Genomic DNA, 72,089 nt, shown 5'->3' with positions numbered 1-72,089 from the left:
TCGGCCCTGGCAGAGCATTCCTCTAAAACTAAGCACCATCTATGTGTGGAAAACGCCTCAATTGTGGCAAGAGAAGAACATCATCATAGGCGAAAAATTAGAGAGGCTCTTGAGATTATGAAACATCCACATAATCTCAACAGGGACAATGGCATTGAGATCAGTAGTAGCTGGTTTCCATCAGAGAAATTAAGACCTCCAATGCTTCCTAGGTTTAGCTCTTAATAGGTAACTTTCTCCCCCTCCCTTTCCTCTTAGGCTTATTTAGCAAGTCCTAGTTTCTTTTATTTCTACTGTTACCCCTAATAATCAACCTCAAAATATTAATAATTAATATTTGAATATATAATAATTAATATTCTATTAAAATTATTAATAACTAAATAATCGAAAATTTATATTGTGTACTATTATTATTAATTATGACTAGTAAATATTGGAATTATTATTAATTCATACCAAAAAAATTATTAACTTTTATTATTATTTATAACTAACTAAAAATAAATAAATAAATTATATTATTTATAATAATTTTATATTATTTATAGTATTTATTTATTACTTATTACTAATGATTAATTATTATCACTACGACTTATTATTATTATAAAAAATACTATAAACTATCACTAATTATTTTTTATTTAAATTATTATAAAACTATTAGCACTATTATTAATTCATAAAAATAAATCTAATTAATCCCTAAAATAATCCCATTAATATTCAATTTAATAAAAACTGTTTACTATTATTATAATAACAATACGTATTATAACATTAATTATTACTAATACTTTTATTATTTATAACTATAAATGTTGATAATATAGTAGTGAATATTTATTATAATACTTATTAGTTATTACTATTATTTTTATATTTATATTTTTATAAACTATCATAAATTATTATTAGTATAAATTATTTTAAAATTATTAATTACTTTGATTATAAATTATTATAAATTATTTATTTTATAAAATTATTAATTATTATAAATAAAATTTCACCTTTACTATTAATATTAATTTACCAAAAAATGAAAATGATAAAAACCTAAATATTTGGATAAAATTAATTATTAATTATTAAGAAGCCGACCTTCATTTTTTCCTTAAAAAAAAACAAGCTCACCTCATAACTATTTAAATCTCGCACTGAGCTCTTCTACTATCAACATTTAGAATAGTCCTGATGATGGATCCCTGTTGGGATTTGAAACGTTGACGAAAAATGGTTTTTACTGTGGGTTCTCCAATTTCTAAGTTAGAAGATATTAACCACAGAGGTCTTAAATCCATAATCATAGTTCTTTTCATTCAATGGTAATTTATAGTAGATTAGTTTTTTTGCTGTGAGACACATTTTGAAGAGCAATAGAAGATTTACTTTGTAGTTTTCATCAGGTTCTATCTTGCAAGATTAAGTACTTCATAGAGATTTTCTTTTCTGAAGCATAATAATTACTTTATAATGATTCATAAAAATTAGTGATTCATCTATTCTTTGATTTAAGTTTCCATTTACATAAAGTTTCTAAAAAGACATAAAAATATCAAAGTTGTTTCTTTTCTAGAATTCTAGTTTTCTCAAATCAATTTTTAGCTACTAACAAATAAATTAGTTAGGACTTAAAAAAAGAGATTTGTTGTAGTTTTTGGAACTTAGTCAAATTCAAATTTAATTAAATTCCTCACAATATTTAGTTTAGTTCATCAAATTCATTAAGGACAAAACATAAAATGACAATCATCATAATAAATTGAGAGTAAGAATGGCTTCTAGCATATATTGTGCACTTGCACTTCGCAAGTTTACCAACTTCAGTCGGTAATTTATGTTTGCAATTTAAGAACATTAAATTGACTAAACAGGGTGCCATAGCCGAAGTATTTGATCAAGACCTAATAGAGTCCAGGGCAGGGATGTAGGAAGCATCGACAGACCTTTTGTACAGGGAATGTGTATGGAGTGCAAAGGTGGCTTTGAACTCCATACTACGAAATCCACCTCTGCTACAATGATCTCCTCCATCAATAGATGATGATGGAAAATGCTTTAGTATATCCGAAAGCTTTTCCCAACAAGTGGTATTTATTTAGTCTAACGATATGCAACCTACGAATTTTTCTTTGGTTTAATTTTATGTAAGATAAGGTAGGGTAATGCACTTTCACAACCAGTCTGGGTACACATTCATGCCTAATGCAACAAATGGCGGATTCTCGAACAATTGGAACAAATCTAATCCAATCGATTCCCAAAAAAGTGTACTCATGAATAATTTTGTACAACAAAGATCCTATAATAATTTCTAACTATTTGTAATTGGCATGGAAGATAGGAGAAAAACTTCTTGTAAGCTTATAAATTTCAATGATCTATAAATTTAGGTAAAACATAGCCTTTATCCGCTCATACATTTTAATCAAGGGAAGCTGAACTGAAATTCAAAAGGATGAGATATGGCCCATGGGTTAAGCAATCAATAGAGATTGATTTCTATAGCCAATAAATATCCCCGTAGGGAAGGGAGGCGCATTAACCATAGGTATGACAAACCATGATTTTATAGGATATATGTCTGTTTAACGATTTTGTGATAAATGACAATAAAATTTCTCGAATCTCAGTGGATACTAATAAATTCCATGCCAATGAATACAAGTGCTTTAACATGTGGCGACATGGAAAATGCGCACATCTTAAAACTCGTTTCATTGTGATTAAGTATAAATTGTTGAAGTTGCAAATTTCTTGTGACTTGCTTCCTCTGCACAACCCACCCCCACCTCTTAAAGGACTTGCTTCCTCCGCACAAGAAACTTTTCCCAATTGCTTAGCCCTTGGCCTACATAAAGGACCTGCAACTATGTCAAATTTGGCATTAGTGGGCAAAGCAATAGCATAACATTGACAATGTTAATGTTAGTGTCAGAGCACTCATTGAGGAAATGACCACTCAAAAAATTAATAATTTTTATTTTAAAATTATTTGTTAGGCACTGACAACGACAAAAAATAAAACTCCCTCCACCAGGGGAATTATAGCCCATCATAGCTTGCTCATCTAATCAAAAATCATAAATAAGATTTGCATAAAATTAGGAAAACATTTTTGAATTTACGAGAAAATAGAAATATTAAGCATGTTCTCCCATCTTTAGTTAAAATTGCAATAAACTTGAGAAAATATTGAAAGTCAACGTGAGGCAAATGTTATAGTCCCTTGCGAGATAGAGACTAATAACAATCTTACCAAAAAAATTATATTACCAAATTTCATTCAATGTATATATATATATATATATATATATATATATATATATATATATATATATATATATATATATATATATATATATATATATATATATATATATATATATATATATATATACAATATTTAGAAATAACTTAATCTATACCATATTTATGATCTTATAATTATATTTATCTAACAATTAAAATAGATATAAATTATTTTATATCTATTTTAATAGTGTATTTGTTTTGAGATAAAAAAATTTAGAAAGATGGTGAACAACAACCTTGACCTTCATATAGTATAGGAACATATCGTTGGTAGATGTTGTCGTAGTTATCATGTTGGATGATTGATGGATGAATTGCATTATTGAATGTTCTCCCATATTCACAAACAAATCCCATTATTTTGTAGTTCAATGCAATATAACACCACAAACAGAGCATTATTCATCCTCTTTCGTTAGATATGGCATTTTCATGGGCTTATATTATAGCCTGAAATATGAAGTAGTCAAGAAAGTGTTCAACATGTAGCAATGGTGATGCTACAACTTCTAGATGGAAATATTACTTCATACTGATTGAAATGGACTCTACATCAATTCATTCCAAACATTCAAGTTGAATGAAATAATTATGTTGATCTCCTTATGGATGTATGATTCACCATACTATATAAAAGAAAAATATTTATTAGTTTGTGTTGTTCCTTTATTTACTTCATTCCAACTAAAATCCCCATTTTCTTGCGATGCATTGACTGTAGTCTTGTATTTATAAATATAGAGAAAGTTGACTGAAATTTATATAATTGAAATAATAGTCATGCTCCAAAGACTCTTCTAGTTCCAATCCAAACTGAGACATTTTAAAAATATATGTTCTATAAGATGATTTTCAGTATCTGCAATAGTAGTTGCATTGGAATAATTTCCAATGATGACTTGATAAATGCATTAATTGCACCATTTTGTTCTTTCTCAAATCCTAAACCTATAATTTCCATCAATGGTTTAACGGATTTCCTTCAAGCATTACTTCTTGAAACGACATCCATAGTAATCTCTTCCATGTTGGGAAAGCCTTTTCAAAATGGGATCAAAACTATCCACAACACTAATATTCCACAAGCAATCTCTACATGCTAGACTTATAGCCACCAATTTCTTAAGGATATAATTGACAGTGCAAGGTATATATAATTTTGTACACTAGCTCATGATGTAGTTGGAGAAAATAATGGTGCATTGCACCACCAGAAATGAGAGAGCTAAAGAAACAAGAACAGAGTTGAAAATTTCATGCCCCTTTACGGAACTTGAATGCCAAGAACATTTGACATCTAATTCTAAAGAGTTGCACTGGCAAGATGGCCTTCACCTTCTAGATTTAGGAAATACCAATGCTAAAGGAAACCACTCTTTCATCAGGATGATGTAAAAATTGAGCAAACTCAGAAACAAGAATGTAATGCAGAGGACCCTATAGAGACTCCAAGTATTTTAGAAGTACTAATGGAAATTGGAAATACCGATAATCAAACTTTACCAATCCTGAAATCCTGAAAACTGTTAAGTTTGCTGAATTCTGAATGCGATATGAAATTATACTTTCTCCATATAAGGTCTGAAGAGATTGGAACCACTCGAATATCCTTAAACAATTAATGGTATTGTTAAAAATTTAAGTCAAATTGACATTCTCTTGATCTTAAAGGGAAATCTACTTTCACTTTATGAATTTAATATAACCACTAATTTGTTTAAGGGTCAAGAAATACCTAATAGCATGGTGTTGGTTAATAAGAAGGAAGAATCCATTGGCTTATTCTTTAGAGACCTTGAACTACATAGTACAAGTATCCGTACTTTGTGTATGCACCATATATATAGAATGGGGGGATGAGAAGTGGATAAAGAATGCCATTTTATCCCTATTCCTAGTAAATATATGCGTTGTGGATCCTGCCTAAGGAAAGGTAGGAAGGTAGGAAGGCAGGGGCATGTATGCTTTATGAACAATAGGGATTCAATAATCCATCTATGTGCCATATAATTAACACCAAAGCCACCCTTACTCGAGTGAGTATACAGAATTACATCATCATGCCCTAAGATGATTTATAAAAAGACCAAAATCCCACCTTGGTCGTAAGCCCCTTGGATAAGTTTCGGTTATTATCCCTAGCCCAGGACCTACTTGCTCAAGAAACAACTCTAACTGCTCAAGTCAAATCAGGACCAAAATAGCCTCTTCCTTCTGAATCAACAGGCATTGGGTAAACTAAAATTGCTATGTATGCAGGAAGATATGGTGCTTTCTTTGCTAGATGTATCATCACGTGGAGAAACATGAGTGGCATATAAAGAAAAGGAGATAGCGGAGCTAGCACCATCGTGTAATATCCCACTGCTTGGGGAAAGCAGTGAGATCCCCAGAGGTGGATGTAGATGCAGATGCATATAAAGATTCAGAGTGAACAATTCCAAATCCAGGGGTAGACTAGAAGGTAGAGCCATTTTGAGAATAGATAAAGGCCTGTCAATTTAGTTGGGCTCTCACTTAGGTGTTGGGTGATGGTCAAGATGTTGGTAAGAAAATCATCAGATCAAATGTAACTATAGGTGAAAGACCATTGATAACCTCCTGTATGGAAATTTCAATGCACGTTGACAACGTGTCGCGCATATATGACATTTGTTGAGGACATGTAGCACACATAAACACATGAATACATTAAAATAGATTATATTGTATACATTAATATTTAATAATATATATTGTCTGCTTGGGATAGCTCAATTGGAAATTGCCGTGGAAATGAAGTCTCACCGAACCAGAAGTTTTGGGTTCAAATCTTGTGCTATCCCCCCGATCAGGGTGAGAAGTTGGGCATGGTGAAGATGTAGTCCTATCAAGCTTACAAAAAAATATATATCTAATAATATATATTAAATATGTGGCACTTCATAACATAGTTGTCAATATGTTTAAATTACTGAATGTGATACATGTAATTTGTTTCTATATTATAATACAATGCTTCGCTCTTGGTCCTCAGTTCGTGGACGCTCATTTTACTGCTATGCCTTTGTTCTCAAGGTGCTTTGATTGTAGAAGTGGTTCATGGAAAAATCTCCCTCTGTTAATTTTTAGTTAACATGTTCTTTGCTTAGGACAGTTACTTCAAATTCCATATTAGCCCATTTGTTAGTCCACTTCATTTCCATTAGAAACCACATGAATCATTATCACATTGATATTAACTTAAGAAAAAACATAAATGATCGAAGTAGAAGACAAACCAAGACAAGAGAACACAAAGATATGGCTCAAGCCAGGGAAAAACCCCAAGATGGGGAAAACCCTTGATCACATCTTCTTCTTATTAATATCAAATATTCAACAGAGAGGGAGAATACAATAACTGAAATTCAAAATGACTTTCCAATTTTGTAGATCTAATATCGCTGCCTTAAACAAGAGATGGCCCAGTCAAATACTGTAATTCTGGTCTTTGGTTTGGGTTTGCTATTAGCCCGCTACAAACCTATTTTAGACCTCCTTAATCACTGTGGTTATTCCTTCAATCATCTCTATTCCTCTTTTATCCCAACATAGGCTAGTAGATAGCACTCCAGCATGTCATCTGCCTATCTGAGCCACACCCGAGGAGGAGAATCAGACCTGTGGCCTATATAGTAACCTAGAATTACCTCTCAACCCTCTTATTCCAAATCAAGAAAACCTGCGGCCCACCTGTGAATTCACACAAGGAATGTGACCAGCTGAAGGAGATTTTCTTGCCCACAGATCAAGCCAAACCACCACCCAGAATAGACCTTAGGCCTGCATCTAGTAGCCTGTTTATAGCTTAGCCTTGAGGAAGATAAATTCACCAAAGAATAGACACAAACAATTCATCCTGCAAGCTTCTTCAATCTGCGGCTGCCTCAGAAGTATTACCCAAGAGAAGAGAAATACTTTTAGGATGAGTGAAATAAGGGTGGAGGACTCTTCCTTTTATAGAAGATGGAGAGGGGTTCCACTAGATTATACTACCCCAAGCAAACCTTGTCAATTTACATATGTGAGGGCTTTATTTGAAAACATATTTCTCCTTGACCAAATTTGATGATATTTAGGTTGATTTTGGTCCTCTTGGAAAGAGGAATTTAATGAAGTAATTATCTCCATCAAATGAGCTGCCCAAAGTGGAATTTGGCACTAGTTGCCAATTTTAACACTCCCTCTGAACTAGGGAGAATTCCACCTGTCAACCATCAATCATTGTCACATATCATCATGCCATCCTGTCGGCATGAACCATCTCTATATCTCGTCTCAACTATGTTGAACACTAATATAGGTAATGAAGAAGAATCAATCGAGAGTGAGTCACAAGACCTTACCACTCTCCACTGACAAAAGTCAGTCCACATAACCATGTGAAGAACTGAAATAAGACTTGATCTAAAGTGATCAAGTTTGTTGAACATCAACATCCTAGATGTAGGGAGTATGACAGTACGCGATGCGTCCATCGATAGTGCTATGGTCCCTATCCACTTTTCCCAACTCATTGGCCATATAAGAGGTACTTCCCATGTGTCCCCAACTACATGGTAGGATGATGCAGGAACACTAGCAAGGAAAGAATATATCACATTATGCTCACAACCACACGTAGGGAAAGGAGAAACCACATCCTACAAACACATGTCACGACCACATGTAGGGAAAGGATAAACCACATCCTACACGCATGCAAACCATCAAGAGTAGGGAAAGGAAGAACCATGTCCTACATGCATGCTAACCATCAAACATAGGAAGGATCCTACACGTGGGGAAAGGATGAACCACGTCATACCAACATGTAAACCATCAATCGTATGGAATGAGCATCCTACATGTGGGGAAAGGATGAACCATGTCCCACTGACATGTCGACATGAGACAATCAACTGATGCCTATATGCATCTCACACTAGGGTAGCTGTAGGAGAAGGTGAACCACTCATCATGTTCATATGCCATAGGAGAAGGTGAACCACTCATCCTATGCATAGTTCATCAATAGTAAGGGAAGGTGAACCTTTCACCCTACACACGTGTTATCAATCATAGGGGAAGGGGAACCACTCACCCTACACACATGTCATCCATCACAGGGGAAGGTGAACCACTCACCCTATACACTGCGCACCTATAGAGGAAAGTGAACTACTCACCCTATGGTCACTCATAGCTCAAGAAGTTCCCCAAGTCCCTAGGAGCTCCCAAAGTTCAATGTTCCATCGGGACCCTCTTAATAGAGCCAATCCATGACCTCTAGCATCTTTCCAAGAGGTTATGTAACGATGTCAGTAATTTTCTTATCTAATTAAAGAAGCTTGGTAGCTATCCAATGTATTAGATCCAAATGGCTCATGGATGTACTTTATGTCTTCATAATCCATACTTGATGCTATCTCTTCTGCAGATACAACATCTTCGTTTAAGTATCCCCAGAGATCAATTGCATCTGGTCGATTTCTGGGATCATATTCAAAGAATTTACAAAGAAGACGCTTGAAATGCTCATATTGACTTTCCAAAGAAACTTCCACTGTAGAAAGCACTGTTTCAGGCAGAAGCTTCTCTTCAAACCAGACAAAATTTTTAATCCTTTCTATAGGAATTCTATCCAAAAAAAACCAGAGAATGAAAGATTGCTTAAAGGAGATTCTCCAATTAAAAACGTAAGTAGGCGGCATCCAAGGGACCACATATGTGATTTGAAACTAATGGGTGTGGTGGTTTATAGGATAGAATCTAAAGTACATTATTTTTTTTGTTTTTCTTACTATCTGCTGAAATAAATCCTATCCCATTCTTGTATAAGAGGGAGAGCAATTCAGGACTCAAGAACTACCAAAGCATCATCACAGAATCCTGAATATTTTCTGTCTTACTGCCTTCAGACCCTGTAAGAATATTCCTAAAGAAATGTTTCATCTTCTTTGTAGTCAGTAGAGCCCTGTTCAAGCCAATGAGTGGATGCCCAAACTCATCAAAATCAAAGTATTCTGGCCCTAGATTCTCGCAGACCAAGCCCTGGGAATGAATCCTGGCAATAACTTCGCATATTTCCACGACTGTCTTAAAAAAAGATTTCATCACTTCACTGAATTGTCACTGTCTTGACTTTGGCCCTAATTCACAAATACTAGAGTTTCGAATTTTAATTGATAATTTTCTTATGGTAATTTGAGCTCTTGATGTATTCCATAACTTGAAAACATTATTTTCAGATTTCTTGTAAACCTAATGCAAACACCCTACAAAACTCTGATTCAACATAGAAACTTTCATCAACAATTGTAGTTCTTCTTTTTTCTTTAGACTCAAATTCTGAACAACTTTTAAAATGCTTTTAGCATATGGATATGATCTTGATAAGGCCTTGGGCTACTAATATTTGATTCCTTGAACCCTTGCGGTCTTTATTCCAGAATTTTATACCCTTCCTGCTTTTCAAATGAAATGTTAGATCACCATTACTACTCTCTCCTTTTAGGCCGAGGAGCACAGACGACCTTCTGAAATGGATGCCTTAATGACGGCCAAATTAGTAGCCAAAAATTCGGTCTTCTCTTGTAATTCAATTTTGTAAACAGGCTTACTATGCTGGATCCCACAGAGGTGCCAAGGAGATTGACCTGTAAGAAAATAGTCCCAACGAAAACAACCAAAATCCAGACTTAAATGAATCTCTTAAATGAATCTTGCTTGGGCTTATACTAACGTGAGCTCGATACCATGTTAATTTTTAGTTAACATATTCTTGGATTAAGACAGTTACTTCAAAATCTATATTAGCCAATTTGTTAGTCAATTCCATATTAGCCAATTTGTTAGTTCATTTCATTTCCATTAGAAATCACATGAATTCATTATCACATGGATAGTAACTTAAGAAAGAACACAAAAGATCGAAGCAGATTACAAGCCAAGATAAGAGAACACAAATATATAATTCAAGCTAGGGAAAAACCCCAAGATGGAGAAAACCCTTGATCAAATCTTCTTATTATTAATATCAAATATTCAGTAGAGAGGGAGAGTACACTAACTTAAAGTCAAAATGACTTGCCAATTTTGTAGATCCAATATCGCTGCCTTAAATAAGAGATGGCCCAATCAAACACTGTAATTTTGGTCACTGGTTAGGGTTTGCTATCAGCCTACTTCAACCCTCTTTCAGATCTCCTTAATCATTGTGGTTATTCCTTCAATTATTTTTGTTCCTCTTTGCGCCCAACATAGGCTAATAGATAGCCCTCCATCATGTCATCCACCTATCTGAGCTAGAGAATGCCTATATAGTTGCCTAGAATCACCTCTCGGCCCTCCTATTCGAAGTCAATCAGACCTGTGGCCCACCTGTGGCTTCACACAAGGAATGTGACCAGCTGAAGGAGAGTTCCTTGCCCACAGATCAAGCCAAACCACCACCATAATAGACCTTAGGCCTGCAGCTAGTAGCCTGCTTCTAGCTCGGACCCGAGGATGATAAATTCACCAAAGAATAGACCCAAACAATTCGTCCCCCAAGATTCTTCAATCTGCGGTTGCCTCAGAAGTATTACCCAAGAGGAGAAATATTTTTTGGATGAGTGAAATAAGGGTCGGGTTCCACTAGATTATATTACCCCAAGCAGACCTTGTTAATTTTCATATGTGAGGGCTAATTCGAAAACATATTTTTCCTTGACCAAATTTGATGATCTTTAGATTGATTTTGGTCCCTTTGAAAAGAGGAATTTAATATAATAATTATCTCCATTAAATGAGCTGCCCAAAGTGAAATTTGGCACTAGTTGACAATTTTAACATCCTCTCCTTTTGAGTTCTCCTTCAAGTTCATTAAGATTCACAATAGTTAGTAAAAGAGACAATATAATGTACCTTTGAAATTTTGTTTGCTAGTGAATAACCATATGTAGCCTACAAGACAAACAATAATGTGGTTTATATTTGGCATAATATTGCTCAGAATTTTAGAAAATGACCATTCCACTCCAATCAGTTTGTCAGTGGTGTGCTGGCATTCCCCCATTAATTTTCAACTCTTATTTAGTTTCTAAAGAAAATAGGCTCAACTATGATTTTATAAATTATATCTACAATTCAACTCTCCTTATACTCACTTTTTTGGTATTTAAGAGTAGTGACCTACCAAACTAGTGAAAAACTCAAACTCGAGTGAAGGACATCTTAGATTTTGCAAGGAGGGGACATTAGAGCATTGTGGGATCGACAAGCTAAATATGATATCTAACTATCTAGACCCTAAATTTTATATTTGGTTTTCGTATGATAATGGTTGATGTCCCTTATGCCATCCCATGTACTCTCTGGAGTCCCATTGAGTCCCTGAGTTTTAGGGTGCTACAGTTAGGGACAAGGAGGGAGTTGGTAGTATATATGTCTAAACATGAAGAACTTAAATGCCCTGCTTATTCAATGTAGCATTCTTTATGTAGTTATGTCTGCACCCTCGTTTTAATGTAATGTAAATTAAGAAATTAAAAATAAAAACATACTTATAAAAGAGACATGTCCTATAAAATAGGGGAAAGAATGAAAGCCCTAAAACCAATATCCCTATTGAAACGAATACCCAGGGGTTTGGGGATGGTGGAGAAAACTCTGCTTGCAGAATTATGGATAATTTATCAATACTTTCCCTCTAGAAAATATTCGTCAAATGACCTGCAAATTGGCTTGTTGTTCAACAACTCAAAATAACGAGGGAAAACCGCATTTCTAGCTTGAAAACTAGCAAAAAGCATTTTGGATTTGATAGAATTGCAAAAAATGTAAGTTAACATTGTACAATCCAAATTAAGATGTCTACAATTGTGAAGCAATAGTGAATCTGCTTAGCTCACCAACAACCATATAATTTCTTGACACCTTTCAAAGGTTTGCATATAATAATCTATTGATTTTGAGGAGTGTTACAAATATCTTGGATTTCTCTCAATAATTTCAATTTTTTCCAAGCTTTTTAGGTTGCCAATGTTTCTGATATTTTTTGAGGTTTTCAGGGCAAGTTTATGTTGGCCAATCATTTTCAATAAATTCCAATATTTTCCCCAACATTTCTGATTAGATTATTTTTGGATCCTTAGATATAGATTCCCTAAAACAACATTTGCAACATTGGCTTTGCGATCACAATGATATATTGCTTTAACTCAGGCAGTAGCATAGAAAAATCTCATAAAAGGAATGATTTTACTACTATCCAAGGTCAATGCTTATGCTCTGGTAGTTAAGAAATTAGCAATGAGATGTCAAATTATACTTCTTGGCATGCTCCATAAAGGTGCCTACTAGGAGTTTGGATCCATTGCCTCATAGTCTTAGTAGATGATTTATATCGCTGTGTAAATCTTTGAATGTCAGCATAGTGTAGAGCTTAATCATTCCAATTAGGGGTGAAAGTGACTGGAAGTAGGTAGAAAAATAGTAAAGTACATCATCCATAAGGGTATCTTCTCTCTCTACCTATGGAAGATAATATTTGCATCGAATAGGGAAGTATTCTTCTGGTCCTATAATATGATAGAGCTTTAAAGACAATAATATATTTACACAAGGGACATTCAAAGATAGGTAGTGTAGCAATTGTGCCACAAAAGTCATAGAAATAGCTTCCTCTTGTTGATTTTGTCTTTGACATGTACATTACTTTGTAGTTGGCTAACACACCTATTCCATATTGGTGTAGGATACAAATCTTTGTAGCACAAATATACATTTAACAATCTTGATTTATTCATTGGAGCATATGCATATTTTACACACAAATAGTTAACTTAGTTCTTATAGATTAGGATCTCAACCTTGTTATGAGACTTTTTATAGAATGGAATAAATATATTCTACTTGTATGTTTGGTACTTCACAACACCACATTTACATTGGTTTATTTACATATACTATGTTGTAATTATTCTAGCATCCTCCTCAATTAGAAGTACAAGAGAGAATCTTTGAATTCCTCAATATTTTCACATGCAAGTGAGTCACTTTGTGAAGATATCTGCATGTTGATATTGAGTGGAGAAAACTAGATATGCATGTTGTATTGTTGAACATGTTTACGTTTGAATTGGTATTGAACTTAATCTGGCAACATATCAGCCACATAACTATCTTCCTTCTGTGGTTCACTTCATTTACAGAGTTCCATATTCTTTTTGCTCAAGGAAACCTTCAACCTTTCCATAGATCAAATCTTAAATGTGTTGAGATTAGATAATATGGTTGAAATGGATGTCTGCACCTCACAATTCAAAAACACCATGAAGGTAAAGACTAGTGAAGATACTGAAAATCACAACCACATTACCTTATATCAGAGTTGTAGATGAAACATTACCTTATATCAAAGTTGTATATGGAACTAAAATTCTCAAGTTTTGACAAGGGAAAATTAGATACTAAAAACACCACAAGCCCGAGAGAAGTCAAATTCATTGAGGTTCACAATAGTTAGTAAAACAGGGAAACTAATCTACCTTTGAAATTTTGTTTTGCTAGTGAATAATCAGATGCGGTGTGGTTTATATTTGGCATAGATTTTCTAAAAAGTTTGGAAGAATGACCATTCTAGCCCAATCAGTTTGTCAGTGGTGTGTTGGAATTCCACCATTAATTTTCAACTCTTATTTAGTTTCCGAAGAAAATAGGCCCATCAATGATTTTATAACTTATATCTACAAGTCAACAACTTCCAATATTTTCCTCAACATCTCTGATTAGTTTATTTTTGGACCCTCAGTGATAGATTCCACAAAACAATATTTGCATTGCCACATTGACTTTGAGATCACAAGGATTTATTGCTTTAACTCAGGAAGTAGCCTTGAAAAATATCATAAAAGATGTAGGTAGATGGAATGTTTTTACTACCATGTAAGGTTAATCCCTCTTCTCTGGCAATTAATGAATTAGCGATGAAATGTTGAATTGTCCTTCTTGGCATGCTCCATAAAGGTGTTTACTAGGAGTTTGGATCTATTGTCTCATAGTCCTACTAGATGATTTGTATAGTTGTGTAAATATTTGAATGTCAACATAGTGTAGAGCTTAGGCATTCCAATTAGGCGTGCAAGCGAATGAAAGAAGGTAGAAAAATAGTAAAATGCACATCCATAAGGGTATCTTCTCTCAGTACCTATGGAAGAGAAGCTCTGCATAAAATAGGGAGGTATGCTTCTGGTCCTATAATATGCTAGAGCTTTAAAGATAGTAATATATTTACACAAGGGGCATTCAAAGATATGTAGTGTAGCAATTGCGCCCCAAAAGTCATAGAAATGGCTTCCTCTTGTTGATTTTGTCTTTGATATGTACATTACTTTGCAGGTGGCTAACAATACCCATTCCATATTGGTGTAGAATACAAAACTTTGTGACACAAATACAAAATTGGCAATCTTGATTTATTCATTGGAGCATATGCCTATTTTATACAAAATATCTAACTTAGTTCATATATATTAGGATCTCAAACCTGTTCTGAGACGTTTAATAGAATGGACTAAGTGTATTCTACTTGTAAGTTTGGTGCTGCCCAACACCTCATTTACATTGGTTTATTTACATATACTATGATGTAATTATTATAAAATTCCCCTCAATTAATTCAGACTCTTATAAGTACATGAGAGAGACTTAGAATGCCTCAACATGATCACATGTAGGTGACTTGGTGAAGATATCTGCACACAGATATTGAGTGAAGAAAAATGGGGCTACATGTTGTGTTGTTGAACATGTTTGCATTTGAATTGGTACTAAACCTCGATGTATTGTGGGCTCATGAAATAGTGGATTTAAAACAAGTTATAAAACACCTTAATTGACGCACTACAAGATCATCTAATGTATTTATGGTACACCCAATCTTGAAAGTATGTGACGTAGCTACTTTCCAGACAGATCCTCCTATTGTGCAATATTCTGCTTCAATGGAAGATTGAGAAACAAATTTCCACTTCTTGTTCTTCTATGACATAGGACTAGATCGTAAAGAGAAAAAAAAATTTAGAGGTGGATTTCCTGTCATCAGTGAAACCTCCAAGATTTGATTTCATGTATCATGTCAAGAAGAAATAATCATTTTTTTTGTATTCTAAGTCGTATTACATAGACCCTGAATATCTTTCAATTTGTTTTGCCGGTTTTTAGTGACTCGGATTTGGTTCCTGCGTGTCATAAAAAATAGCAACATAACTAATTTGTGGCCTAGTGTTTGTTAGGTAAATGAGGCTCAATCAATTGATGATAGAAAGTGGAATTTACATACGATGATGGATAAAAAAAATGAGTTTCACCACGATTTCTTGAGCCCCTTGTTGCATGTGGTTGCCCAATTTTCCAGATTGGCCACATGTTCTTCTCTTCAATTTTTGTCTGGTTTGGCTTCTTGCGTCCTGTTGATGCTTTTCTCATATAACAATTGAATCCTACTGAAAGCGCGAAAGGTGAATTTTTTATAGACAACATTCCTCTATTATGCAAGCAATTCTTGGAGAACAAGCTTAGTTGCAGGCCTACTAGATATGCTAAACATTTCATAATTCAAGGAGGCCTTACTTCGATTGGAGTTTTCTTTTTTGCTTTATTGCATTATTTAAGCGATGCATGTCTATCTGTTTTTGTTATTTGCTATACAAGGTAGGCACTTTACTTCATTTGTTTTTCCTTTGCATTGTTTTGATAAACCCCTGCCCTATATTCTATGGTTTATAAGCTATGTTTCTTTTACATTGAACTTCCTAATAATTTGTAATTTTTATGTGAAAGTACTTGGGATGTTCATGAATATTATTTGAATTTCATTAAGGTTGTGATTATGTTTTGCTATAATCTTCAAAAAATTGGTTGAGAAGTGTTTCTGTAAATTGTCTCAAATGCGGGGCATTATAACACAAATCAAGTATAAAAAGCACTTGCAATGTAGTATGTTGGTCTACAAAATCAAGTTGGAAAGGATTGGATTCCTCTGCAACCACTCTTGTTTTAATGTTGGGGAGTAATCATAGAGTGTAGTACAAAACCCCAATGCTATACATAGAGGATTTATTCCAAAGGATAATAGAAAAGAGGTTGGGATTTTCTTTCTTTTTAATAAAGAAATAAATTCCATTTTATTAAGTGTATAATCAATCATGCTAAGTTCTTTTGTTTCCTATAACTTTGAGTACATGTGGACACGTTCAAATTAGTAGATTTCTTTGTTGGTTATTTTTTTTCTTATCATATTTATTTTTCCCACTATAATCTTATTCTATATGGATCTTTTTCTTATTCCCCTAGATCTATTCTATAAAGGCAGAGGGGGGATGAAGTGTACTTTTTTACGTGTAGCTCTTTTTGCTTTGAGGTAATTGTCTTCACACGCCTTTTCTAGTTGAAGATACTTGTGATTGGTGTGGATTTGGAAGTGTTTGAATGCCCCTTGGATATTTTGTTGGTGTAATGGATAGTAGCCAAACTTTGTTCTTACAATTTTAACATCTGTTTAGTGGTTACATTTCAGTATTATATTGTTATTGATTATTGTATTTTTGACATCTTGAATTAATTAATAACGAGAAGAACTCCCAATTAGTTTTTTAGACCCCATAACTAGTGAGATTCAAGGATGTAGCTCATTAGTCATAATTGCATCATATATACTCACATTTTTCTACTTTTTGGCATGCAAATTAGTTTTTAGAGGCAATTTTTTATGTTGTTGCATTAAATTTACATGATTCACAAGATTAGAAATCAATCTTTGGTGTAATTGTAGATTTTAGATTTGATAATTATAGGTCATTTATAGGCTATACAAATGTCTTCAAAGTTTCAGTTCTAATTGAGTATTTAATTGAACATATTGAGTATCGCATATGTAACTATTTTTCCCTCCACCCACTTTCCATAATTTCCATAACCACCATAACCATTAGGTAGGGACTTGCAACTTCGATGCTATTTTTCTTGTTTAGTAAAATATTTGCAAAGACTTTACAAAGTTCTATAATTTATTGTAAGTTGTATGATTTACAATTTATAAAGTTTCCAAGTTTATTTTTTCAAAGTCTATTTCTTTAAAGGGTGCTAGCTCAATGGAAGAGCACCTGCTTTACAAGCAGGAGGTTGGTGGTTCGATTCCATTGTGCCCTGATATTCATATGGAATGGTGAAAAATAGTATTTGGTGACAGAGGCTCTTTTGGCCATCACCAATGGGCTTATGGTGACATTTTTCGACCCTCACCAATGAACTTATGGTGACAATTTTTGACCCTCACCAAAATATGAAATGGTGACAGTCAATGACCGCCATCATATATATGCTTCAATAGCGACGACCATGAAAGGTTCATCGCCATAATTCACTATTGTTCAAATGAAATGGTGATGGTCACTATCCGTCATTATAATCATTATTTGTGACAGACTTTGAGAGTCACCACAACACCTATACTTTCGCAACGCCACCTTTGATGACGCTCTGTTTTTTTTTGTGAAAGAGGCTAAGGTTTGTCACCATTGCTCATATGAAATGGTTATGGTCACTATTTGTCATTATAAATCATTATTGGTGATGAACATTGAATGTCACCACAACACCTATACTTTTGGCGAAGTTCAACTTTTGGTGATGGAGGCTCTTTTGACCGTCACCAATGAGCTTATGGTAACATTTTTCAACCCTCACCAATGTCATTTTTTTTCTTATAGTGCCCTTTCTAACCTGAGTTAGAGGCTGAATCGAGCTATATGTTTCGTTGGTAGGTGATTGCCGGTGGTTAGGCTTTTAATGGCTCGATTGAGGTGCTGGTTAACCATCGATATGGATCGATCGAGGGAACGTTGAATTGGACAATTTGAATTTTAAATTTAAGCACTCGATAGAGCATTTGAAGTGCTCGATCGAGCTCCTGAGGCCCAGTTTCAACACCCCTTATGCAGATTTCTCTGCAACCCCATTTTGCACCCTAGTGGATTTAGGGAAGAATTTGTCTTTAAGTGGCAGAGTGGATCATGTTGGATTCATGAAAGAATCCTCTATCCAATGGCATATGAATTTGACACTTTCGAATTCATATGATATTTTTCATCTAATTTCTTTTAAACATATTGCTTGAAAGTTTTTTAGACAGTTTCAAAGGGGCTAAATAAAAAATCAATAGCATAAAGTATACACAATGAAAAATTTCAAAAATTACCACTATCTTTGTTTACAAGTCCTCTTCAAAAGGGTACTCTTGGTTTTTCAATTTATTTAAAGAGTTGAAAAAAATCTTATGCACACACATGTCTCCAAAATGCAATTAAAAAATTACTTCACCAACTTTGAAAAATAATAAAAAATATAATTTTGCATAAAAAAAAATCAATATGAAAAGATTAGTTATGTCCGTGTAGATCATGCTCATATATATATAGTTTTTAAATTACACATTTTAGACTAGGTTATGCTATGTGAACACACACATACCTCTTAAGTTTGTGAAAATTTGCAAGGATAAGTATTGTATTTAATGGAAAATTGAGATATTATACGACACTAACCTTTTTTGCAAAAAATATCATTACGACAAAACATAATTCTCCACATATTGTCTTTTTACTCTGAATCAAAATTCACAGTGCTTATATTAATTTTGAGGGTTGCAATTCAATAAAAGAGGAAAAGCTTGAAATTTCATCGCCACATTTGGCCCAAAAGTGTAACCCATCTTCATGCATTCACCTAGTAGTCCTTTGAAATAGTAAGAAAGCCCTAAATCAACACACACAACCGATATTCTAGGATTTTATCACAATCATTGATGTGATCAAATGATTGAGTCAATGTGTCAACAATATGGTGTGAAAAGTGTTCATAGAATTATGCGCCACATTCATGGAAGAGTTTGGAACTATAATGTTAATAATATACCACTTGGAGGACACAAATCGAAGATTGGAAAAATATAATAAGAACTTATTGAGACTCAAACATGTGTAAAGTCATGCCCATGGCAATAGTTTCATAACATATAACATATGTCGTGCTAAGTATTCATTACATAATGTTAGTTAATAGTAAATCAGATAACGAAAAACCATCGTTTAGACAATTGGAAGGCAAGAGACTGCATCTACGTATTATTTTTACTCGGATTCGGCTTCAACGATTTGTCAAAATGGGAATTTCTCCTTGTTGATCGAAAATTAAGAGAAGGGATGGCTGCATATCTATGAGCATTGAACCATGAGGAAGTACTCACTTCTCAGAGAATAGTTGGAGTGCTACATGGCACCACGTTGGAAGAAGGTTACATTTCTTAAATTTGTTAACCCCCAAAAATCATAATTTCAACTGACTGTCAATGAATTTAGTCAAATTTTGTTACGATTTTGTTCGAATTAAAGTTCGTAGTTACCAAAACATCAACAATTGGATTCTACCTGGCTTTCAAGTTGGACAAATTTTAGAATAAGCATTAGATATTAAGTTTTGTATGCATTTAATTGACCCAAGTAACTTGTGAATTTTTTTGTTCATATTATCCTTTGCAAAATTGCTTGTAAGTTACCTCTTACCGTGTGAAGCTTCAATGCACTGTGTAGGGAAAATTTAAGCAACAAATGAACTTCACCATGGAACTTTGATGTTTACTGAGGATCTAGATAGAAAACCCACTACATCAACATTTCAACAAAAGTATCTATAACAAGTTTGTCAACTATAATTTGTTGTGTCAACACGATGTATATGTTTTCTTTTTCTTGACGCACAGAAGATGTTGTCGATTTAAAGTTGAATGCACTATGTGCTACCCACATCAAACAATAGAGACAAAGAAACTTTATCTAATTGTACACTCTAGCCATGGTACATCGGTGGCAAGTGGTAAACTCAATTATTCATGTTGTTCTTACTTGTTCGATTGTAATAAGAATCGGTGTATTTATAAATAATATCAGCACAGACGTATGTGACTTTGGCTAGAATGCCCAAAAATGGTTAGGAGGTGCACTCGCCTTCATTTGCATCATGGTTACTCTAACTTTAATCAACTAGCATCATACTTTACGTGCTTGGTTGACCAAAAATACATGATTGTTGGTATAATTTTAATTAGTTAACGCCCACCTTAATCACTATTCGTGGTTGTCAAGTTTTTCACACTCTTTAACTTCAATATGCAGAACCATATCTGCTTGGGGTCTCCGCAGAAAATTGAAACTCACAAGCCCATGCACATATGTTTACATATGTAATACTTTAGTACTCATCATGGTATGATTTATTATATGGTCACATATGTTTAATCTAAAGCACTTTAATATTCAATGAAGTATTAGCTTAAATGTAAGTATAATGTATGCATTGGCTCATACATACAAAAAAGAGTATTGGATCATATTATGATAAAAAAGAGTAGCAAATATATGTTTGATGTGATATAATGTGATGCAGAAGTCCATGTGCCGAGGCGTGCCCCTCGTTTCGGCCTCCTCACTCCATATCCGAACAAGGGCTCCTCCGCACACTCTGCTCATCATGATGTGAACATGTTTTATATTTCAATGGTCATACAATTGATGGTGCAACAATTTAGTTGGAAATAAATATTGAAAAACAAAATGTAGTTTAGAGATTGATATTGCTCATATGCAACTGCAAGAAAGAAAACAACTTCTAGTAGGTGGAAAGCAATTTCCATGTATGCAAGGATGGTGAACGTCAATCTTCTTAGCTTTCTAGATATGCATGATCAGTGCACCTCAAATGAACAAATGGTGCACGTGAAGATGGAGTGAAAACTCCCTAGGGAAGCCTACTCCTTGAGCCTAATCAATATAGGCTAAGCATGTCATTTCGGGGAATCGACCCAGGGTGGTGAGGAAGTTAACAAGCCACCTCAACCACTCGGTCTACCCTTACTTAACTATCATGTTATTAATTTACCACAAGTGAAAGGTTGATTTTGGTACACTTTCCTTTAAAGAAATTAGCTAAAATGGAACTTGTGAAACTGTGCACTAACATATAGAGGCACCTCCTTCTCACTAACTATAGTTATCTATGATGGCGAAGATCCACCAACTTTGAAGTTTGAGTCTGTGAACATTTAAGGTAAAACTAATGCAGGACTAAATGATATGCAACTTCCACATGTTATTTCATTATAATTATGTGATTGTAAGTAAATATTACAAAGAAACAATTATTCCATTAAAATCAATGTAAGACATCCAAAACTAAACCACAATGCATAGTAAAGTAATATTCAACTTAGTTGCATATTGAAAGACATAAAATTGAGCTTGATAACACTATTACACATGGCATTAGATTTCGTTCTATGCAGCAGTGTAGTTTTTTTCTTGAATCCTAACATAATACCACATCGCCAAAATATTTTTTCATCACCACAACTGCATGTGCATTCTAGGAGTAGGTCAATTTTTAATGTAGTAGCCTATTCAATTCCAGCACTGCACATTAGTACAAGCACCTACAAATCGCAAACAACTCTTCGGTTATGTGAGAATTAGAAATTTTTAGGTCTAAAATGGGCCTCCTAAGGAATATTATAAAATAATAGTGTAAATAATAAAATAATATTAGATTACATCATCATATTTTAGAGGGGAAAAAGAAAAAAATATTTTTTCAACTCGTATTTTCAACTTATATCCTACGTTTTTACTCAAATTTCAAGCGGGATAACTCGTTAGATGCATAATTTAATTCCTCATCCAAGGAGTACCCATGTTGCATACTTTTGATGGACCTTGCTACAAGAAAAATGAGAAATACATGAAAAACATGATTGCATTCATGTTTTTTCATATATTTCTCATTTTTCGTGTAGCATGGTCCATTGAAAGTATGCAACATGCATACTCCTTGGATGGTGAATTAAATTATGCATCCAACGAGTGTTCCCGCTCGAATTTTGACTAAAACCATTGGGAGATAAGCTGAAAAAGTATTTTTTATTTTTTAATCTTTTTACCTTTTTCACTCCAAAAATGATGAATCATTCCCCATGGTTGACATCATCATCTTGAATCCTATTGGTTATTATAAAGTTGATTTTGGTTGTACATTTTTGTTTTATGGCCCATTTTTTAACTCAAAAGATCTCTAATGAAAGCAACCATATACAGGCATGGAAAAGAAATAAACTAAAAAGTACTCTTTTTGGCTCAAAGAAAGATCGACATGCACCCCTCTTTGAAACATTCATACACAAGTGTAAATGGTAGGGGATTATATTGTTTGAAAGAGAATAAAATGACCCAAAATCCCAAGAGCTAATCCAAAATCACTTGAAGTTAATAAGGCTCGGCTTGCTTCTCCATTAATTAACAACAAACATGACATCAACTAATTCTGGCATTGATTGATATTTAGCGTACATGTTACGAAAGCACCTACTCAAGGACTGAGCAAGGGAAGTTATGTCTTCGTCTCTCCTCTTCAGTTGTCTACCCATATACAATTTGTAGAGTATACCCTCATATGGTTTAGTCAATGGTGGTCACTCTAATATTTTTCTAGTATTGCCACTATCCATGCTCGAATTCAATGTTCTAAAGATTAGAAAGGTATCCTATAAGTACCATTTTATATGGTGCATGAAAAAATCCCTACAATTATGGTGATTTATTATATAAGTGGAAAAATGGAGAGATTACATGTGGGAAAATATGGTATCCAAGTTGATCCTGCAAATACTATATCCATCCTCGTAGAAGAAACATTGTAGATTGGGAAATAAGAGATAGTCTCAGAGCACTGGGTTTCGAGTTTGATTCTTATATCAGTTAGATTCACGGTGGAGCATAGTTCTACCAGTCTTATTCCGTAAGAGAAAAGTGAAATAGGATACCGACATAGTTTCCCCTGCCCGGTTCCCATACGCTTTCGAGGATAAGTACAAGCTAAATATTAGTATGTAGGGCCCTTTTTAGATATATTGGATGAAGATAAAGGGATACACATGAACGAGGGTTTCCTTACGAGTTTTGGTCACAATCAACCATCTAGACGGGAACTCAAGTCTAGCTTGTTAGTAGAGGGTTCAATTTCCGTGGTGGGTGTGTTGGGCCTCCAAATTGTCATAATTCCATTAACCGAACTATCCATTTTACATCATTCCATTAATCCATTGTTAGAATTTTTAACCATATTCCTCCATAAAATGCACGAAATTTCCGCAGACATGTTTACATGGTTTATTATTATTATTTCCATTATTTTTAATGAATTAAGAAGACTTTTGCATGGTTTTACTAATGTCAGTTTAGTAAGTTCAAGTTGCTGCAGATTTGTCAAGTTTCCGTAGCTACTTCCATCGTTGAGGTAGCAGCACTACTTTAGAATGAAATCTGACACATGGGCATTGTTTCTAGAAGCTCCAATATAGATTTTGATTGGTCAAATTCCACCCAGCTCGCACAGGTGGACCTCCAGGCAAAGATCAAGGGAAACTCGTAGTAGTTTTGACCAGTCAACTTCAAACACTTTTTCTAAGCAAATGAAAGTGAATATCGGAAAAAAAAAACATGGGTTTTGTTCAGAACAGGCCCAATTAAGTTTGCATTGAGCGGTTTTCCCAAATTCATTACCATTTGGGATATTTCAGGTTCTTTGGAGCCCTGTTTTTTAGTTACGTGAGCAAACAGTGCACTTATGTGTCAATAAACGACCCACATCAAGCAGGGAATAGTCAGATACAGGGTCAAAGGAGTGGTCAACCAGCGTTGGAACAAGCGATCCAAGAATCTGAAGCCATTATGCTTCATGATTTGCTCTGCCACGTAGCAAATCGTTAAGCAACGAAACTCTATTTTCTGAGTTTTAGATAGAATTTGTTAAGTCCTAATAGGCATAAAAACCTCAAAACAATTAATAACAGGCTTGTATAAATATTAGGTCAGCAATTGTATTGATGGTACATGAATTATGATATGACTATAAACTTTGTTTTCTTATTTGGAATGAAAAAGTATTATGGATTTCTAATGCGCAGCTAGTAAAGATCAGATTCAAAACCAGCTGTTGTAGAGGGCCTATGCAACAGAAGAGGTTCTATTTTATATGTTTTTACATTTAGATTCTTTTTGATAGTTTTGTTTTTATCATTTATCACTTCATTTTCATGTTATGCTTTCACTGTATTATTTCCAGAATTCCATAGTGTAAATGCTTGATTTGTTTTATGATTTTATAGTATAGATACTTGATTTGTTTTGTCATTTTTCATTACATTAGATGCCATAATCATTTCTAGAATTTTATTTTGTTAAATAGATGTCAAATGATTTGTTTTCAATTCATGTAGGTTTATTTTCTGAATGGTTAAAATGCAGGGATAATCATAGTTTCTTTTCATTCAATGATAATTTATAGTAGATTAGTTTTCTTGCTGTGAGACATAGTTTGAAGAGCAATAGAAGATTTACTTTGTAGCTTTCATCAGGTTCTATCTTGAAAGATTAAGTAGTTCATAGAGATTTTCTTTTCTGAAGCATAATAATTACTTTATAATGATTCATAAAAATTAGTGATTCATCTATTCTTTGATTTAAGTTTCCATTTACATAAAGTTTCTAAAAAGACATAAAAATATCAAAGTTATTTCTTTTCTAGAATTCTAGTTTTCTCAAATCAATTTTTAGCTACTAACAAATAAATTAGTTAGGACTTAAAAAAGAGATTTGTTGTAGTTTTTAGAACTTAATAAAATTCAAATTTAATTAAAGTCCTCACAATATTTAGTTCATTTCATCAAATTCATTAAGGACAAAACATAAAATGACAATCATCATAATAAATTGAGAGTAAGAATGGCTTCTAGCATATATTGTGCACTTGCACTTCACAAGTTTACCAACTCCAGTCGATAATTTATGTTTGCAATTTAAAAACATTAAATTGACTAAACAGGGTGCCATAGCCGACGTATTTGATCAAGACCTAATAGAGCCCAAGGCAGGGATATAGGAAGCATCGACAGACCCTTTGTGCAGGGAATGCGTATGGAGTGCAGAGGTGGCTTTGAACTCCATACTATGAAATCCACCTCTGCTACAATGATCTCCTCCATCAATAGATGATGATGGAAAATGCTTTAGTATATCCGAAAGCTTTTCTCAACAAGTGGTATTTATTTAGTCTAACTATATGCAACCTACGAATTTTTCTTTGTTTTAATTTTATGTAAGATAAGGTAGGGTAATGCACTTTCACAACCAGTCTGGGTACAAATTCACACCTACTGCAACAAATTACGGATTCTCGAACAATTGGAACAAATATAATCCAATCGATTCCCAAAAAAGTGTACTCATGAATAATAAAAAAGATCCTATAGTAATTTCTAACTAGTTGTAATTGCCATGGATGATAGGAGAAAAACTTCTTGTAAGCTTATAAATTTCAATGATCTATAAATTTAGGTAAAACATAGCCTCTATCCACTCATACATTTTAATCAATGGAAGCTGAACTGAAATTCAAAAGGATGAGATATGGCCCATGGGTTAAGCAATCAATAGAGATTGATTTCTATAGCCAATAAATATCCTCGTAGGAAAGGGAGGCGCATTAACCACAAGTATGACAAACCATGATTTTATAGGATGTATGTCTGTTTAACGATTTTGTGATAAATGACAATAAAATTTCTCAAATCTCAATGGATACTAATAAATTCCATGTCAATGAATACAAGTGCTTTTACATGTGGCGACATGGAAAATATGCACATCTTAAAACTCATTTCACTGTGATTAAGTATAAATTGTTGAAGTTACAAATTTCTTGCGACTTTCTTCCTCTTCACAATCCACCCCCACCTCTTAAAGGACTTGCTTCCTCTGCACAAGAAAACTTTCCCCAATTGCTTAGCCCTCGACCTACGTAAAGGACCTGCAACTATGTCAAATTTGGCATCAGTGGGCAAAGAAATAGCATAACATTGACAATGTCAATGTTAGTGTCAGAGCACTCATTGAAGAAATGACAACTCAAAAAATTAATATTTTTTTATTTTAAAATTTTATTGTTAGGCACTGACAACTACCAAAAATAAAACTCCCTCCACTAGGGGAATTATGTCCCATCATAGCTTGTTCATCCAATCGAAAATCATAATTAAGATTTGCATAAAATTAGGAAAGTATTTTTGAATTTACGAGAAAATAGAAATATTAAGCATTTTCCCCCAACTTTAATTAAAATTGCAATAAACTTGAGAGTAGCATGGTCCATTGAAAGTATGCAACATGGGTACTTCTTAGATGGTGAATTAAATTATGCATCCAACAAGTGTTCCTGCTCGAAGTTTGAGTAAAACCATTGGGAGATAAGATGAAAAGGTATTTTTTAGTTTTTAATCTTTTTACCTTTTTTACTCCAAAAATGATGAATCATTCCCCATGGTTGACATCATCATCTTGAATCCCATTGGTTATTATAAAGTTGATTTTGGTTGTACATTTTTGTTTTATGGCCCATTTTTTAACTCAAAATTTCTCTAATGAAAGCAACCATATATAGGCATGGAAAACAAATAAACTAAAAAGTACTCTTTTTGGCTCAAAGAAAGATCGACATGAACCCCTCTTTGAAACATTCATACACAAGTGGAAATGGTAGGGGATTATATTGTTTGAAAGAGAATAAAATGACCCAAAATCCCAAGAGCTAATCCAAAATCACTTCAAACTAATAAGGCTCGGTTTGGCTTGCTTCTCCATTAATTAACAAGAAACACAACATCAACTAATTCTGGCATTGATTGATATTTAGCGTACACGTTACGAAAGCACCTACTGAAGGACTGAGCAAGGGAAGTTATGTCTTCGTCTCTCCTCTTCAGTTGTCTACCCATACACAATTTGTAGATGATACCCTCACATGGTTTAGTCAATGGTGGTCACTCTAATATTTTTCTAGTTTTTCCACTATCCATGCTTGAATTCAATGTTTTAAAGATTAGAAAGGCATCCTATAAGTACCATTTTACTCATGGAAAAATAGAACTTGAAATTTTTTTTAATCACCTTAACTCTATCTCCCCTGAAATAAAATTTACCATGGAGGTGGAAGAAAACATGAGTATCCCTTTTTTAGACGTCCTTATCATTAGGAAGGAGGATGGCTCCTTAGGGCATAAGGTTTTTAGGAAGTCAACCCACACTGAAAGCTACCTTCACGCAGAGTCCCACCATCACCCAACCCAAAAGTTTGGTGTTCTAAACACTCTGGCTATCAGAGCTCTTAGAATCCCTGATTCTGAACATTTAGACGAAGAGAAGAAGCACTTAGTATTAGTATTTAAAAGTATAGGCTATAAAGAAAAAGAAATTAGAATGGCTATAGAAAGGGCCGAAAGAAGGGTGTTATCTCAGGAGCCAAAAGCTCAAGACCAACCTTAGTGTGGGAAGGTGTTTCTACCTTATATTCAACGGGTGACAGACAAGATTGCAAGGATCATGAGAAAGAAAAACATTATCACTTAGTTCTCGGCATCTGGAACGATTAGACAAAGTACGAGGTCTGTCAAAGATAAGATTGATAGACACCAAATTAAAGGAGTTTATAAAATAGATTGTTCCTGTGGGAAAAGTTACATTGGTGAAACTGGTCGTTCTTTGCAAACAAGACTGAAAGAACATATAGTAGATATTAGGAATGACAGGTCTTGTACTTCGGCCCTGGTAGAGCATTCCTCTAAAACTAAGCACCATCTATGTGTGGAAAACGCCTCAATTGTGGCAAGAGAAGAACATCATCATAGGCGAAAAATTAGAGAGGCTCTTGAGATTATGAAACATCCAAATAATCTCAACAGGGACAATGACATTGAGATCAGTAGTAGCTGGTTTCCATCAGAGAAATTAAGACCTCCAATGCTTCCTAGGTTTAGCTCTTAATAGGTAACTTTCTCCCCCTCCCTTTCCTCTTAGGCTTATTTAGCAAGTCCTAGTTTCTTTTATTTCTACTGTTACCCCTAATAATCAACCTCAAAATATTAATAATTAATATTTGAATATATAATAATTAATATTCTATTAAAATTATTAATAACTAAATAATCGAAAATTTATATTGTGTACTATTATTATTAATTATGACTAGTAAATATTGGAATTATTATTAATTCATACCAAAAAAATTATTAACTTTTATTATTATTTATAACTAACTAAAAATAAATAAATAAATTATATTATTTATAATAATTTTATATTATTTATAGTATTTATTTATTACTTATTACTACTGATTAATTATTATCACTACGACTTATTATTATTATAAAAATTACTATAAACTATCACTAATTATTTTTTATTTAAATTATTATAAAACTATTAGCACTATTATTAATTCATAAAAATAAATCTAATTAATCCCTAAAATAATCCCATTAATATTCAATTTAATAAAAACTGTTTACTATTATTATAATAACAATACGTATTATAACATTAATTATTACTAATATTTTTATTATTTATAACTATAAATGTTGATAATATAGTAGTGAATATTTATTATAATACTTATTAGTTATTACTATTATTTTTATATTTATATTTTTATAAACTATCATAAATTATTATTAGTATAAATTATTTTAAAATTATTAATTACTTTGATTATAAATTATTTATTTTATAAAATTATTAATTATTATAAATAAAATTTCACCTTTACTATTAATATTAATTTACCAAAAAATGAAAATGATAAAAACCTAAATATTTGGATAAAATTAATTATTAATTATTAAGAAGCCGACCTTCATTTTTTCCTTAAAAAAAAAACAAGCTCACCTCATAACTATTTAAATCTCGCACTGAGCTCTTCTACTATCAACATTTAGAATAGTCCTGATGATGGATCCCTGTTGGGATTTGAAACGTTGATGAAAAATGGTTTTTACTGTGGGTTCTCCAATTTCTAAGTTAGAAGATATTAACCACAGAGGTCTTAAATCCATAATCATAGTTTCTTTTCATTCAATGTTAATTTATAGTAGATTAGTTTTTTTGCTGTGAGACACATTTTGAAGAGCAATAGAAGATTTACTTTGTAGTTTTCATCAGGTTCTATCTTGCAAGATTAAGTACTTCATAGAGATTTTCTTTTCTGAAGCATAATAATTACTTTATAATGATTCATAAAAATTAGTGATTCATATATTCTTTGATTTAAGTTTCCATTTACATAAAGTTTCTAAAAAGACATAAAAATATCAAAGTTGTTTCTTTTCTAGAATTCTAGTTTTCTCAAATCAATTTTTAGCTACTAACAAATAAATTAGTTAGGACTTAAAAAAAGAGATTTGTTGTAGTTTTTGGAACTTAGTCAAATTCAAATTTAATTAAAGTCCTCACAATATTTAGTTTAGTTCATCAAATTCATTAAGGACAAAACATAAAATGACAATCAACATAATAAATTGAGAGTAAGAATGGCTTCTAGCATATATTGTGCACTTGCACTTCGCAAGTTTACCAACTTCAGTTGATAATTTATGTTTGCAATTTAAGAACATTAAATTGACTAAACAGGGTGCCATAGCTGAAGTATTTGATCAAGACCTAATAGAGCCCAGGGCAGGGATGTAGGAAGCATCGACAGACCTTTTGTACAGGGAATGTGTATGGAGTGCAAAGGTGGCTTTGAACTCCATACTACGAAATCCACCTCTGCTACAATGATCTCCTCCATCAATAGATGATGATGGAAAATGCTTTAGTATATCCGAAAGCTTTTCCCAACAAGTGGTATTTATTTAGTCTAACGATATGCAACCTACGAATTTTTCTTTGGTTTAATTTTATCTAAGATAATGTAGGGTAATGCACTTTCACAACCAGTCTGGGTACACATTCATGCCTAATGCAACAAATGGCGGATTCTCGAACAATTGGAACAAATCTAATCCAATCGATTCCCAAAAAAGTGTACTCATGAATAATTTTGTACAACAAAGATCCTAAATTACGTGATTTTGCCGAAGATTATCTAGACAATGTTATGGATCACAGAAGTCTAAATTCCTTAACAAAGATCCTATAATAATTTCTAACTAGTTGTAATTGGCATGGAAGATAGGAGAAAAACTTCTTGTAAGCTTATAAATTTCAATGATCTATAAATTTAGGTAAAACATAGCCTCTATCCGCTCATACATTTTAATCAAGGGAAGCTGAACTAAAATTCAAAAGGATGAGATATGGCCCATGGGTTAAGCAATCAATAGAGATTGATTTCTATAGCCAACTAATATCCCCGTAGGGAAGGGAGGTGCATTAACCATAGGTATGACAAACCATGATTTTATAGGATGTATGTCTGTTTAACGATTTTGTGATAAATGACAATAAAATTTCTCGAATCTCAGTGGATACTAATAAATTCCATGCCAATGAATACAAGTGCTTTTACATGTGGCGACATGGAAAATGCGCACATCTTAAAACTCGTTTCATTGTGATTAAGTATAAGTTGTTGAAGTTGCAAATTTCTTGTGACTTGCTTCCTCCGCACAACCCACCCCCACCTCTTAAAGGACTTGCTTCCTCTGCACAAGAAACTTTGCCCAATTGCTTAGCCCTTGGCCTATGTAAAGGACCTGCAACTATGTCAAATTTGGCATCAGTGGGCAAAGCAATAGCATAACATTGACAATGTTAATGTTAGTGTCAGAGCACTCATTGAGGAAATGACCACTCAAAAAATTAATAATTTTTATTTTAAAATTATTTGTTAGGCACTGACAACGACAAAAAATAAAACTCCCTCCACCAGGGGAATTATAGCCCATCATAGCTTGCTCATCCAATCAAAAATCATAAATAATATTTGCATAAAATTAGGAAAACATTTTTGAATTTATGAGAAAATAGAAATATTAAGCATGTTCTCCCATCTTTAGTTAAAATTGCAAAGAAAGCCAATTTCTCTAGGCAACAGAGCATTATCGTTCCCGTTCAGCTCCAATCAGCCCGAGGGAGTTGTTATAGCGCCCAGCAGAATCATAACAACCCTGCGAGAGTCGTGGTTGCAGTCTACAGTAAGCTAAGAACTCAGAGGTCCCGCGCTAAAGAAGCCAACAACGCAGACAGGGAATTTTCAGTGATAATGGCTCGCTCAGAAGATTGCTTCCACTGCAGAGACCTTCAGGCAGAGTTCGAGGAGTTGAGAGCGCAACAGCGTGCACTGGAGGACCAAGTCCGAAGCTTGGAAACGCGAATGGAAGATCAGTTCAGAGTTCTCAATGAGAAGTATCGGGCAGAGATCAATTTGTTCCTACACAGAGTCAATTCTCTACATGAACAGTTCAGCAACTTGGCCAACCGGTGCAGCCATGCAGAAGAATCGATAGTAGTCCTCAAGTTCATGATGGACAAAAATCTCAAGGAAACCCCTTCTTCCTCCAATGCAAAACAGAATGAGCCGGACCCATACCCAGAAGAGTCCACAGCAAGGAAGATCAGCCATATAGAGATAGACTAAATATGTTTTGTAGTTGTAAATTTTGGTGCTTGCAATATGTAAGGATCTACAGTAGTATAAGAAGCCTTAGAGGTAGGAAAACTAGAACAAGGATCAAGGAATGGACCCTTTTTGTAATTCCTTGGATCCATGATGTCCAGGAAATATTGTATGTATGGCGAACAGCCTCTTCTTTTTTCAGATTATAATATAGCAACCGAAGTTTGTCTAAAAAAAAAATAATGTTTTTTTGCATGGTATTTATAAAAATTTGGCCCATGGTATTTGGCCCATAGGGTTCACCTAAATAAAACCTCTTTTTTTAATGTTCCTAAATATAAAGTGAATTATGGAGTAAATATAAAAAAAAAAAATTTATTTATTTACCATACCTCTAGTTTATTTATATTTTTATTAATTTATCATACTTCTTTTATAAATATGGTGTTTGGCCCATGGTATTAAAATAGTATTTGGCCCATAGGCTTCACCTAAATAATTTTTTTTGAGTCTTCGTAATATAAAAGGTTTATGGACTAAATATAAAAAGAGGTTTTATTTATTTACTATACCTTTATTTATATTTTTATTTATTTATCACGCCTTTGGAGTAAGTATAAAAAAGAGGTTTTATTTATTTCCCATACCTCCACTTTATTTGTATTTTTATTTATTTACCATACCTATTTTTTGAGTGTTCATAAACCTCTTTACATTTTAAATTTATATTGCATTTATATATAATAATAATTAGATTGATTTCTAAATAAGACCATTAGATTAAAAATGTTAAATATTTACGTTTACATTTTAATTTACATTTTTATGTGAGATCTACCCCATACTGGGACATTTGCATTTTTATATGAGATCTTCCCCATACTGGGCTGTAGAGCGCCTCTTGGCACAATAAATAATAATAATAAGTAATAAACAGTAACTAAATAATAATAGTAATAAGTGGATAAATAGTAACAAGTATAAATAATACAAATTCAAATTTAAAAGGTTTACATAAATACATTATTTTTTTACCCAAAACTTTATACATTACCCATAAATGTTCTTAATCATTATTGAAATCGAGGTGTTATAGGTGTTTGGGAGTAAGTGGAATTTTAGTGAAATATATAATTAAAAACAAAAAAACAAGATTATTAAAATGCATAATCTACATAAGTCCAAATGTGAGTTTGGTATAAAAATAAAATGACCAATCTACATAAGTTCAAATATGTAAGATTTGGGGATAAAATTAAAATGATCACTCAAAGAATACCCAAATGTCGAGATAAAAATAAAATGACCAACCTACATAAATCCAAATGTCTAGGGGTTCGGGATAAACAATAAAATGATCACTCAAAAAATACCCAGATTCTCAATAAGAACTCATAATGCTGAAGGGTTTTAAAAATAATAAAAACTAGTTTCTTTGAAAATCATGCTCTGGGGAGATTGGGAAGTTATAGAGATTTTGAATAAGAACCGATAATGGTGAAGGCGGTTAAAAATAATAAAAACTAGTTTCTTTGAAAAGCATGATCCGGGGATATTCAGAAGTTCCAGAGGCTAGGGCATGGGGGCTATGGAACATGTTTAATCCTATGGATATTTCGATATCTGTCTCTAGATGGCTAAAACATTTTTGAAGTTGGACATTTTATTTGCAAAAGAACTATATAAAAGATTTATCAAATGAGAAATAATATTCAGAAATAAATTATACTGAAGAAATGCTTAGATCCATATATATCCGAGATTTGAGTTGTAAACAAGCTAGTAATTTGTAAAACCATGTGAGGAAAAAAAACGAAATTTATTAAAGAAATGCATATAAAGTGGATTGAAACATAATGGTGTTTTAGAAAAATGTGTGGAATCTAGACTTAGTCACAAAATATTAAACCTCGACTTATACTTTGCAGGTCCAAGCTAGAAGTGCAGTTTCTCCACCTTCCTCATTCTCCACATTAATGTTCAACGTACTCCTTATTGCCTAGGGATTGGACGTATACACACAGAGAGAGGAACAAACCTCATCCTCACTGAAACGTCCCGCCTAGCATATGCACTCAAATAGCTCCCCAGATGTTGTGTATTCCATGAGTATAGCTAGATGGGTTGGAGTCAGCAATACCTCCTTGAAGCGAACTATGTTGGGACGTCTTAAAGATTTGTGATTAATAATCTCTCGTCTCACATTTTCATCAATTTTCCTTCGTTACTACGCATCGTCTTTACCCCACCTGGCATCAACCCCCTCCCAATAGGATCGGGCAATAACTACACTCAACTAGTAGAAAAGAGGTCGCTTCCCTACGCTCTATTGGGAGTAGTGGGTGCCATTAATGTGACACAACTTAATGAAAATAGCACAGGACAATGCAGAGCAGATCCACCGAAAATTTAGCCTCACCAAGGAGATTTGGATCAATGCTACCATCCCAGAAATAGTGCCAAGTTGTAAAACAATGCCAAGTATCATGGAAGGATCTACGATCTATAACCCCTAGGGTTTACCACCAAAGCACCCCAAACCCCAAATTTACCGCCTCTACATTTTAGTCATTTTTTTCTTTCACCTCACTAAGGAGATCTAGATCAATGCTACCATCCCAGAAACAGTGCCAAGTTGTAAAACAATGTCAATTATCACGGAAGGATCTACGAACTATATCCCCTAAGATTTACCACCAAATCACCCCAAACCCCAAATTTACCGCCTCTACATTTTAGTCATCTTTTTCCTTTGCCTCACGAAGGAGATCTAGATCAATGCTACCATCCCATAAGCAGTGCCAAGTTGTAAAATATTGGCAATTATCACGGAAGGACCTACGATCTATAATCCCTAGGGTTTACCACCAAAGCACCCCAAACCCCAAATTTACCGCCTGTACATTTTAATCATTTTTTTCCTTTGTGGTCGATTAAATTCCAGTCCACACAGTTATACCATGGCGGCAAAACCTTCTCAATAAGAACAAAAAATTCGATGAGAAAATAAAAGTAGAGGAAGAACTCAAAAATAAAGCAAGAAAATTGAATTGCTAAAAAGAAGAAACAAAGAGTGAAAAATACTTTGGAATCTCAACAATTTAGATCCGGGCAAGCATGAGAAGATGGCTTGAAAAATTATCTAAATTAGAGACGCTTATTGATCTAACATGCATGTGTTGCAATAAATCCAATTTGAAGCCTTTGTTTGTTTCATATGAGCCCCTGTTCATTGCTTTCCACAATCTAAATGCCAATATTTACACGTAGCATCCGACTTGTTATAACAATTTAGTGAAATATTTATTTATACTCCTCTCACTTGCAAAAGAGTTTTATTTGAGCCGATTTGGGCACACGAGCCTAAATAGTTTATAATAGGCTAGTGGATTACAATAAATTATTTTCATATCATTTCACACACTAAATTTTTTTTTGTAAGCTACGATAGTACCTTCCTTTTCTATTTATAAAATCAATGTGTTCCATATACAGTAGTTTGGTGGCCTCAACTTGCCCATATGGGAAACCAAGTCTGTTGGCCACCTAAGTCTATTATATGCCATCCAATAACAAAATTTAATCAGTCTTTCAATCCAAGCTAAGTAAATTGCACATCTAGAAACACTAATCATGTTCCGAACTAACATAAAACACCTGAAAAGAAAATGCTAGCTGCAAAATGATCAAACTAGAAACTACAAAAAAAATAATCCTTTTGGTCATCTTTGTCAGATTCCACATTAGCAGGTGTTGTCCCTGAGTCGCCTAGTGCTGGAGAGAGCTTCATCAACTGTTGTTGGATCTCATCCAGCTTGCTATCTTGCATAATCATGATAATTTGCAGGTTTTTCATGTCCTTTTTTATATTGGGCATACCTTGGGTTATTTTTGCCATTTCCCCCGCCACCTGCTCCAGGGCCCTAGCTAGTAAGCGCTTCAAAGCCCAGTACATGTGCAAGGCTTGCCTATATAGCGTCATCCTGCCTCTGGTGTGCCCTGGGTCGGGGATAATATCCCCCCATTCCTCCATCTCTAGCTCAGAATCCTCTTCCATGATGCTATCTTCCATCACCTGTATTAGCTAACGAATGTCAACATTCGTCCCTTCTCTATATGCATGGGCGGCTTCTTGGACAGTCGTCCTAATAGATTTCCTGCCTCACCTCTAACTTGTTGGTTTCGAGGTTGTCGGATCACTTCTACTCGGCTGGCTCTGACGCCCCCTACATCCACAACCCCTGCCTCTACCCAGGCGAGCCATCTTCTCCTTTACTACCTCCAGCTTACAATTATCAACAGAAAACGTTAGCTTTCTAGGAGCTACAATCTTCCCATAAGCCAACATGTCCTTGTCGCTTAGCATTCCTTCCCCACTCCAGCCTTCCCCGTTATTCTGGAGAATTGATGGTCTCTCCCCCCCTGGACTAAGGTAAGTGGGCAAGCCCTCAATCATTTTGTCCTCCACATGGATTGCATTCTTAGTTTTCTCGGGCTGACCCTTAGCACTGCTAATACATTCCCCCAGCATTCTTATGCTTTTTTCCTCTCGCTTCCTCACCATGCAGTCCTCTGACCCATTAAGACACCGCCCCTCTCCTGCAAATCGCAACTTCCCCCCCTCCTTCAATGTACTATGCATGACAGAATGAATTGCAGACCCGCTCAGACACGGCCCCTCCCCTGCAATTCCCAACTTTTCCCCCTCCTCCAACATACAATGCATGACAGAATGAAATGCAGGATGCAAGCCAAAGGAAACATATCTGTAATTAAGCTTGACCGCAGAAGATCCTGTCACCCGCGCTGCTCTGTGCTCCTCCTTCCTTCACTGCATCCTGGGCTCTCTACCTACCCTTGCCACCCTCATGTACCCCTGCCCATCTGCCTTACGTCCCATCCCACTACATCCACCATTTCTTCCCTCCTCTCCCTCCACTCTCCTGCCACTTCTTTGCCTCGAAACTCCCGCAGGCATGCAGGACGCCACCACGTCCGTTTGATCCATGTTGAGGGTAGTAGGTGGCCATCCTAGCCATCCTTTCCCTTGCGTTGTCCTCCTGTTCGTACTCTCCCCTTTCATCACCCCGATCAGGGGATTTCACACACTAAATTTTATTTGTGTACACTTTTCACATTAAATTTTATTTTACCGAGTTTCCTAAAATCAGATATTAAAATTGATTTTCAAATAAAATAAAATGGCTATATTTTTTAATATTAAAAGTTAGTTTTAATTTTCTCCATGGTGTACATTAGTTGATGATAGAATTGGTTGTTAAGGCATTTTTTATAATGTTATTGGTTTAAATTTAGATTAACTTAGTATACCACGTGTGAGGTAATGTGGGTATACTTGGAGGTGATTATGTTAAAATTGATTTTCAAATAAAATAAAATGGCTATATTTTTTAATATTAAAAGTTAGTTTTAATTTGCTCCATGGTGTGGATTAGTTGATGATGGAATGGGTTGTTAAGGCATTTTTTATAATGTTATTGGTTTAAACTTATATTAACTTAGTGTACCACATGTGAGGTAATGTGGGTATACTTGGAGGTGATTGTGTTAAAATTGATTTTCAAATAAAATAAAATGGCTATATTTTTTAATATTAAAAGTTAGTTTTAATTTTCTTCGTGGTGTGGATTAGCTGATGATGGAATGGGTTGTTAAGGAATTTTTTATAATGTTATTGGTTTAAACTTAATATTAGCTTAGTGTACTAGGTGTGAGGTAATGTGGGTATACTTGGAGGTGATTGTGGTAGTGGATAGGATTGTCACGTAAGTGCAAGCTCGCTATAGTTGTCTATTTTCTCATATTCAAAAAATAATAATAATAATAATAATAATCTTATTTTTTTAATTTTATTGCATTAATTATGTATCAAAATTAGATGTTATTAAAATATCATGATTTTATTGGAGGTAGTTTAGGTGATGACAATAAGGTAAATTAATTTTCTTGTAAGGATTTTCCTAAAAGACAACTCTCAAGCAAGCCACCCAATGTCACATTGGTGGCTTTCTCTCACTCTTTAGACTACACTAAAGGATATCCTTGTCTAAAGGGGGAATCCATAAACATCGAACTAAGCTAGGTCATTGAGTAATGAAGAAAAGTTCCTTAACAAAGACTAGTGATTTGCCACTACTCACCCTCAAAGTAAAAGGTTAGGGATAAGTGTGTGAATAGTCAAATAAACCATGAATTATGAACAAATTTTGAATGATTTTAATTAGAAAACTATGCTTATTCATGCAACAAAACTATACTTAAAAAATGAAAAATAAAACTTGTTCAATTAACTATATAACATGAGATGCTAGTGAAGCATATATACAATGGCACAATAAAAATAGAAAATGAATCATAAATAGTGTCCATACAACTAAGGCATTAGATCATTCATTCATCATATTCATTATCACTGGAGATTGAGAGTTTTTTATCATCATCAAGAGACCATTCCATAATTAAGAGATCATACACCAATAGTATTAACTATGTTTGAGACGTCAAAGAGTTATGTGTTTGCAATGATAAATAAAGGAAATGTTCAACTTTTCATTGTTAATAAGGACAATGAAGACAACAAAGTTGAATGTGGACCACTTACACATTTGTAACATTAAAATGTCATCCATTTATCACCATTTATAGTTGGGTAGTTTGTAAATGTAGAATTGTAACCTAAATGATGTATTTGTAACATTCTAAAGTATGTAATTACAACTAATAAACCATGAGCAATACAATTAGCGTGTGAACACATTAAAAACTATGTATTTGTCACAAATTGCCATTAAGACTAGAGACCAGTGTAACTTTTAAAGCACCCTTAAACAAAAAGAAATTCCATATCATGTTAACATCAAATATTTAAGAACTGCATGCATTGTCTAAATTGTGTGTAGAGTGCACCAATAATGGAACTATTGGGCTTCGATCACTATTTTGTTAATGTGGGTTAAGATTTGACATTTAAAATTAGAGATTGATCATACATCTATAAAAAGGAAAGCATGTAAACCGTCAAGATAATCTTAAAAATAGTGAATTGTTATCCTTATGAACCAAGTCATTTCATGTTCCCATGCATTGATTTGTGTAAGGGTGTGGTTAAAATGTCAAATGTGTTAAAAAAATGTAAGAAGTAAATGTATCAAGAACAAAATTTGATTATGATGCAGATTTGTAAACCCTTTTCACAATTATTAAAGAGCTTAAATATCAAGGTGCTTCATGCATTCATGTACTCATGTGAAGCTTAAGAGTGTTTACTATGGCATAGATATGTTACCTAGATATGTCAAATCCAACATGAACAAGTATAGATATGATAATTTGTCCTTACAAGTAAAGCGTTAATCATTTTTAATTTTGTCACTTATTCTCTAGTCATATATTTTAGTCATAGACTTAATTAGTCATTTAAGTTAGTCATTTTTAGTTGAGTCACTTAATTCTAATCATATATTTGATCCCTAGACTAAATTAGTTGTTTAAGTTAGTCACTTTTAGTTCGGTCACTCAAAATTGCTCAATTCTAGTAGTAATTCAATTGAAATTATTGTGGTAACTAACTTTTTTAGTCACGTTGTCACTAATCTCTCATTTTGTACTAGTGATTGTTCAGTAGGTGAGGGTATAGCTCCCTCACCTTCTCGGTCTACAACCATTTGGCTTGAGAAGGCTTTTGCCTCTTGAGTCCCACTCTAAGGTATTCAACATCCCCTCTCTTTGAAGTCCTGGTTCTTTTTTCAAGTATGAGATCTTCACTAGTACAAAATGGCTAATTAGTTACTAAAAAAATGACTAAAATTTGCATATAAATGACTATTTTTCAGTCGGTGACCAATAGTGGCTAATTTACAGTATCTTATAATGTGACAAACTTTTAGTCGTATTTAACTTAGTCATTAATTGGTTGTCTCAAATTGATCATCTAATGCTATATTTAGTCATTAATTGGTTGTCTCAAATTGATCATCTAATGCTATATTTAGTCATTAATTTAGTCATTAATTGTCATAATTAATGACCAAAATACACAACAAAATATACTACCATATGATCACCTGATAAAACCAATTAATGACCAAAGAAATATGACCAAAATATTGGTCGCGTTATAAGACACTATAAATTAGCTACTAATAGTCATATATATGCAAATTTTAATCATCATTTGAAAACAATTAATGACCAGAGAAATATGACTAAGTTTTGGTCGTGTTATAAGATACTTTAAATTGGCTATTAATAGTCGTATATATGCAAAATTTAGTCGTCATTTGTAATCACTGATTTAGTCATTTATCCTTTTTTTTTGTAGTTTCTTATTCATTATATAAACAACTGATTTGGTGGTTTATATTCATTTCATTTACTTGCATTAATAATCATTATAAACGACTAATGTAGTTGTATATTCATTTTATTTGTGCTCATCTTTAATCAATATAAAATACTAATTTAGTGGTTTTAGATTAATTTTGTGTTCATTATCAATCAACATAAATTAATTAGTATGATTTTGCGACTAAATTAAAAAAATGTCATACAATGTACATGTTCATCTAATATGAAAATGCGAAGTTACATGTGTTAATGACAATACTAAATAATGTCAAGTACAACTATCAATAATTTCAACCACATAAATTATATTATATGAAATGTCAAGTATTACAATATGAATTTCCAACTCAATATTGGTAGGACTACAATTTACACATGAAATATTGTTTCATCACTTCAAAAAATTAACATTGTGTTTCCAAGGCATTGCAAGTGAATTCAGAAATTTAGAAGACTTGACCATCAGTTTGGATCTGATGCAGGATATTGGCGTTAAGAGTGTCACTAGACCAATTCTCTTCTCTCTCTTTTTCTATATTCGTCGCTCCAATGTTGCTTTTCTCCTCTTTCTTTAATTCTTGCTTTTAACCATTAATAATGAATTCCTCCTCTGAAAATGAAAGAAGATACAATTCAAATTATAAGGCATGAAATAAAATGAACACCAAAATATAAAATAAATTAGAATATAAAAGATTTATACGACATATACTTCAACATCAGCAATATCAATGCCATTTTTTCGGAAAAGCAAGAAACTCGAACAAGTTTTGTTTAGTTGGGCGATAGTGGCTAGTAGGTGACCAAACAACCTATATAAACAAAGCAAATAAAATGTCACCATAGATAAGAACACCTTAGAAACTTAATATTTAACTTTCAAGAACATCTCAACATAAATAAGTAACCATTTTCTTAGATCAATTAGTTCTCCGAGGAATACAATAAAATAACTCCCTCAACAACTTCCTTACTAGAAATAACTATAAGTTGTTGAGATCCACATATTTCTCCTAGAATAATTAATAAAATATCCAAGAAAAACAAATTCAAAAATGTTCTTATATAACCAAATCCATTAGACAAGCCAATAATGCTAAAATAATATAGCAACTCACTTGAGTGTGAAGAAGGACCCAAAACTCCAACCAAACAATGGATCCAATCAAGGCAGATTCATGTGATACACCCAATACATGCGACAGATTAATCAATCATTATGCAGGCTCAATGAGTCAACATAATAAAAATCCAACTCCATTAAATTAAAGTGTCACGCGTCCTCCTTAAAGGTCATGAGCTCAGTAATGGAAAGGTCAAGCCACAACTCAAAGCCATAGCTTCATTCACATGAACAACTATCACATGATGGATCCATGTGCCAAGAAATAAAAAAAACTCCACAGCATACTATATGCATCCACCACTACGACAATATATGAACATTTGGACCCATGACATCACAATGGCAGCGCCATAATATTAAAAGGTGAACAAAGCATGTGATAAATAGTGTATCCTTCACAACTCATGGGCTAGGCATGTTTACCCACGACTCCATGAAATAGTGATGTACAACCCCAATGAATATGATATTGTTTCTATGTAAACAAATGTGTCGTGGATAAAGAGTGTGGCCAACCATATGTATGGGAAGCTCAAAACAAGGGTAGGACTATACCATATAATGTGCAAGATATAGTACAAGTTGTCAAGTATGTGCCCACCATGGTATAAAAAGGCACTGCCTTCACCAAAATAATAATATGTTATTTTCACATGTGCCAATACAACCCCGATAATAAATCAAGAGAGCAAAGGGGAATGTGTCAAATACTTTCCTCAAATGTGATCGGATCCTTGCCAACATGTGATGACCATAGGAAATATATCAATAAGTTATAGGGAACCTATTGGGTCCCTATAATACTAGTGATTACCCCATTACTATTGTAGTTATACCCCTTATTTATATTGATGTACCCATGTAGTGCCCATATTGTTACTATTGTGCCACATAGAAGCCCACTATTGTTATTGTTGTGCCCTACAATATTATTGTTATGTAGGCTTTGATTGTATTGGGACCACTTAGACTCCTATATATAGAAAGGAGGTATTTTCATTTGTATCATCCAAGAATTATTCATTTATGTAATGTAAAGGAGGTTGCCCCCTCGAAGAGGCTGAATTCTAAGTCGTGGATCTCTCTTTTCTATCTTTTTGTGAGCTGGTTTCATAACATTTGGTATCAGAGTTTTGGATTCTAGGGTTTCGCTGCTCCAAACAGGTCATCATGGAATTTTCACTATAATTTTTTTTCTGTGACGTTTCAGAAGTCACAAAAAAAACCCATTTGAGAAGAATTGGCGCTGAACCTTGGGTCCGAATTTCAGAACTTTTCTCGCGATATTTTCGGAGATATGATCTGAGGAAGTTGGTCTTTTTGCAGACTCCTGAATTACATTCAAAACAGGTGACCTGGGTAAAATCGTCATAACTCTCTCTCTGAGGATCGGATTGAAATTTCGTAAAAAGGTACATAAAGAGGACGGACTGTAGTTTCTTGTGGGTGAGTTTTAGATTCAAAGGTTGAAACACTGACTCGTGGAACGTCGTACAAGTTCGCTCTACTGAACCAGTCTAAAAGCAAGTCACTGTGGGAGATTTCACATAACTCTTCCTTGGAGAATCCAATTTGGCTCAGACTTGTGGCATTGGAAAGAGGACGCAGAAGGCTACTACAGATAACAATTTCAGAACTGGATGATCCGAAATCACAGAGATACATCAGATTCAATATCAGGCTTCTATAAAGTGAAAAAAGGTGTGTAGTTTTTTTTTAAATTTTTGTGTAAGCTTGGTTTAACGGAATTCAAAGGGCATAGTAAAGCATTATTATCGGAAACCGATGCCCCGAGGAAAGAAAATGCAAACACCTAGTAAGGAACCTGAAAGCTCTAGCATGACTCATGAAGAAGAGGAAGAAATGCTACATGATATATCAAAATTACAAGAACAAGTGCAACAAATGTCACGCTCACAAAAGCTAACAGAAGCTAAGATAAGTGGCGTGGAATCTAAGATAAATGGCGTGGAATCTAAGGTAAATGGCGTGGAATCTAAGATAAAGGGCATGGAAGCTAAGATGGATGGCATGGAAGCTAAGATTGATGCTAAATTTGATGGCATGGATGATAAGATGGATGAATTGAAGAAGTTGCTACAAGAAAGGGTCACTAATGGTGAAAAGGTAGTAAAGGAAACTCATGATGAGAATAAAAGAAATGTTAATCATGATTCCATAGACTCTAATGTTGGATCGAAGACTCACCATGTTCCAAAAATCGATGTGAGGAAGTTTGATGGCAAGGATCCCGCCACATGGATATTACAGATGGAGCAATTCTTCGATCTCAATAATGTGCAAAACACACAAAAGGTACGTATGGCAACTTTATATTTGGAACCAAATCAGTTTGTATGGTATCAATGGCTTTGTTCTCGTAAACAATTTATCACTTGGGCAATTTTTATGGAAGAATTGATAGCACATTATGAGGATACAAAAAGCAACACTTTTTTTAGCCAATTGATGAATCTCAAACAAAAGGGTTCAATAATGGAGCACATTGAGGAGTTCCAAAAATTGAACATAAGGGTAAAAGATATTCCAGAGGAGCATAGGATTGATGTGTTCATAGGGTCTTTAAAGGATAATATCCAACATGATGTGCGCCTTTGGGAACCTGATTCATTAGAGAAGGCATTCAGGTTAGCAAGAAAAATGGAAAGCAAAATTATGGCAACTAGGAAGCATAACATTCACAACTATAAAGATGGAAGTGTTGTTGCCCATAGTCTTCCACAACCTACAAGGTTGACACCACAACAATTGGAAGAAAAAAGAGCAAAAGGGCTTTGTTACAATTGTGATAGCAAATACACAAAAGGTCATAAGTGTGCTGAAAAGAAATTATTCTACATAGATTGTGAAGAGGAAGAAGAAAAGGAGCAAGAAAGGTCAAAAGAAGAGGATATATTCCAGGAACAAAGCCTAGATGAAGAACAAATAAATCCGACCATATCTTGTAATGCATTGGCGGGAATTACCACTCCTCAAACCATCAAGATAGAAGGACAAATCAAGAAGAAAAAGGTGATAGTGTTGATTGATTCAGGAAGCACCCACAATTTTATTCATTGTAGGGTAGCAAAAGAATTGAATTGCTTCCTATATCCAGCACCAGAGTGTCAAGTGATGATTGCAAATGGAGGAACAATAAATTGCTCTGGAAAGTGCCATAATATCAAGCTATCCATGGGAGAATATGTATTGACTAGCCCAATGCTTTCCATTCCAATGGGAGGTGCTGATGTTGTACTAGGAGTCCAATGGCTACAATCCTTGGGTACAATAGCTTTTAATTTTCAAGAACTTTTCATGAAATTTTCTGTGGAAGGAAAGGAAGTTGAATTAAGGGGTATTGCAGGGAAACCAGGAAAGATAATCAGCTCTAATGGTATGACAAAGCTTCTAAAAAAGGAGCAAAGGGGTGTAATTGCACAATTATGTTCGCTAGATGTTTCCACATTAGAATCATCTATTTCTCCAGATCTCCAAAAAGTCCTGGACAATCATTCCAAGGTATTTGAGACTCCCAAAGGTCTCCCACCTATGCGTGATCATGATCATGCTATTCATCTGATTCCAGGAAGTGTTCCTCCAAACATCAGGCCGTACAGATATCCCTATGTCCAAAAAAGTGAAATTGAACGTATGGTTGCAGAAATGCTAGAGGCTGGTATAATTCAACCGAGTCAAAGTTCTTTCTCTGCTCCAGTAGTATTGGTGCACAAGAAGGATGGATCATGGCGCATGTGTCCGGATTATAGGGAGCTCAACAAGCTCACTATTAAAGATAAGTTCCCCATTCCTGTCATTGATGAATTACTGGATGAATTGCATGGATCAATTTACTTCACCAAGTTGGATCTTCGTTCAGGATATCATCAAATCAGAATGAAGATTGAAGACATTCCGAAAACGGCATTTAGAACTCATGAGGGTCATTATGAATTTTTGGTCATGCCTTTTGGCCTTACCAATGCACCTTCAACATTTCAAGGTTTGATGAATTCAATTTTCAAACCATTCCTTAGAAAATTTGTGTTAGTATTTTTTGATGATATACTTATCTACAGCAAGTCTTGGAAGGATCATGTTGAACATGTTGACAGGGTGCTACAACTATTGGAAGAGAAACAATTATATGCCAAAAGATCCAAATGTTTCTTTGGAGTCCAGGAGGTGGAATATTTGGGTCATATTGTATCTCATGAAGGAGTTAAGGTAGACCCTAGCAAAATTAAAGCCATTAAGGAATGGAAAATCCCCACATCCATAAAGCATTTGCGAGGATTTCTTGGGTTGACAGGGTATTATCGCAAGTTTGTTAAGAATTATGGGAGAATAGCAGCACCTCTAACAACATTATTGAAGAAAGATGCATTTTCATGGACTCCGGAAGCAACAAAGGCCTTTGAACATCTTAAAGAGGCAATGTGCCAAGCACCGGTCTTAGCTACACCGGACTTCACAAAAACCTTTATTGTGGAATGTGATGCTTCAGGAAATGGAATTGGTGTTGTTCTAATGCAAGATGAAAGACCCATTGCTTTTGAAAGTCGTCCAATCAAGGGAAAGTTTTTAAGAAAAGCTATTTATGAGAAGGAAATGTTGGCAATACTCCATGCACTTAAGAAATGGCGACCCTACCTAATGGGAAGACACTTCAAGGTAAAAACAGATCATGATAGCCTTAAATACTTTTTAGAACAAAGATTATCCTCTGAAGAGCAACAAAAGTGGGTCACAAAGATGTTGGGTTATGACTTTGAAATCATCTACAAAAAGGGAAGCAAAATGTGGTGGCAGATGCACTCTCAAGGAAGGATGAGGATGTGGAAGCATTGTTGTGCGCTATTTCTATCATCCAACCAGATTGGATAAATCAAGCAAGGGAGGAATGGAAGAATGACGAAGAAGTGTGGGCACTTATTCGAAAGCTACAACAAGATTCCAGTACGTCTGATACATTTAGCTGGAAAAATGATTCGTTATGGTACAAAGATCGCTTATACCTCTGTAAGAATTCCCAGCTAAAACAAAAGATTCTTATGGAATTGCACACTTCTCCCTTAGGAGGGCACTCAGGATTTTTAAAAACTTACCACAGGGTTAAGAAGGAATTTTTTTGGGATGGCCTTAAATCAGATATTCAAAAGTTTGTGGCAGAATGTTTGGTTTGCCAGCAAAATAAAGTTGAAACAATTAAGACACCGGGTCTATTACAACCTTTATCCATTCCAAGCCAACGTTGGGAGGAGGTATCAATGGATTTTATCACAGGTTTACCCAAGTCTGAGGGAAAGAGTGTCATCATGGTGGTAGTTGACAGACTTACCAAGTATGCACACTTTTGTGCATTATCACATCCATTTAAAGCCAGTACAGTTTCTACTGCATTTATGGAAACAATTCAAAAGCTACATGGAAACCCAAAGATTATTGTAAGTGACAGAGATCCCATTTTCACTGGAAATTTTTGGACAGAATTATTTTCTTGTCTTGGTACTCAGTTAGCTCATAGCTCATCTTATCATCCTCAATCTGATGGGCAAACTGAGATAGTAAACAAATGTTTGGAAGGATATCTTCGTTGCTTTGTATCTGATAAACAGACACAATGGGTCAAATGGTTGCCTCTGGCTGAATGGTGGTATAACACTTCCTTTCATACAGCAACAAAAATGACCCCATTTATGGCACTTTATGGGTATCAACCACCATCCATCACATCATATTTAAGAGAAAATTCTAAGGTTCAGGCAGTGGAACATCACATCGAACATCAACAACAAGTCCTCCAACTCTTAAAGGATAACCTTGTGTTGGCACAGAATAGAATGAAACAACAGGCAGATCAACATCGCAGTGAAAGAAGTTTTGATGTAGGTGATTGGGTATTCCTACGGCTACAACCATATAAGCAAATGTCCCTCAAGCAAGCTAAGAAGGATAATAAATTATCACCAAAGTATTATGGTCCGTACAAGGTGTTGCAAAAGATTGGTACTATGGCATACAAATTGGAGCTTCCTGCAGCTTCTCGATTGCACCCAGTTTTCCATGTTTCATGCTTAAAGAAGGTTATAGGCGACAAGCTCCCAGTTCAAACAATATTGCCAGAACTTGACGAAGAAGGAAAAATTATATTGGAACCGGAAGCAGTCATAGAAACAAGAACTCGACAGCTACGAAATCGATCAATTTCAGAGTACCTTATCAAGTGGAAGAACTTATCTGCTGAAGATTCCACATGGGAGGATGAGAATTTTATGCAGAAGTATCCTGAACTACTCAAGCGTTGAGGACAACACTTTTTTGAAGGAGAGGGGCATGTTGGGTCCCTATAATACTAGTGATTACCCCATTACTATTGTAGTTATACCCCTTATTTATATTGATGTACCCATGTAGTGCCCATATTGTTACTATTGTGCCACATAGAAGCCCACTATTGTTATTGTTGTGCCCTACAATATTATTGTTATGTAGGCTTTGATTGTATTGGGACCACTTAGACTCCTATATATAGAAAGGAGGTATTTTCATTTGTATCATCCAAGAATTATTCATTTATGTAATGTAAAGGAGGTTGCCCCCTCGAAGAGGCTGAATTCTAAGTCGTGGATCTCTCTTTTCTATCTTTTTGTGAGCTGGTTTCATAACAGAACCTCAACAAACAAACTGATCAAATATCACCCCACCTAGGTCTCACCAAGTTTCAAGTGATGATTAGCAACATAACATGTGAAGTGTGCCCTCCTAATAAATCAACCAATGATTTATCATCACCACCATAGCCAATCCCTTGGGGAATTAGACCCATCATACACAAGCATAGGTGTAGTACTCTCTAAACATAATAAGCAACTTACCAATAACAACATCATGATGCTAAGAATAGTCACATGAAGAAAATTTAAGCACCATAACGAAATATTCAATAGCATACTAATCCATCAACCATAGATATGCCACCCAGAATAAAACACCAATAGATAAGCCATTACCATTGATCCAAAAGGGATAAAATAATCTCATCCAATCCAAAATACTAAAGCAACCTAATGGAATTACCATCTCCAAGTAATCACTTCTCATAAACTTATCATCCTGCAAGTCCCTGTAATGTTTCATAAAAATCACACATACAATCCTCATGCAGTATGACGGGTAATGATGACACAAGTGGAAATAATATAGCACATTGATGATTGAGGACTAGATTCTTAGTGCTTGTGGTCATGGATTCTAATGTTAATTCCCTAATAGTAATAATTGATAGTAGCTCTCTAGGACTTTGTTATAGATACAAAGGACTATATCCATGTCAAAAAAGCAAGCTAGATCTCTAATCTAGTATTGTAATACAATTCAGTTCTCCAACATGATGCACTGATATAAAACATGATGGTAGAGTCAAGGATGTTGTTACATTCCTCAATAGCAGCCTAATGAAGGTAAATATCAATAGATACTAGAAGCAAGATCTTCAAGTTGGTCGGGAAGTTCATCAGGATAAGAATCTAGGTGAAATTTTTAATGCTTTAGATTTAGCCTAAGCATTCACTTTATGGCCAAAAATTTCAAGCGTCGTTATTGCAAAATTTCAATTTATTAGATGATAACTTAACATAATACAAAGAGAAATTCTTTAGAAAAAAAAGGATAACTAATCCAAATTTCATAAGCCATTTTACCTTCTAGATGGGAAATATCATTATATCCAATATCTCAACAAATAAATGAATGTTGTCCAAATAATCTAGTTTATTATCAGTGATGTCCACACACATGGAGAAAAAGAGGCCTACATATTTCTTGTAAATCACCTTGTGCGTTCGAAACTGCAAGCAAAATGAAATTAAACACAATCGCGTGTGAGTACAATTTATATATAATACACATGAAAGGAAAAGAAAGCTAAAACCTTGAGAAATCTTTGCAGTCTAGTAATTTCAAACTCTCATATCTATACTAAACTCAAAGAATAATAGAAATACAAAGTATTAGGAGAGTAAATGGATCACCACATTAGTATGGCATGCTTCCAAACTTCTATATCATCTGAATTGAACTTTACAAGGGTTGAAGCATTCAGTTTGATACCCTGTTAGGTTAAGTTTGTAGGGGTTGTGATTGCATATGCATTTAAGGCTACAAAACCAAAATCACAATGCACTTTTCCATTCTCCCTTCATTGCACAGAGTTGTACACTCTACACCCCATGTGGAGGATATGTGTCACATGTCCCTTTTTGTCATGTGTACCAATTAAAATGGAAAAAATTTGGCATCTGACTTTGTTAAAATTGGCAACTAGGGCCAAATCCCACTTTGGACAAGTCCTTTGAGGAAGATAATTGTGGCATTGAATTCCTCTTTTCGAGAGGACCAAAATAGACCTATAGAACACCAAATTTGGATAAGGGAAAATATTTATTTATTTAAAAGAAATCCTACAAGTCATGACTTTATTAAAGCGGGAAAATTGAAAATTTGAAATTCAAATTTGCCTCCAAATGTCAAGGTCGGTTTCACCTTCATAAGGACAAATTGCCATATATATAGAGGCGTCCTCCATCTTCATTTGCATCATCAAATGTCTAAAATCAAGTCTGAGGCAATCGAGTTCAGAAGGACGTCAAAAGGGTTTATGTTTTGTGCTTTCTTTCTTGTCACGGGTCGAGATACTCATGAGAGACAGTCGTTGGACTGAAGGGAATACTCTTATAATTGCAGGATAAAATCAACGACCAGAAAATGAGGCTGAATTGTGTAATGATTTGTGGGACAGTTTGTGATCATCCTAAGAAAGAATCTCTTATCTTTTAAGACCACTCTCCTGATCTATTGTCTCAGCAAGGATCGCAGATACTAGTCCAGAAAACCAAAAGTAGCTTATGTTGGATCTAAGTCAGCCCCAAGTGCCAGCGAAAGGAATCTCCTTATGTGCCTAGGTAAATTGTAGTGGAATGGATGTATTTTGGGTTAATTGAGTGAGACAAAAGCATATAATATGCAGCCCTAACCAAATGACGAGCAACCTATCTTGACATAGTCTTGGAGTTGCAGACATTGAGCCACTTTCTTGTCTAAGGTTGGAATTTCAAATTGGCAAGTCTGTTTCACTTTGTTCTATTGTACACTCTCTCTCTTTGCTAAACAATTGACATTAATAATAAGAAGATTTGATCAAGGGTTTTCCCCGTCTTGGGGGATTTTTCCCTGGCTTGTGCCATATTATTGTGTTCTCTTGTCTTGGCTTGTCTTCATCATCTATTATGTTCTCTCTTCAGAAATTCTTAATATGATAGTTGAATTAAGAAATGGGCTAATATGGAACTGTGAAGAATCTATCCTAATAAAAAAAACATGTCATAAATTTAACATGGTATCAGAGCTAGTGAGGACAAGCCCAAGCAAGAGTTTGAACTTTTTCTTTCAAGTTGCAGATCTAATTCTTGTCTAAGTCATTAGAGGCAATCATCTCACTGAGATATGGTGCATACGAGTTCTTGGAGATATTCTATCCAGATCAAGATCTCGTGGTACCAAATTTCGGTGAAGATACTATGATTCATCTTATTATTTGGTGCCTGGAGTAATTCTATGACAGAGCTTGCCCATTCTGAAGCGATCTACGACAAACTGAGGCCACTGTGATTATACAACGAAGGGTTTTACAGATTCACAGTCATTTTGTGCTAAGGTAAACATTCCATGGAAATCCAGTAACGAATATGCTTCCTGTGGTGTTTCTATTTATGATCCAAATATTCTAAAGAAAGCGAGATTTGATGGTCAGGTTTCGTGGCCAATCAAGTAACCACTAGGAAAAATTAGGGTTTCCAGGAGGAAGTGACAAATATGTTTTCTGCGAGGATTGTCCAAAATATTTTTATATTGGATGGGCTCTTATCTGTCACATGTGTTTTGCTTCTAGGGGTTTCACTAAATTTTTGCAGTGGCAGTGACACACCACTTAGTAGTTAACTCCTACTAACGATATTTGTTGAGTAAGTTTTTTTTTTTTTTTTTTTTTTTTTTTTTTTTTAGTTTTTATGGCGGTTATAACTTTTCACATGCATATTTGTGCCTCTTTGTTGTTCAGATCTGCGACCCACTAACGATCAGATCTGCGGTCTGGAGCTTCATAAGAAAAGGCGAAGTGCTAGGCATTTGTGTTGTACAAAACCACTTGGCCTCTATACACCAAACAATTTGGAGTATTTCTAGTCTGAAGTGATATTTTTTTCTATGTTTATTCATTTGGTTAGTGGCCTCTGTTCAAGAACAATTGAAGTTCTTTTCTGAGAATCTCGATTAAAGAAATCTTGAGTTGTAGAAGGAACTCCTACATGCACCGAAGCCAAAAGAATAAAAATACATGGTTTTGTAATGCAGACATAATAATCAAATTACTTGGTCATGCATTGATCAAGGGACGAGTTTCTTGGTCCACTAATCCACTGATTGTGCCATGGTCGAAGCATGAATTATGTTGATGGGAATATTCCTATGATCAGTCTTTTCATGTTTACATTGAGTCCTGTGACATATTGAAGATTTGTAGAAAGCTAGGATCCCTGTGACAGTGAGCTTGGATTCCCTGGTATATCAAACACCATCACAACCCTGCATAGATCATGAAGCTTACTCTCTATGGTCTAATCTAAAAATTTAAAATAAGAAATCCAATAGAGACAACACTAGATCTTTAATTGGCATAAAGATATGTCTCAGAGAAAGGATGCATAACTCCAACATAAATTCTTGAGCTGATATCAAAACAAATTTGTAAGGGAGCTCTACTTCAATGATCAACTTCTGAAAGATCATATGGTTTAGCAAAAGAAATAATGCTACATCTATTTTACAACTATGTCGAAGAAACACTCCATCAGTTTTTTATTATTAGCACTTGAGCATCAGAGAAGACATTTTTAAGGATTCATAAAATTCATACATATATGTCCTCATCCCTCCTCAAGGATGACAGTCTTATAGCTCTTTAAGAATAATGTCCATTATGATTTTAATCTGAACAGAGAACCAAAGGACATAAAGCAGAACATCGGTAATCCACAGACCTGAGGCACAAGAGCTATGTATGATGGAATCTTGTAGCAGTCTTGAGAGATCTCCTGAAGGCAGCTATAATGACGGGCAGATTGAATACACAATCCAATTCATAAGACAACAACAGTAGCATAGAGAAGCCTTGGTCTTTTCACTAGTGTGGTTATGACATCGTGAATTCAGTGTTGTTGAAGCAAGTTGATCAGTCTAGCAGTAAAGGCTTGCAAACTTTATATAACAACACCTTATAAAAACACATTTATCTTCTTGACAGTATCTTAGTTTTGTGCTACTCCATCCTAGTAGCATAATTGATGTTGTTGAGCTTAAAAATATGTTAGATGCTTGATTCACGAAAAAGTTGTTATTTAGTGGAGATTATATAAATTGACAATTATGAGAGATAGAGATGTATAGGAATGATCATTGGAATATATGTTGAGCAGTGATGATTCACTTACAGAAGTTCATATGCAGAATATGGAGGATTGTGCTACTTGACAGTGACCAAAATTATGATATTTGAATCATTAGTAAGGTCTCATCACTTTGTCCTTCAGTCTCAGGCAACAGCTCAAATAAACAAAAAAAGAGGGGGATTATTACATATGTACATACTACTGGGACAAATGTTTATGATATATATGTTTCTGTCCATTGACATAATCAGCCCAATATCAGATGAGCCATCTTATGGAGATTTCCTATCTTATAGCAGCTATGGGCATCAAGAAATGAAAGCATCTGGAAGCATCTGATTCAAGAATCAATCCACCTTCTATTGAAAAGTTTCAATTATGTAACTCTCAAGTAAGAATGGTATTCCTGAAAGTATATAGACCTACAGCTATCAAGGATAGAACCCTGTAAATATTTTTAGCCATATGCAACATCAGTCCTTCTATGTATGACACTGCCCCTTCTATGACATCTCAGCAAATGCAACTCAACATCATTTTTGTTCCCTTTTCAGTTCAACATAATGCATGATATCATTACAAGTCCAGTAGTCGTGATGATATGTTGATGACAGTATTACAGTCTTGTTCACAATCAAAGTTGTGAACAAGACAGATGTTTTAAAAAGATCATCTATTATCTGGGGCGCATCTCACTTGAAGCTTTCAAACTTAAAGAAGAAGAAGTGGATGGCACTTTGAAAACTCCTGACCTTCATGACAATGGCCACTTAGCATATAATGAACAAAAACCTAAATCTGGGTATAATGTTACTATTGATGTCTATCAAGTCACAGTGAGAAGGCAATCTGGACACTTTAAGCCTAGACAAATATATATTGAATTGATATCCCCAGCTTTTCCATGATATTTCTCAATTTTTCATGCATTTTGAAGATTGCATAGACCTTTGAAACTCAACTCTGAATATATTTTCACACCTTTTAATGAACACTTGGTAATTTACCATGTGCACTCTAACAACAACACCACCACCAATAAGTAATAACTTGATAAAGAGTAGTGGTTGGGTTCACACCTTTCAAGCCAATACTTCAGCAAAAGAAGATGTGGTGAGCTTAATTTCACAACTTCTGGAGGAAAATTTGTACTAGATGATTCAGTAGTTCACACGTTAGTCCAAGAGATGGGAAAAAAAAAGACTACGCAACGTGCCTTAATTCTATTTCATTCAACTGAATGTACACGGTCCAACTGACCTCCAACTGGAGAAAAGATTCATAAATCATGCCATAGGTCACAATTTCAGTAGAAGTGCCTTGGAATTTTGTTGTAGGTGGTGCTATGTCTCATGAGCAGGGTGGTATTAGTATGCAAGGATGGGTTTTCAGCCTTAGGATATTGGGCATTTCCATAAGTCACAACCATTTGGCTTCTAGAAGCTCCAAAAAACCCATCCTAAGGTTGTGAGCTGTCACAAATTCGGTATGAACCTCAGTTGCATGGTAGTCATTAACTGAATTAAGGGATCACACTAAGGTATCTACTACGCTAAAGATAATATTGTTCCTAAGGTTAGTTCCTAATCCAAATCTAGAACAACAGTTGACTAAAGCTTAACAAAAGAATACAACTAACTTTGGAACAACACACTAAAATAGCCACTATGCTAAGGATAACACTGCTCCTAAGGTTAGTGTATATACTCCTATGATTGATCACACTCTATAAGACTGTTGCACCTCTCTTGATCCTTGACCAGAGCTGTGTTGTCACTACAAACACCTCTGCCACACACAGGAGCCATGACAGTTGGATCTGATGTAGGTTGTTGTATCTGTTGAAGGTGAAAAGATCCATGGAAACAAGTTACAAAACTAACCCTTACTTTTCGCAAGACAATTGCTCTCCACTAACCCAAGTTTCTCCCTCATCTATATATTCAATACATTATATTTACCCTATATGGATTTCTCATTCATGTCCTGTTTGTTTTGGACATTTATTAAATGAAACACTTAGGTTTAACTAATAAAATAGTTGTCATGACCAACTTGTCCTAGAAAATACAATACCATGCACTGGACGGACAAGGTGGCAATGGAACTCAACCATTTTAAACAGGTTTTTGGCCTAATGGGGAAGTTCTTTGTCATTTTTCAGCAGTGTCCTGGTGGAAGCTTCCTCAGGGCACAGACAACAGCCAACATCATAGCTAATTTCAGAAACAGCTAAGATGTCCATAGGAAAATTATGATAAGCCATGAAAGGACCATCTTTGTTTTGGAATTAGTTAAAAATCTCTTCTAACAAACACAAACTCGCCACATTTCTAAGGCTGATCTAATATCATAATGCTATTTACATAAGAAGATGAGAATACACACAGTTCCTGCATGGCTTCATACAATTTTCTATTTTTCTGGGACATCATAACATGACTATGGGGTGATGAAAGGTCCAAGACATCATCCAAATGACCTTCAAAAGAACAAACTGGTTTTTCCGAAAGCAAGAATACACTTTCCAGCAGCAAAGCACAGTCCATTATCGATCTCTTTCTACCAGAGGTGGCCTTTCCTCTTTTCATTTTATCTACGAGGTTTTCAATATTCAAGGAAACCAATTCTGGTGAACCATTGATTGTAAAATAGGGCATTGGAGGCACTATCATCTGGTTTATTGGCAGATGCAGCAAATTTGCAGTCTGATTCTATCACCTTCTAGTGTCCACACATAAATAACAGGGTCTTGATCAACTCTAGTAACATAATGACCATCCACGTTGAACTTCATCGTCCAAATACAGCCATGATGAGCTTGGATTTCTTGATGCATGTAAAGTACTGTTAATTCCTTGCAAGAATTTCCATATTGACGCACTTTCATCTATTGTGGAATATACAGGAGAATATTCTGACTATCATCTGTAGCAAAACTAGATCTCCTTCCCCCCTTTTCGAAAGAAGTGCCCCTCTCATCACTTCTCTTCTTATATTTGGTCCACCAAATTTTGTGGAAAATAACCTTGATAGTTTTTAACCAACCCCCTTTCTTTTTGGACTTGAAACTAAGCCTTCCATTTGAGTCAGGATCCTCTTTCTCCTCTGCTCGTTCCACACTTTCCCACCGCATGATTTCCTGGACAATAGGAGAATTCCCAACAGCTCTCTCAAACTCCTCCATGGTTAGCTTCTTGCCAGTTTCTGTGTCTTTGAGAGCTTGTTTCACATGCCATCTTCGCCTACTTCATTCACCACAAACTTATTTCCATTATCTAGATTCTTTATGTTGCAAAAATACCCTCCATTGTTATCTGTGTGAGAGACAATGCCAATGCCATCTCTCCTAGCTCGTTTTGCTTCTCTACTACGCTAAACTGCTAAATACCCAAGACCAACATCACTAGACCTAAAGAACCTGCACAGAGTTTGAATTTCTCTTGTCATTTTTGTCAATTCTGCTTCCAAGGCTACTAACCTGATCCCCACCAAAAGAAAAATGATTGTATCTCCTCCTTTCGGTGTTTGTTATTGCCTGATTGTTATTGATGTATATCATTCTTATTTTCTTGTAATATATGTATCTGTGCACACAACCTGTTTGGGGTCACACATTCAAAACATTCTCGTTTCAGCAACCCATACCCAATTCCAAGTTTCATGCGACTTAGGTTAAAAAAAAAGACTTTGCATTCTTTCAATTAATATTAGATGAATCTAGACAACAAAAGCTATTATTTACCTGCCAGTGCTTTTAGCATGTTTTCCTTTGTTTTGGTACCTTGGCGGTTCAGCTATCATTATGTACTCCCCATCACAAGTATGTCGATGTCTGCAAGTTAATACAAGCACATAACTTTTCCCATTTACATCAAGACAACATATTAACAGGAGGCATTATAGATAGTCTGTTATCATACAAATAAGGGACCTACCTCAAAATAAAATAATCATTTGTCTTACCAGTGCCAATGGCAACTAACATCAACACAAAGTTCATTATGAGCATCCCTTCTCATACAATCTGAAGTTGAAGGTCATCGATTCATCACCTCTTTATCAGGTCTCCGCAAATTTGACACTGCAATTCATAACACATCCAATTTCTCAAATGTGAGAAGTAAAATTCATTTACACTCGTAGTTGTCCATGCTACATTTTCTGGATATAGTTCAGAGTTGTGGAAATCATCTAGCATTAAAAAGAAAGAAAGACTAAAAGTTATGAATCATAATGCAAGAAATGGTTGCCAAAAATATCAAATAAAATCATAGGACAAAAAAACCACTTATTTCCAAGTAAAAGCATTGATTAAAGAAAAAGGAAGAATTAAAAAAATGGTTGTTAAATTCCAATTAGCATAATTCATATCACACCTCCAGTTATCTTGGATCTATCTGTATTATTTGTACTCTATTGACTTCAAAGTAATTTGTAATCTCCACTCATGAAGATTTCACATGTGTACTCATCTTAGGTTGTTCCAATGAATGTGCATTGTACACACAAGATAGAGAGTGACTGCACACCCTCAAATGCTCTATAATCCCTTGTTGAAAATTCAAGATTCTCACTTGAAGCATCCTTTCAGTACTTCAATAACCAGCACCACCATCAAAATCATAGATTGGTGGACAAATATAGGATCTACACTACATTTTATCAACACAATCCATACTGTTAAAAGTAGGCAATTTGTACGAAGTAAATAACTTTCAGAAAATCTTACTTCATTTTACAAGCACCTCCAGTGGCATTTTAATAGCACAAATTCATTATTTATGTGTTTTTCTATGATTTCCCTGCTTTTATAAATATTTTCATCTGAGTTGGCATGTTGAGATCCTGGTTTTTTTGTAACACTATCAATGATGACCTCAACTTTTTCATACTTTCTCAGTTTCATGAACTTCGTTGACATAAACCACCAAGGACCCTAAATTTCCTTGCCTTCCCATTACAGTAGTACTAAAACTGTTCTAAACAATCAAAACCATTAAAAATGTGTTGGCATATCTTTCATAAACAATCTTCTTTGTTCATTTCCACCAATTAACTGAGAATTCTACACCATAAATCAGACATTGGTTAAGGAATTAATTACAGGACATCAAGACCAAGGTATACATTGCAATAAAGAAGAGCACAATAAAGTGACCTCTAACTCCTGCGATCAACTCCCAAATCAAATATTATCAAAATTTTCAGCCATACGACCAACTCCCTATTCCAAATTTCCAGTTATGGATATAACTCCTAGATTATATAATTATTCAAGAGTGTGGTGTACAAAATACCAAGAAATGTTATTAGTACCAAAGATGGCACCATTTTCAAGTAATCTGTCACACATGGAAATCCAAATGTATGAAATCATGTTTGCAAGACAAAACTTAGAAATTCCTTTGGTGTTTACTTTAGATTATTAAGTTTCCCAATTACATTTTAATGTCCAATGATAATAAAGTAGAGGCCAATAGCTAGCTCAGATTAGGAATACACAATTTCCCCAATCGATATGTAAGCATATCCATCAATTCCTTTTCTTTTACCAGACCTTCAAAGAATAAAAGCAAACCTGACTCTAATAAAATAAGTTTGCACACCTACACAATGTTCTGCAAACCTTCAGAAGGCAATAACAAACCAAGAGAAGGATTTCCTTGCAGAAACATAATAACATAACTAGTAAAGAGGGATTGCAAGATAAATATCAAGTCTATCTGCTCCAGCTATTGCATCATGCTTGGGTTGAAGTTAAGAGATTCCCTCCAAATGAGCTCTTTTATATGTACCTCAGTGAACGAGGGCTACTCAAATCAAAGTTGAAAGGACTGGGGCAGCTGGTTTCATCATTGATGTCATGCAGACTTGGCAAGTAAGGGTGACTCAAGGCCTCTTGAACTAAAGAGCAACACAATAATAACATATAACATGATTCAGTTGAAGATGAGATAAGAAAAACTAAAATCATATTGCACATCTTCAGTGTAGAACTTCCCTTCTCCGGGGGAAAAAACCTGATGCTATCACAACACATCTGAAAATAATAATAACTAGCCAATTATAAGAGAAACAAGTAAAATACATGTAATGTGTTTTCTTGTATCAAATACAAGCATTTTTCCAAGTAAATCTACAACTGCTAGAGCCATGTTAGGGAATTTCTAAGAAAAAGATCGCTTAGGAAACTGTGGAAGTTACCTGTTGTATCTTCTAGCATTGTCACTCAGTAAAAAGTCAATATCAGAGTCATCTGGTGAACCAATTAACCGTTAAGAAACCAAACACAGAATAAATCAGTGTCTGATGATTTAAGATAGGTAAAGTAGCCCATTTCAATTTGTATCTCAATTGTTATCATTGACATCAAATCATTTATGTTTTAAGCATAGACTTGCCCATCTTTGTAAAAAAAAAGAATGAATAAGCATTTACCTCAGTGATGAGCATTAATTGTTGAACATAATCTTTACCAGGAAACAAGGGCACCTGCTTTAGTTATCCACAAAAATGCAGCCCACTGACCAGATATCAATGACTGCTGTATACCCAGGACATTTCAATAGTGTTTCTAGTGCATGATACCAATGAGTAACAACATACTCTGTCATAAAGTTTGTTTCTGAAGTAGTTTGTACAATCCCAAAATCACATTTTTTCGGTCACAGTTTGCATTTAGAAGAAAATTACTGGATTTTAAATCTCTATGCAGAATATTTGTTGAGTGTATGTACTTCAGCCCTCTCAATAGTTGATACAGGAAAAACTGCAAAAGGACATCCATGTCAAGATGCATAACCATGCTTATTATTGACAGATAATGTAGTTGACAAGTTGTAATGGATATTTCCCTAACTTCTTATTAGATAATGTTCCTACCAACACCCCATGGATAATAGTGAAGACCCTTATCCACTTCAATATGAAGCAACTGCAAATATATTTGCTTATCCAGAGCAGCCAAATAATGAAAGTATAATTTATCAAATCTCATGCTCAAAGCAAAGATATCTTCACAAGAGAAGGTGGACTGCTGACAAATGATAAAGCTAAAATATAAGCATTGGTACACTGAATTTTCTTTGGTTGAAATATGAGTTACTCTGCCAGCTGAAAAGTCATTAAGCAACATCTCAGGACACCACAAACAAGATGAATTCATAATTATGGCATACAACTCAGGTTACTATCTTTAGTTTTAGTAAATCCACACTATGATACACTTACAAATAATACAAGTAACACACTAACCTTCTAACAGAAGTGCCAAACCAAAAATGGAGTGTACCAGCTTGAATGTTTAGCGGAAATAATTAGTGCAATTTTCATTTTCTCAATTGTGAGTGGTACAGGTTCCTTGTGAATTTAGCAAGCTAGATCCCTAAGTATACAACTTCCAATTGACAATTGGACAACAAACTTTCCAAATAACTGGATTCTGGTCCTAATCACTGAAGAAAATGAAAAAAATTAGAATTTCAGTGGGAAAATAGCAACACAGAAGATTACCTTCTGCAAACATTAGCCCTAAAAATCATAAAAAATAACAACAAATTCATCATAATGCCAAAGTTGAAGAGAACCTCTAAATATAAATTATTATTTTTGGAATCAACTGTGTAGAGAAAGTTAATAATTCATGACACATCTCGCTTGAAGATTAGTCATGAATTGATCATTTTGACTCGTTCTCATGGGAGATGGGTCATGCATCAATACCTTACTCTACATAATTATGCCCAATAAAGATATTTCATATATTGGATAACACAAGGTCCCCACACACCGTAGATATAGTTGTAACAATATGAAAATCATGACACAAAACCATACAAGATTAAGAGTTCATTTAACCTTGCAATCGTTGTAGTTCTAACAATATCTAAATCATGATGCAAAACCAAACAATATTAAGAGTTTAATTCATTTAACATTGCAATAGTTGGGATCTCTTTACATCAATAATGTGAACAATTTTTTATTGAAAACCTAGAAATGTGTTTCATAAATACCAGGAAATGCTTCTTTAATTCCTTTGTGCTGTGATCTACAACATATTTGACTGGAGCTCCAAGAAAGCCCAACATTGGCTTGAACTGAAACTGGACTTTGGACCTATGCTGCACAAGATTCCAAAATAGGGATTAAATGGAATGGGTGTCCACAATGGATTCAAGGAATAATATATATATATATATATATATATATATATATATATATATATATATATATATATATATATATATATATATATATATATATATATATATATATATATATATATATATATATATATATATATATATATATATATATATATATGTAAGCTACGACATTTCTATTATCTACATCAAATTTAAAAGTACAAACTTAGGAACCTCAATCCGCCCAACTGGGAAACCGGATCTATTGGGTCCTATTCATCAGACGTTCAATAATGTTTTTCATGCTGAATACTGTCAAAAAACTTTGCAGGACATTAAGCCCTATCTCGCCAGGTTTTTCCAAAAAACTATTCTTTCCAGGTTCTACTAACAGACCCAACTTTACTACTACTACTATGGCATGCAAACTAATATTCAAAAACCAGAGCAATATCATTCTAAATTCAAAAAGAAGACAATTGACAGGCCTCTCAATTCTTCACGTTTCCTCTTCTAGATTCATTGCTGTCGTTGGTCTTCCCCAGCTCCTTTAGCATCTCTTGAATTTCCTTGAGTTGTTCGTTCTGTTGATGGAGTAGCCCTTCAACGTTCGCCACCTCCTTCTTTGCTGCTGCTGTTTCCTGAGCCATTTCCACCATCTCAGCCGCTACTTGCTCCATGGCCTTTGCCAAGAGATGCTTCAGCACCCAGTATGTGTGAAGAGCGCGGTGGTAAAGGGTTAATATGCCTCGCGTGTTGCCTGGGTTCGACAGCTGAGAAGTCCATTCTTCCATCTCCGGGTCGGACGGTTCCTCCAATACTCTGTCCTCCATAACATCAATAATTTTCCTTATGTCTACATTTGTCTCCAGATTGTATGCCTATTCTGCTTCGTGCACCACCATGCGGATCGATTTCTTCCCCCTTTTCCATCTTCTCTGCGCCTGATTACCCTCCTCGTTGATGATTGGTTGTCGGGGTCTACCTCTGCCTCTCTGTTCACGTGCCTTCCTTCTTCCGTCCTTTCTGCCCCGCTTAGTTCCTTTGCTGCTTTGCCCTGTTTCAAAATGCCTGCTCCTGAAACCTTCCCCCTGGTTATACTCCATTTCATCTGAGCTTTCTATTTCAATTTTTACTCTACCCCGTTCGAAATGCCTGTCGCCTACTGCCTCCCTCTCTGCCTGGACTGTCTTATCCCATTTCTCAGCCATTTTGGTACGGTTGAGGCGTTGATTTTGGTTCCTCTACCAAGTCTCTCCTTCTCTCACCACCTTCTTCGTCTTCTTACTGCCTGTCATACTTCTCATGTTCCACCTTATAGAATTCTCGCCACCTTTTCGCTTATGATGGGTTTGCTCTCCACTTCCTTTCTCCCTTGCGCCTTGAATGATGCTTTCTTCGGTGTTTTCCAGTTTTTGTTTTGCGCTGCGTACCTGCTGTTCTGAATTATCATTAAATGCTAATGTCAGGGAGGTGAGGCCGCCGTCCTTCTGTCCTGTCTTCGCTGCCGCATAAACCTGCCTTATTTTCCTTCTACAGATCCTCACGATTTTTTGATTACCATTATGTTGTTTCATGGTTATCGTTGTCTATGAGCTGTTTTAAGCCGTCCCATCTTGTCATCGCTGCTTGATTAGTCCAGCTGTCATCCACTTTCGCCAATGATTCCTTACTTCCCCAATTGGCCAAGCAATCCGCGGGCTTATTTCCTTCTCTTATGACATGTGAGGTGATCTTGTATTCGATCCCTTTCAGTGTTTCCTCGATTTCTTGGACTATACTCGTTGTTCTCCAGCTTCTAACTACCTTCTCCCACTGTTTCCCTTGTATTAATTTTCTTATGGTGCTTATGACCAGGGCTGAATCACCTTCGATCTCTATCTTCCTATATCCATTTCTTATAGCAATTTTGAGACCCTGATAAACTGCCATAAATTCCGCCTCGTTATTACTCATTGTTCCTCCGTGTTCTGCATAGATCCATTCTACCTCTCCTTGTCTATTTCTAAAGATTCCTCCAAATCCTGCTGGACCTGGATTCCCCTTTGCTGCCCCGTCGAAGTTGAGCTTGATAAACCCTTCCGGTGGCTTACAATAAACTGCATGACTTTGGCGCACTATAGGTTGGTGTTGCTTTGCTTTTTGTTGGTAGATCATTCCGTGTTCCAAGTTCAGCCTTTTTAGGATTTCTGCTTCTTCCTCAGAAGTCTTCCAATCTTCTTCTGCCCAATTTTCCGCGAGGATTGATTCTCTGATTTGTCTTAGGGTTCTTTTCCAAACTTCTTCCGGATTTGATGATTTCCCCTTGAATATTCGACCATTTCTCTCTTTCCAAAGATTCCACACGTTGAAGCCTGCCGCCATGTTCCAAGCTCTTCTTACTACCTTGCTTTTGAACTTTCCTTCTCCCCAGTCACATAGGGTTTGAATGGTATCCTGAGGATTTCGTTCTGTGGTCGAGAATAAGTTTCTAGTCTTTTCCCATTGGAATTGGGCCATGCTGCATCCATTGAGAAGGTGTTCCTGGTCTTCTTCATCTTGATAACAAAGGCAGCATCTTGATGGGCCTGAGAAACCTCTTTTTTGTATTCGATCCCAAGTTAGAATGCGTTTCCTTCCTACCAGCCATACGAACATCTTAATCTTCGGCCACCATTTATTTCTCCATAGTTTCCTCCACTTCTGCTCTTCCTCCCCCTGCTCTTGCTGTATCTTTACATTATATGCTTCCTTTATGCTAAACGCTCCTTTGGTTTCTTTACCCCATCGTAGAATGTCCCTGCCTCCTCTATTTTTTATTTTCCTGGAATCTAATTCCTTGCTAAATATAGTTTTTTGATCCTCTGTTGCATTCCTGTTCCATTCTTCCATTGATTTCCATTCCCTCCATTCTTCATTTCCTCTTTCTTCTATCCAATAATCTTTAACCCTGATGAGGTCTCTGTTCATACCTGTTCTATAGATTTCCTGCATTCCTTGTAGGTCCAATATTTTCTCCCTTTGTTGCCATGCTTCCTCCCAAAATCTCGCATTCTGACCTCCTCTGATTTCCCAAAAAATATGACCATCAACTAATTCTCTGCTTTGAATGGTTAGGTTCCATATATCTGATCCCCGGGGTGCTTCTTGTTTCCTTAGTACTTCTTCCGGGGTTGATGGCATATTATATTTTGATGTCCATATTTCTTTCCACAGGTCCTTCCCTCCTTGCATCCATCTCCATCTTAATTTGGCTGCTAGAACTTGATTTAGGATCCATGGGTCCCTTAGGCCAAGACCTCCTTTTTCTTTTGGTTTGGTTAGGCTGTCCCATGAACAAAGGGCCCATTTCTTTTGTTGCTTGGGTCCTCCCCATAGAAATTTTCTATAAATCTCTACCAACTTATTGCATATCCCTTTTGGTGCTGCCATCACTGATAAAGGATATATCGGAATCGCCTGAATGGTGGATTTAAGCAGAACAACCCTTGCCGCCAAGTTCAGAGTGTGAAAGGACCAATTTTCCAATCCTTTCATGATATTTTCCAGGATGGTTTTCCAGTTTCCTATTTTGAGGGATGAGGAATCTAGCATAGTTCCTAAGTACTTAGTTGAGATATCCCCTTTCCTATAACCCAAGATCCTGGTTAAATGATTTTTGATGGGTTCCACTGTATTAAAGAAGAATGTTCTTGATTTTTCATTGTTTACCTCCATACCTGAGCCTTCCATGAATACCTCTAAAATTTTCTTTATCCTTCTCACCTCATTCATGGAAGCTTTGCAGTATATCATGATGTCATCCACGAACTGTTGGTGGGTGACTGAAGTTTGATTGCCCCATAGTCTCAGACCCTGGATTTTCCTTTCTCTTAATTCTTTTTTGAAGTATCTACCTAATCCTTCTGCTGCTATTATGAAGAGAAAGGGGGATAGGGGGTCCCCTTGTCGAAGTCCTCTTGTAGCATTAAAAGTAGCAGATGGGGCTCCATTTAGCAGGATAGAGAAATTTGGGGTGGAAATCATGCTTAAGACCCATTTCACCCATCTGACACAGAATCCAAAGGCTTTAAGGATGGTTTCTAGATATTTCTAGCTTAACCTATCATAGGCTTTTGACAGGTCTAATTTTATCAGCATTCCTTTTTCTTTCTTCGCTTTCAAAGTGTGGATTACTTCCTGGGCCACCACTAATCCATCCAAGATCTGTCTTCCTTCTACAAACTCAGTTTTTTCTGGGGATATTATGCTTGGTAGAATCGATTTTAGCGTTTGTGCCACCACTGATGCCACTATCTTGTAGATAACGTTACATAAAGCTATAGGGCGAAAGCCTTCAGCTTGATCCGCTTGATTAGTTTTAGGAATAAGAGTCAGCAGGGTTGAGTTTATTCCTGGCCATATTCTTTGATTGATTCTAGCTTCCTCCACCACTTCTAGAACTTCCACAGCAAGGAAATGCCACCCTGCTTGATAGAACTCTACCGTATACCCATCCGGCCCGGGAGCTTTGTTCCTTTTCATGTTCTTGACTATATCCTCCACTTCTTCCATCGTAACTTTCCTCATTAAAGCCAAATTCTGATCTCTGGTTACCAGTTTAGGGATCTCCCTGCTTATCTTTGTTATGGCTTCTGATCTATTATCCTGAGTTTCCTTTAATAAGTTTTTGAAATGATTGACCAACACTTTTTCGATTTCTTCATGCAGGAGGACTCTCTGACCTTCTTGATTTTTTATTGAGAAGATTCGGTTTCTTTGTCTATGCCGTATCATTTCTTTATGGAAGAACTTAGTATTCTTTTCCCCTTCTCTAAGCCATTGAACCCTTGACTTCTGTCTCCATAAGATCTCTTCGTGTTTCCTTCTTTCTTCAAGCTGGTTCAATATAATTCCTTCTTCCTTTGTTCTATCTTCCTGTATGCCTTCTAGGATATCCATCTGCTGCAGCTCTTCCATTCTCTGCTCCAGGCGCTTTTTCTCTTCCAGTGTATTTCCAAATTCTTCTTTATTCCACTTTTTTAATTTATCTTTCATCTCCTTTAGTTTGAGTTGAAAGGTGTGCATCTTGTTTCTTCCTCTTTGGTCACTCTTCCTCCACCATTCTTAAAGTTTCTCTAACAGTCCTTCATTTCTTAGCCAAAAAGCTTCAAATCTAAAGGGTTTGTTGTTTGATCTTTGCTTTAGATCTATTTCCATTTTAATCGGCCAATGATCCGATCCTGTTACCGGTAGAATTGTGGCTTCTATGAATACATCTTTCATCATTATTTGTTCGGAGATTAAGAATCTGTCAAGTCGAGATGCAATTTGATTAGCTCCCCCTCTGTGGTTATTCCAGGTGTGGTTTCCGTTTATAGTTTGAATATCGATTAGTCTCTGCTCCCTTATCAAGTCTCCGAACTGTTCCATTGCTTTATCCATTCTCCTTAGCCCTCCTCTTTTTTCCTCTGAGGTTTTAATCAGATTGAAATCCCCTCCTACGATCCATTGTCTTCCAGGGATTAGACTTCTCAATGCTTTTAAGTTTTGCAGAAAGTTTTCCTTTTCTCCTTGGATATGTGGCCCATACACCCCTGTTATAATAACCTCCTCCATTGTTCCTATTATCTTTGCTGTCCCTGTTAGTATTCTTGGAAAACTTATCCAAATATATATATTTATATATATAAACCAATTAAGTCAATTGTTAAATGAAACCAAAAGATAAACACAATAAGAAACTTGAACAACAATTAACATGCTTGTGCTAAATGCTGATAATAGTTCTAATCAATAGCCAACACCAGTTACATTCATTATTCATCCTATCAGTTTAATTATTTTCATTTCCATGCTATTCTGTTTAAGCCAAAGCAGTATTCCAGTAGGGTTAAACATGATGTATTTGTTCCCTTTCCCTGGGGTCCTACTTTTAGAATCTTATCGAGTTTGTCATATTAGCAAAAAAAAAATCTCAAAGGCAATCTTCTCCCACTGTTATGCTAATTGTAGGGTCATTACCTCTTACTTCCAGCTTCCAGACAACTTTAACCACTAGAGGTGTCATAAGCAAGTCTTCAATACTATACCATTCATGCAAAGTGGAATTGAGAAACACAATCAGCGAACCATAAGAATCGTATTGCCCAATTCTTCTTGGCCTTGGAGCTAAGAAAACGTATGCTTAACACCCTTAGGACTTCTTTCTTTTAATTGTTTCCCATTTTTACTTTTGGGCCTTTTAACATTTGATTTTATCTCTTTTGAAACTCATTATGTTATCTTTCATTCAATGTTATACAAGAACACATCCTACACCTAGGGAACCCATCCATGGGATTCCCATGTTGCAAGGTACTTGACCAAGAAATGGGACACTCCCTTTTCATTATGGACATCCCCCAAGGTGTCCCTTTCCAGAATCAAGGATGTGCAAAAGACAACTGGGCATCCCTCAACCTGGTGGCCCCAACAAGTGCCAAAACAAGTTGTTTTGGTGTCTACTCAACCAAGAGTGATCCCTTATGAGGTCAGCATGGAAAATGATGAATACAACAGTGAAAGAACAAAAAAATTGAGATCGACAATAGAAAAACGTTATTTGACATGTTTCTGGAGGCAAGAAGAAATGCAGAACTGGTCTGCTAAGCACACAAACCAACGAGAAAGCAATCCATACTAATTATTTGGCCTTTGGATCATGCATAGCAAGTTGCAACCATTCTCAAGATTTTGAGAGGTTCAAAGGTCTGTAGTGAAGATTTAATGTGGACAGAAAGTTTGGACTAAATGATATTTATGTATTTTTCAAATTTGAATTATGTATCCACTCATTCACTTTAAATAGCTAAATTATCATTTTAGTTTTTTTATTATTAATATATTATATATAGAATTTGAATGGTCTGTATGTGGGTCATGATATTGAAATATCAATTTGGTTTTTTATTTTTTATATATTTTATATAAAATATGAATGGTGTGTATTTGTGTCATGTTTATTTTGACTCATCGCTTAATTTTTGAAGCAATTTTGAATATCTTGATTTTTTTAAATTTCATTATTGTCCCCATGGAAGGTGAGCATTAATTTCAGGTTAATGATGAGTGGTCAAGTGCAAAACAATCAAATTATAGTTGCCTCCTCCACCTGGAAGGCATGCATATAAGCAGCATGCATCATTTGCAAGCAATGTACTGGCAATTATAGAGGTTCATGAGTTAGGATGGTTCTGTATGGCGATGGGGCTCCACTCCAAAGGGCATCATTGCACTCAAAGGAGATTTGACATACGATAGTTATGGAGGAAATAGGGAATGTCATTTTGGAATTTGGTTTGCAAGAATGTTGGATGATGGGAACATGGACCTTTCCCAAGAATCATATCACTCAGCATATCCATATTCCTTGGATTTTATGGATTGGTTTACATTAGTACTATAAATCAGTGGCCCTTGGACAAATGTTTTTTAAATGTAAATGCAAGTTCGAGGCTTTGGATGTTAAATGGACTAGAGGTTCTGAGTTTCGCCATTCTCCTCTGGTCTCTTTCGGGTCTCCTTCTAGTCTCTTCATGATGTTCTTTGTTTCACTCTGGTTCAGTTTAGGCCCTCTTGAAGTTTCAAGCTTCTGGATTACTGACTCTGTGATTCTATGTGGCTCAATGATTGTTTTGTTCTCCTTGGAGCCTAGTCAATAATGGCTCATTCTCTCTATTATCCAAGCTTCACAACAGTGATCAAAGGCTTTGAATTTGCCCCAAGAATTCATTTGGTGGTTTCCTACCAGTTTTGACACTACTTTCATGGAAAGATTTTCTAGGCTCTCTTCCTGATTTTGACTTTGATCTACTTTGTATTCTCCTATGGATTCTATGGATGTGGTTTTGTTTGAAATTTGAATCCCTATGCTCTCAATTCCTTCATACTTTATTTATCTTCACTCTCTAGTTATCTTATCCTCAATCAAAATATGGTTTTGGTTTTGGCCCTGTGGTGGGTAGTCTTTGGGTCTGGGATAAACAAGGTCCTTCTCTCTTCGCTGGTGGAATACCATGCCTCGAGTAAGAGGCTCTCACAGTAGAAGAGGTCGTCAAAATAGTGATGGCCCATCAACCTCCTGGGAACAAACAATAATGGAGCACTTGACACAAGTCTATTACAATAATATCCCACCAACAATCCAAAGGAAAATTGAGAATGCTGAGAGGGAAGCCTGAATTGAACATAGATTTATTGCCACTAAAAGGGTCATGGAGAAAATTGGCAATTGGATTCTAGATGACGGAATCACAAGATCGAGGCACACCAGATACATGCAAAAGGTGGATATTTACTAACAACTCAAAATCATAATGGGCAAGGTGTTGGTGGTGCAATCGAAGGAGCAACAAGAGATTCTACTATGCCTGGATGAGGCTCGAAAACAAATTGAAAAGTTGGATATCAAGATGAAAACAATGGCAAAAAATGGCAAGAAAGCTTGGTAATTGGGAATTCACAGAATCAGAGGGGGATACAGGCCCACCTGTTATAATCCAGATGGAATTCCCCTCTTGAGAATTTCTCTTTACGGCAACAGTGTTAAAAATATTAGTGAGAAAAGGGTTCCTTGATTTGTGCCTTAATCATAGGAGCCAGAACAATTTCCTTCTTGTGCATGACTCGAGATCCTAAAAATTAGGAGATTCCCTATAAATTAGGACGAGTTCCTATAATTTAGGAATTAGTCCCTAAAAATTAAGACAAGTTAAGTGGAAATTAACTGATGTGTTGAAACTGAAGGTCGAGTTTTTTATTTTATAGTGTGAGTTAATTGAGGAAAAACACAAGTGATTGAGTTTTAGGTGGTTGGCTTGAAATAGGATGAGTTGAATGAGTAATTAACCCATGCTAACTCAATCAATCACAAAAGCATTCCTTAATTATAAAACTCACTAATTTTAATCATTCAAATTGCCATTAAAAGAAGGAACGAAGGCACAAGTTTAATCATTGGTTTGGCGAGCACGAGTTGGTGAGACCAAGCAATAGGAAGCACAAGTTTGTGCGTGGAGCTTGTGAGAGGAAGAGTGTGCAAGAGAAGCTTGTGCACAGGTTGGTAGAGGGCGACAGAGATCAACAGTCTTGCAAGGGTTTTGAGCTTAGATCAAGCAGGAAAGACAAGTGTCTTTGAAATTGAAACAACTGTATTTTGTAAGAGATCAATTGCTCAGTTTTTGCTATCAATAAAATTCTCATCAAGTAGAGGGTTTTTCCCAGTTGGGTTCCCTAGTAAAAAAAAATGCCTTGAATTGTGTGACTATGTTTTATTTTTGTTCCTAATTCCGCTGCAAATTGAGTAGAGAAACTTTGTGTTTGTAAGAAAAAAGGTGTTTTTCAGATTGTTCTTATCAGTAGATCAGAATTTCATGGAAATTTGACATGGTATCAGAGCTCTTGGAACAGATTTAAGATCATCACGAGTGCATCACACAAGGAAAAGGAGGTTTATGGTTGCCAAATCCCTTAGGTAATTTTCTGAAGTGAAAGGAGGTCGAGATAGTGTTTCTTCTAGTGTTTCAAGGCAGAAGATATTGGGAAGGTGGTGGTTGTGTGACAATGTCGAAGTCTGAAAGATTTTTTATGCAGGATTAGTGGGTATAATGTCTTCAGAATGGGCCACAATAAATTCATCTCTTGGAGATAGACCAAGCTCTCATAATAGAGATTTGGGAGGGTCATAAGGCCTCAAAATAAGTTTCTATAGGGGCCGAGTAGAACCCAGGCACAACTCAAGTGGAAAGGGTGCTAGAAGAAGGCTCGGCGCATGTGTTGAAGGCAATAGAAGGCCGAGAGGAGTGTTGTAGCAGCTACTATAGTAGCCCTAACCAAGGCCAAAGTGTTATAGACATTTTTGTGCCTTACAGCATGAAGCATGAAATGTCCATAAACTAAATGATCCAAAGTCCCTAAACATGTTGTTCCTACCCCTAGAGGAACAAGGTCAGCAAACCACAGCACTGAATAAAAGTTCTCCACCTAAAAACACTCAAAAACAAGGCAATTCTGGATCATGTCAACTGCTCCACTGAGCATCTGCGCTGAATGTCAAGTGCTCCACTGTCTACCTGCGTTGAATGTCAACTGCAAAGAAGGCTACTTGCGTTGGGCGAGTTTGGACATGTGGCACAGTCATTCCTCAAGGTGTCAATGCCCAGGAAGCTTCCAAAATGACACTTGGATCAGAGAATTCGACTGGTGATGAGTAAGAGGTTCTAGATCTCCAAGTGGAAGCAAGAACCTCCAAGTGGACTCAAGAACTGAAGAATAACTGAAGTGAGAGAGGACACTAGTCAGCTCTCAAGCTGACTCATCCTTTCTCCAAAACTCCTATATATAGATCTCTCTCATGAGGTCTAGGGAGGCTGGAATCTTGTGAATGTAAAGAATTGTTGTTGGTTTGAGTTTAGAACTATTCGGTGATTTGCTTTGAAGGAGGTGAAGAGGAGATTTCTTTCTGTTGGGAAGGTGATGCTGGATTGGGCCTCTTATGGTTGTATCACTTCCTGAACCTTACTTCTTCCATTAATAAAGCATTTGAGGTTCTTCTATATGCATGTGTCTCAATGGTGTGTTGTTATACTTGTGTATTTGATTTATTCTAATCCTTGAATCAATTATGAATGTATGCTTCTTGTAGTTTCCCTCTCTTGCCATTTTGCAGGATCTTGGTGTAGCTGGGCCAGTGAAAGAGCAAGGAGCTGGAAGCAAGCAGCAAAGAGAGAAGATTGGATCAATCATTAGAGGAAGACATCGGTTAGTGGATCTCTTTCTCCCCTCTTTTACATCTCATAAAGAAGTAATCTCAGATAGCTTTGCTTTGATTGTTGCTAAGGAACTATCACCCTTAGAGTGGGATAGGGTCATTCCGTATTGGATACTTTTCCCAACAACAAATTGGCGACTCCGCTGGGGATCGTATCTTGTTGGTTGTTTGTGTTTTTGCTATTCATTTCCTAAACACAGGGAGTACCGAATCGAACTGCATTTGGATCTTTCAAATGCAAAGTAGAGGGCAGCTACTGTAGCTCAGTTTCTGGGCATGTTTATGATTTGAAGAGTTGATCCACAAGGACTCTG

At 35.3% G+C, this 72,089-nt stretch overlaps 1 pseudogene; it reads right to left on the bottom strand.

Moving 5' to 3' along the window:
* Positions 1 to 40,545: 40,545 nt before the first annotated feature.
* LOC149142105 (mitogen-activated protein kinase 4b-like) lies at positions 40,546 to 59,665 on the bottom strand (annotated as a pseudogene).
* Between the last annotated feature and the right edge of the window lie 12,424 nt (positions 59,666 to 72,089).

Source organism: Pinus tabuliformis, chromosome X (assembly GCF_031772625.1).
Source record: "Pinus tabuliformis cultivar Carrire ecotype Pingquan chromosome X, CPIR1, whole genome shotgun sequence".
NCBI lineage: Eukaryota > Viridiplantae > Streptophyta > Pinopsida > Pinales > Pinaceae > Pinus > Pinus tabuliformis.
This window is presented reverse-complemented; position numbering and strand designations above follow the sequence as displayed.